The sequence below is a fragment of the Dunckerocampus dactyliophorus genome, chromosome 16 (assembly GCF_027744805.1).
Source record: "Dunckerocampus dactyliophorus isolate RoL2022-P2 chromosome 16, RoL_Ddac_1.1, whole genome shotgun sequence".
Classification (NCBI taxonomy): Eukaryota; Metazoa; Chordata; class Actinopteri; order Syngnathiformes; family Syngnathidae; genus Dunckerocampus; species Dunckerocampus dactyliophorus.
Window position 1 is genome coordinate 23,272,262 of NC_072834.1, and position 72,089 is coordinate 23,344,350.

A 72,089-nucleotide genomic window follows, 5' to 3' on the forward strand; every position below is an offset into this window, starting at 1 on the left:
AAAGAATATAATTACTGAATTATTTGACTAGTACTAACCGACAACAGGTATCACAGACAGGTATGTCGTTTTATGTGCAATTCTGTTGTAAGACCGCGAGTTGACACGACCGTGTGATTATTCAGACTCACTGGTTCATTGTAAATTCGTCTGAAACTGACAATTATTTCTTCTCCCCTGATGATCCTGCATTTTAATTAGCCATTGATTCAGCTCATCAACCTTTTATTGTCTGATATGAAAGCCATGTTGAGTCACATTCCCCTTTTGCTCTACTTCACTGTCCTCAATATCTCATACTGCCAAACTCTGTGGCCTCTTCTCTCTGAAATGCTTCGGCTTTTGTGAAGTGAAATAGTTACCTGACAAAGCTTGGTAGCAGGTTTTGTAACAGGCAAATGTAATGAACGTAAATAGAGCGTCTTGGTTATAACGAGTTCAGAGAACGCCAAACCTCTACACTACAACATCATCTGGAGCAAGTCGCAATCAATATTTATGAAATAACATGAGAAAAAACATCAAATGTTAAAATAAAATACATCTGCTCACCAGAGATGTCAGTTTCTCCTCCTCAGTCAGACGCTATTGTAGGCCAGCTAGCTGGCCCTGTGAGGCGAATCTGAAATCTGACTGGTTAAAGGAAAACTGCACTTCTTTGGGGGAAGAGGGGATACAATTACTGTAATTTCCGGTATATAAGCTGTAATACCAAATGTGACCAGTAGTTGTAGTTATATCCTCAGTACTGTTGGGCAAATGTGTGAAGAAGAGACACACGGTTAGCTGTTTGCTAGCGATGAATACAACAGGAGACTGCACGAAGGAGATTGATCGACAATGGTCTACAGGCAATCAGAATGCAGAACATAATGGGCGGGTTCGCCCTTAGTCAATAAGGATGCAGGACATAATGCAGCTTACTTCATACGCGATTAAAAATGCAAAATTGCACAAAAAAAATCTGCAAAACAGCCGCAAAAGGTGAACCGCGATGTAGCGAGGGAACACTGTATATCATATCTTCAAAAACAAAACACCTGCACAATAGGCGGAAATGTCATGCATTTTAAATGTCTGACAGACCAGGTGTCAAAGGGAAATGACAAAAAAAATACACTTAAAAAAAAGATACATTTGTAAAAAACTACCTTTAATTTTATGTAAATGCATACTGATTTTGGAAATATGTGTCATTATTTTATTTAAAAAATAATATTCAGTTACAAAATTCCATAGTTTTTGCATGTGTATGTTATTTGTTGCGAGCAGTGATCCGTCCCACTATGTGCGACTGTCCTTGAGTGCGCCACTGTGCCTGTGCTAACTTTCTCCAATGCTGCACAGATAAACTACTATACTGTATTTTAACCCTTTTTCTTTCACATCATATGTGGTCCCAAATGCTGATACTATGTAGGAATGCATAAAAATAAGGTTTAATGACGTTATCGAGCGCTAAAGTGCATATTTGTTCGGTGCACAACCTCAAGATAATTCATGCCAGCGCACTGCCTTTTACCACACACATCAAACAGCGACATAATAATCTTCTCTCTGAAAAACCAACTGCAGGCTTGTACTGGTGGATGGTGGCGCTCTATTCATTTGGTGCTTTTAATTGGAAGTTTTTACTGTCTTAGGATTACACAATACATAATAGATAAAATACCCGTTACGCTGGAGCTTTGTGGGAACATGAGCCGGTCCATTCTCGCAGAAGAAAAAGCCGGATTCCTTGCTGGAAGAAGCACCACTGAAGAAATCTCCAATATAAGAATCCAGAGCGAATAACACATCAGCCATCGGAAGGAGTTACATCACAACTTCATCGACTTTAAGAAGGCCTTCGACTGGGTTTGGCATGCAGCACTATGGGCTATACTGAAAAACCACAACGTAAGCTCACGACTCACAGCCACGGATCTCCGTACAACAATGCTGTAAGTGTGTTTTTTTACAAACAGCACTCTCAGTGAGCAATTCAGAAAAAAACAGCTGTTGTCCGACGGGGCTGTCTACTATCCCCATGTCTCTTTAATCCTTTTCTGGAGAAAATTATGATGGATGCTCTAAAAGGCTTTGAAGGAACAGTGTCAATTGGTGGAAGAAAAATATGTAATCTCCATTTTGCTGATGGCATTGATTTACTCGCTGGATCGAGAGAAGAACTAAGTGAGTTATCAACAAGACTAGATTATGTGGCAAAGGCCTACGGAATGGAAATAAGCACGGAAAAGAGCAAAACCATGACAATGGGGAATGCGCCTGACACGTCAAGCCAAGGAGTCTCAATGGGAAGAGAATTACTTGAGGAAGATGAAAACTTTAAGCAACTTGGTGCTTGGTGGAAAGTCTGACAACGAGATCAGGACAAGAGTGGCCAGAGCACTTCAGGCTCTGACGTAACTAACCAGGATCAACAAGAGCAACAACATTTCAACAAGTAAAAAAGTCCACCTCCTTCATTCTGTAGTCTTCTCCACCTTCCTCTATGGCTGTGAAAGCTGGACACTCTCTGCAAGTAGAAAGGAATATCGAGGCTTTTGAGATGAAATGCTATTGTTGTCTCTTGAGAGTCTCGTCCACAACACATTGAACCAACAAATCCATCAGAAATAAGACAACTGCAGCCGTTGGAGCCCACAAACATATTGTTCAAATTGTGAAAGAGATCAAACTTTCCTGTTTTGGCCATGTTACAAGATCAACACCAACCTGGCACAAACCATCCTTCAAGGATCTGTGGAAGGAAAGCGAAGACAAGGTCGCCTTAGAATGAATTGGAGAGATAACATCAAACATGGCATTCTACCAGCTTCTGGACACTGCCAAAGACCGACTGAGGTGAAAGGACTTGGTATGCCGTACCTCATCTGCTACGCCCGTACCATCCTTCAGGTCATGGGACAACTGGACTAGACTAGACAACTAGAACTAGTGCAGGTCCGTGGGTTCAAAAAGGTTGGGGACCACTGTGATGGACCACCCACTAACATTTTTGTCCAGTCTTGTCTTGTCAACAAAAACTCACACGCGACTCGTCACGTTTTAGTCATCAAAGACCCACGTCCAGATTGTCACTGTCTCGTTTGCAGGATGAAAACAACACTGGGTCGTGTTTAGGCCAGCAGAGAAGGCTTTGCTGGCCCTGACTGCACACCACTGCCTTAAACATGCGGCCCCTTGTGATGAACTTGTCGCTATGCTTAAGTTGGTAGGGATGGATATTTTCTGTGCACAAACTGCTTCAGTCTGAATATACATAATTTGTTTAGAAGGAAAGACACTGCAGTGTAAGAAAAGATAAGAACGGAAAAGAATTACCAGCTGGTGTTGTTTCAAAAGCCTCATGTAGGAAGCTGAATGTAGACTCCTGAGACATTGTAAAGCTATTATGGTGTTCATCGTGCATCATTTAATGTACAACATAAGGTATTTACTCACTGCGGGTACCTCCGTTCAAGATAAACACCTAACAATGTGACGTTCACTACATCTGTGTCACGCTTGTTTACGCCACCAAAACATGCAGTTTATTTAGCCATCTGTAGTTTGCGACACTGAAATCCTCTTTGTGACTCATTTATTCAGCATTTTGTTAACCCAGAGAGATAAAGTTGTGGGAGACTGATGGATGTTAAAGTAGTCTTTTGTCAGTGTATCTTCATCAAGGAAAAATCTGCTGCTAGCTGCAAAATAGACAGACAAGACAAGATCGCTGTGAATAATGAGAGGAACAATTTAAAGGTCATCCCAAATTCTTCAACATGGATAATGTGAAGAAATAGCACATGATTTTTTGCATGAAATGCATATACATTTCATAGGTGTAAGTCAATTGATTTTTAAGTAAATTAACTTTCAAGACAGCCCCTCAGACTTTGTGTCACGGGAGTGTGCAGTCGTGGCACAGCTCACGGTGTTTGTCTTTTTAACTGGCCAAAAGACAAAAAAGTTGCAGACCTGGACAAAAGAAAAGGGCATCGAAGCGGCCGTTCTTTTCCACTCCTGATCATAATCTTAAGACCAGTTGAAAAATTGCAAGAATTTACATTTTGCAGTGTTGGATGTTAAGGAGGTTCTAAGTACAGCTTCAAAATGCAAAAATGAAAACATGGAGTGAGACAAAAAGCAATTTATTGCAAACAAGTATTAAAGCGAAATAGGCTGTTCATTAGCTGATCAAAAGTCTAAAACCACAGCGGGAAAAAAAATCCTGAAACCCTCCTAAAACAGAAATACAATGTATAAAAAATGAGTGAGTAATGAATAGCTGCACCATTCTTGTTAATGTGGTGAAAAATGGGTTTGGGCACGCTTGATGCCAGTGTTTCCAGGAGGCTAGTGGGATTGTTGCTCAAAGTGGTGAAGATGGCTTCACGGAGGGCATCCACCATCTGGAACTGATGTCCATTTTTGTAAACTTCCCTTGCCATCCATCCTCAAATGTTCTCAATTGGATTTAGATCAGGAGAACATGCAGGATGGTCCAAAAGAGTGAGCTTATTCCTCTGGAAGAAGTCCTTTGTGAAGTGCAACGTTGTCCTGCTGAAAACGTCAGTGATTACCACACAGACGAGGGCCTTCAGTTATGAGGGATGTCCCCTGCAACATCTCCACATTGCCAGATGCCGTTTGACGCCCTTGCACAACCTAAAGCTCTATTGTTCCTTTGAAGGATCATGATGCTGGAAAACATCTCAGGTGGGATCTCCTTGTCCTCTCAGTAACATTGGAAGCCATCAGGATGGTAAAGGTAACATTTTTTTCTCATCACAGAATAAAACTTTCTTCCACCTTTCAATGTCCCATGTTTGGTGCTCTCCTGCAAAATTCCTCTAAATGAACATTTCTCATTGCTCCACTTAGAACATCCCTAAGATCCAACACTTTTGCAATTTTTCAGCTGGTCTTAACATTTTGATCGAGTGCATTTAACTCATGCAATGTTTCATTCATGACTCATATTGATTATTATTTCAGTCCCCCATTGGCATCATTAACATTTTCGAGATTCACATTAGGATTCTTCACTGGGTGCAGCCTCAGGAACATCACTAATTAATCCTGATGATTGTCTTCAATCTTCTCCGCATGCAAACAGTAACAGCCTTGGAAATTTGTGACCTCTTAATTTGAAATAACACGGCCCCATGCTGCTGTGGTGCACAAAAAGAGAGAAAGAGCAAATGAACACCTGTCAACCCTGCTGGAATCATGAAAAGGTCACACTTACGTCCATGCCTCGAGCTGCCTTTTTCTTCAGTGGGCTAAAACAAGCAGGCACAGACCAAAAGGTGGTTTGGTTTAAATGAGGGGAGGTATGGAAGTGTCTGGCAAGGTGTCAATGCCTTGCTTGTTGACATGTACCGGATGCTGGACACCAGACGGTGTCAAGTTTCTGGTTTATATCCCTGAGATGACTGAAACCTCCATTGCCTTGACTACAGGTGTCATGGGTGTAAGTCGGCTCTTACCCCTACATTAACTCTTAAGTCACCAAGGACCACCTGTACGTTTTTCACTCTCAATTTAACTCTGACCTGTGTCTTTTATTCAGTGTTCAGATGAATCTCAGATGAACTGACCCAACCCACATCTATTCATTTATGAGCAGAGGATGGAAGACCAACCTCTTCAGGCTGTCTTGTTTGCTTGTTTGGATATGAGCATTCACACTTGAGCAAATACATGGCAGGAAACAACAATTGAGAAATTGCACCAAACCAAACCTGTGAAAAAAGCCACTCGTTCCTGGACTAATAGGTTGATGTTACCTGTTGTGTTCTGTGTTTGCACAGCAGCGAGGTACCTGGAACATTTATGTCAATTAGGCTGATGACGCGACAGAAGCGACATCCTTGGTTGGGCTGTACTAACTGAAAGGGTCCCTGACATGGTTCATCAAATTTGCTTAAATATGTTATATATTATTTCTAATGATGTTCTACATTGTTCCATTTTTGAAAGCGAACGGTAAATTCGCCAAAATTACATTTATAATATGATGCCACCCATGCTCAGTCTCATTTCCGGACGTGACGTCTTCGGGGTACTATCACTCAGCCAAAGCAGAGTAAACAAAGGCTTCTCGAGGAAGATCATCAATTTGGTTCAGTATATTTTTAATCAAAATAGAAGTCATGCCGACATGATGCCTTGCTGCTGGATGTTGACAGTAACTGAATGATACTGTAAGTGTGTTGTCTTTTCCAAAAGAGGGAGGTTTTGGACGAAACAAGTGCAGAGAACAAGAGACAGATGGACACCCACCTCGAGTTCTGTTCTTTGCACTGATCATTTCACTGATGACTGCAATGAAGGGACACCTTTACAAGACACATTTGGCTTGAAAGTATGGTAGAAACACATTTGGAGAAAGGATGCTATTCCGCCGGTACACAGTAAAAAACAAGACAAGAATGACCACAATGTCAAAGTTGCCAAAGAACAGTGTAAGTCATGTCTTGTTTACATAATGTCTTCTAAACAGTATTCCATGATAGCGACAAGGCTGCAAAGCATTACACATGTTATATAATAGACCATAAATGCCTGTACAATCAGTTGAGACCTAGGCTTTAGACAACATCTTCTTACATTCAATGTACTCACATTTGGGAAATCATAGAATAAAGAATGTTTTTACTTTTTTAAAAACTATTATTATTTCGTTTCGTTTCATTCTTAACCTCGTGCATTGTCTCGCCTTTTGAGTTGGGTGTTTCGTGACATCCCTAATGTTCAGTGCTGCAAAGCCTGTCTAAAGGTTACTTACAAAGAACTACCCACTGGGTAGGGCTGTGTTTCGGCCCCCAAAAATGACTAGGAACTCAATTTTGGCCCCAATTCCTGAGGCCCTAACGGAGTAAACTCGGCAAAATGGCCACAAAATGTATTTAGTGACAGAGAAATGGTATGAAGTGTTTCAATCAATACTGAATGAATGGCATGTTAGTAACAAACAGCAAAGTTCAACGCAAACTGTTGTTCCAGTCAACACATCGTGCACCCCCATCCACCTCCACCATTTAAGAATGTATAACTCTGTTATGCACTGCCTCTTATGACTGCCAACTAATACTCATTCCTACATATAGTTAGTAATTTAGATTTTGACCGACAGCCTAAAAGTACAATAAATGTCAACTTGAAATCACATTCATGACATTGTAATGGCTAATGGAAAACTTCCACCATTTACTCTGTCATTCAATTTAGTACTTTACAATATATTTTCTTTCTTATGCTTTCACTGACAGACAGACCTTACTTTCACCAAGTGTGCTAATGCCCTGGCTATATGCACCTCGTTCTCATGGAATGAAGGCAGCCTTTAAATGCATTTAAATGCAATTACAACACATTAGTAAGTGCATTATGGCACGGCGGATTTTCTTTGTGTTTTTGAAGGCCCCATCACACTAAGCACAAATCAGCACGAGTCAAGGAGACCAACCGGAGTGAAAAAGTTTCAAAATTCACTCCACAGTCGGGAGAGGTATTGAAATTTGTACATTTGGCTCCTTTCATGACGTGATATGCTGGTGGCCGCTGGTGGCCGGTGGTGGAGCTTGGCTCCTTTTTTTCTCTGATGACATGACGTGATGTGAATTGGCGACGCATCACTAGTGAGTGACGTTCCAGTGGGATTCTTCATTTTGACATCACCAGTAAAATACTCATCTGAACTCACGCCAGTCCCGCCACCCCAGACAGCTTATCAGACAATTTTACTTGTGTATGTGATGCAATTATACACTCTCAACTCTCAAATACCTTAAAGCAGAGTACGACCAACGTTTTCATGAAATATGTACCTTTAAAATGTCAAAAGAAATTTCGAACATCGAAATGTTATGGTCTCTGACATCAGCGTACGGTCATCCCTCGTTTATAGCGATTAATTGGTTCCAGACCCGACCATGATATGCGAATGTCCGCAAAATAGGATTCAGTATTAATTAACGGAATAGATTTGCATAGAAAACCTGTTTATGACTTTCCAGATATGGGTTTTAACTTAATTAGAGACATGTAGACATGAAATAACACCCCTATATTCACCTTTACACTCCTATTGTTCTTTGTTTACGTCACATTGCGCAGGCTACGGGATCACTGGAGGGACATAGCAGACGACTGCTGAAGAACACAGATCGTGGCAGCGTCCAAATACTTTTGTCAAGTGTAACTGAGTATTTCGGTACATGCAAGTCGGTTATTGTTATTTTAGTACTACATCCTGTTTTTTTTTCCCATTCCCATTTACTTGGTAAGACCTCCAGCCGGTATTGAGCAGCTTTTTGCAAACAAAGAACTTTGCTTTGGATAGTAACTTCTGCTACTACTTGTATGACAGTTAAAAAAGTTACTCACATTGTATGTACAGTCAATAAAGACTTGACTATGAGGGTGGCAGTTTTGACTACACTTTTTTTTTCCAAATATAAATATGTTTTAAGACCTGAACAAACAGTGTACAGTATATTAAAGTCTACTGCAAATGTTAATGAGTGTTAATAATGGACTGCATCTTTTGATTATAATCCTTAATTGCTGTCGATCAATTTACTGCTCGTATGCTAGTGTTTTGACACCACTGTAAACAAACATAACGGCTGTCCTTACGATATTATGTGAGGTGTCTAATCGCAATTTGTTGCCCGTCACATATTTCATCGAAAGGACGCCCATGGGAATCTCTTATCTGATGGACTCCTTCCAACAGCTTTGTGCACACTAAAAGGCTTGGAAAAGTCAACCATTTAGCTCAGCCCAGAGGTTTGGGATGGTGCTTTGTTTGTGGGCGCTCAAAGGCTTAGAAAGGCCAAATGCTTATCATAGACCAAAAGACCTTTAAGGCTTTGAGGCCACCTGCTCACAAAATGAAATCTGCTTTGTGACCCTTCTGTTTCTGCCGATTAATGCTCCCTATAGCTATCTAGACGTTTAAGGGCTGTCTTCGACTATAGCTTTTCATAATCGAATCTGATTCGTAGTTGACGAGGCATCGCGAAAGCAAGATGAACAAAACCGAAACACTTTTGGCAAGTGCCAAAACTCTCAGTTATCAGCCCAATTCCTTGGATTAAAAGCCACAGTCGTGATATAAAATGAACATGGCGCAGCAGCCTTCCCCGTTTTAAATGATACACACCATGTTGGTTGCTGTCGCGTGATATGCAGGAAGCACTGACACAAGTTAAATTTGACGTTCTTGATGTCATCTTTAACTTTTTTTTCATACGATTCGACTGCGAGGTTGACAGTCGAATCAGACACTTATTTACTTTTCTATAAACTTCTATCAGAGCTGGGAGAAAGTCAGCGCTTTGCAAGACTCAAGCCTTTAACTCATTTTTCCATTTTTCAAAAGACAACCTCTTTAGTAGCGGCCATTGTAGACAATTTTGACTGATCTTTCATGGCGCACAGAATATTGTGTTCCATGGCTACATAAACATGGAACCTCACATCTTTCATCAGAAAAAAAAGTTTGTTTCTACCTTTTTCCCTTCTTCAGTAATCAGCAGTAGAACAAGTTTCAGGAAAATATCAGTTCCCGGCTAGAAAAGGGGGAAAACCAGCTTTTTGTGAAAAGATACATTTCAAGGATCACTTTCACTTTGACGCAAATATTTTTTGCTTGTGTGACAGCTCAAAAATGTAAACAAATATACCACAACATAAATAACACAAAAAAGGTCAAGTCAAGTCCGTAGTCATAGGCTTGAAATGTTCGAGTCAAGTCACAACCATAACCTTACCAGTTATGTCACCCGTCTAAAGAGTATGACACACAATTTTAGTGGGTGACTTTTTCATGTGCTACAGCTTGAAACCGGGAACCGCCCCATGCCTAGTTGCAGGTCTTTGCTGATATTGTCAAACCGGGTCCAAAGTCATCAAAATTGCAACTGGAGTCCACACCCCTGACTTGGATTCTACCTGGTTGTCATGGGAACGTGTCTCACATGACCTGAAGTGAGACAAACTTTGAATGAGTGAGGACTGGCTTCCTGGAGGTTGTCCGCTGCCCTCTCAATTCATCTGACACGGTTGCCAAGGAAACAAGGCTGCGAGACAGAAAGCTGAGAAGAAATGTAAGCGCTTGTTTGTAGAAGAGAGAAGAAGCTGCTTAGCTCCTCAGGGATGCGCTATTAGTTTGAAGCTTGAATTTAGTGTCTCGTTATCTGTTTATTTGCGTGTCCCTTTCTGTCAATCTTGCATCTCATCTGTCAGTCAGCGTGCATGGCTAGTTATAAGTTATCGTTATAAGTTAGATATATTTCATATAGGTGAAAGGGCCTATTATTAACATTGACTTCAGTCTTTGCTGTTGTTTTTCACCTATTTTTCCATTTTTTTTAATTTCCCAAATGTTCCAACTTCCTTCTCAAATATTTGTAAATTTTCCCTTACAATCTTATGATTTTATTCTCATAATATTTGGACTTTATTCCCATCTAATATTCTAAGTTTTTCCCCAATCAAATTGTTAAAAAATGTCAACTTTATTTTGTTTGCTTTAATGTTATGACTTAAAAATGTGTTTTTTTCTTTAATATTTCAGCTCGATGCCGCTCAAATTACATGATTTTTCCTGGTAACATTACGAATTTATTCTCATTATTCATTGTTTTTGCCATTAGAATACAGTTTTTTGCCTTTCTCATCATTTTGACTTTATTGTGACTTTATTCTAAAATTACAGCTGTTTTTTTCACACCTTTCTTTTTGCAAATTTTCTTTTCCTAATTATGACTTTATTCACATAATTTGATGACTTTCTTTTTTCTAACATAACTTTTTCCACAACCAAATTTTCTTTTTGTTTATTTGTTGCTTTGCTTTTTTCATATTTTTACGACTTCAAATACCCAAGTTTTTCTTAAATTTGTCAACTTTATGCCACTAAAGTGACATTATTTTTCCTCATAACATTACGAATTTATTCTCATTATTCTCAATTTGTCACTGTTATAATACAACTTTTTGCTTTTTTTAATAGTTTGACTTTATTCTGGTAAAATGACAGTTTTTTTCTGACACATTTTCTTCTCCTAATTATGACTTTATTCCCATAATTTTATGACTTTCCTCTTGCAACAATTTTCCCAAAATTACAAGTTTATTTGTTGTTTTGTTTTGCTTTTTTCATATTTTTACGACTTAAAAAAATTGTTTTTCTTAAATTTTTCAACTTTATGCAACTAAAATGACATGAATTTTCCTCATAATGTTGCAACACCATTCTCATCAAATTAAAACTTTTTTCTCTTAACATTCAGTCTTTATTCTTGTAAAATCACTGCTGATTTTAATTTTTTTTTTAGTTTTCTCATTGTGCCGCGGCTCATTAAAATAAACAGCTGCAAATGGCCCCTGATCCATCCAAACTGGAGAAATCAGAGGGATAACTGGGAAATGGTGAAAAAGCTAATTAATAGGATGAACACAATATGTAAACATGGGAGAGCATACCGTATATCGGAAGAACTTGGTGTTGCTTGTTGTGTTCCCCAGGGGTCGGTGTTGGGTCCTCAACTGTTTAACTTATATATTAATGATTTATTCAATGTATCAAAATTATGAAAACTAATATTGTTTGCGGACGACACAAATATATTCTACAGTCGTTACAATCATAATGAACCCATGAGCACTGTAAATTGAGAACTTCTTAAAATAAAAAAAATCCATCCATCCGTTTTCTATGCCTCTTATCCTCAGTAGGATCAAGGGAGTATGCTGGAGCCTATCCTAGCTGACTTTGGGCGAGGGTTGGGGTACACCCTGGACTGGTCGCCAGCCAGTCGCAGATGGATGGATTGACAAATACTACATTGATTCCAAATGTAAATAAAGCAAAAATATTGATATTTGGTCATCATAAAAATAACCTAGAATTCTGACTCAATTATAACAATATCTAAGCAATTTCTGGATCACGATGCTCTCAGAAGCTTATATTGCTGCTTAGTCCTCCCTTATCTCACCTATTGTATCAAAGTGTGGGGAGACAATTATCAATGTTCCATACATTCATTATTCATACTGCAACAACGAGCAGTGAGGAAGGCCGAATTTTTAGCCCATAGTAATAATCTGTTTATTCAATCACATTTATCCAAGATTCACGACCTCGTGAACTATCATACCTCGATCATCTTATTTCAAGCATTTAACAAATTACTACCAAATAACATACAGAGGTTTTATGCACTTAGAGTACTTACGGAATAAGAGGCTTTGGACATTTTACACTTCCTAAAGTTCAAACGACTTGGAAGAGCTTTTGTGTGTCTGTATGTGGGGTGACGTGGTGGAACAGTCTGGATTTTCACCACAAGCAATGTCAAAACATCATCCACAGTTTTAAAGCACTTTACAAGCAGATGGTCTGGGAGAGGGGGGGTTGTTATTAATTGCTGGGCCATTCAATCCATGACTCCTTCTTACCTTCGTCAGTCATGTGTTTGTCGTTGTTTCCCATGTTGGTATGCGTCACTTCCAGTACCACTGTTGGTATGTGATTATTGTTGGAATAAATTGTATTGTAAGTTATGTTGGCTATCAGTAAGATACTGTAGTTACTTCGGCCAAGCGCAGCGCAAAGGTTATGTTTTTGCCAGTGTTTGTCTTCAAAATAACTTCTAAAAGTTGTAAACGGATTTGGATGAAATTTTCAGTAATTGTCTGATATGAGTTATGGGAGAACTAATTAAATTTTGGGGGTAAATTTTACCAAAATGCACCCTTTTCCATCCAACTAATTATTATTGCTTGCTACTACTGCCACATTTCTCAACCGATTCAAGCCATTACAACATCAAACAGCTCAAGACGTTCAGGACACTCAGGTGACATATAAAAAAATAAAATCAAAATTTTCCCAAAATTCACACTTTTACGTAAAACTACTTTTACCTATTGCTTCCACATTTCCACACAACCGATTCCCACCATTCCAACATCAACTCATTCAACAAAGTCAGGACATTCATGCTATCAGCCACAGCACAAAAATTCTCACACTTTTTTTCTTCCGGAACGCAAAATGCCTTTGATCTAAACAGTTCTAGCAACTTTAACATTTCCCAAGCCATTCAGACTGTTCCAACATCAAAGCATTCAACTAATTAAGGGCATTTATGCAATTTTCCGCATACCAAGAATTCCCACTTTTAGTGACATTACTATTTTTCGAAAGGTGAAATGCCTTTGATCTAAAGAGTTGTAACTTCTTCCACATTTCTCAACCGATTCAGACCGTTCCAAAGTCAGAATTCTCAACTCATTCGGGACATTACATTGCGCTATCATGGTAGGTTAGGCATGCTAACGTTAGCATGTTAACATTAGCATAGTAATTTTTATCCATTTTCAAAGCTAGACACTTATATAAACACTTAGCACTATCTTGGTAACGTTAGCATGTTAGCATGTTAGCATTGCTAGCATGCTAACATTAACAAAGTAATTTTTAGCCATTTTCATAGCTAGACACTTATATAAACATTAGCATGCTAATGTTTAGCATTAGCAATCTAAATATGTAGATAAAATAAATGTAAGCCTAATATTTATGGGGTAAATCACAATATGGGGGGAACTATGGCGCTTGGCAGAGGTCTGCGCTCTCCGAGTGCTTTCCTAATTACTATGCGTAATATACATCAGTCTTTCTAATCTATTTCCCTTTGGTTATTTACAGTATTAGGATTCTAAACAGATGTTACTATATCATTTAGGAAGTAAAAGTAATGTGTTATGTTGTACGATTGTGAAACGGGGGTGGAATTAAAAATGTTTTCTTCTTCCCACTCCCTTTTTGAGCAATACTTATTGAATGTCTACATGGCAACTTCTACACTGTCTGGATCACCTTTATTTATGTATTTGCTCTGATATCACTTCCTTGTACACATCGAAATGTCTTGCTTGTGTTCTTTTGCTCAAAACAAATACGGTAAATAATAAATCCACACTTTGGACACCACTGGTCTAGATTGATTTGATTTGATCGATTTGGAATAAGCGCGCATGTAGACTGACAAGAACATAACACAACACTAATGCAGGGATAACGATACTGCACAGGAACTACTTCATGTTTCCCTCGGGATACAATGCCATCATCATTTAACATCAAAACAACATGGTAATAGGTTCGTAAAACGGCATATCTGATAACAGCTCATCCTGACTCAGGCGTAATGAATGAGTGGCTTGGATAAGCCTGGTGTTCAATCACAATGGCAGCCAAGATACTTTTTCTTTTCAACTTGATGCAATTATTCAACTTAGCACCCAGAAAGAAATTCCTTTTTTTGCTCTCACCGCCTGATTTTTCACATCATTTAGGGGGCCATAATGGCCCACTTATCTTTTAACGATACCATTTCTTTGGTGGGACAACCGTAGAAACAATCACGGAGGAGCACTCCCTCGCCTAACTTATTCAATTCTCGCCTCCTTTCATGAAACAAGGAGGCTTTTCCAACTGAACTGTAACACTGGATCACACCAACGAGCTACTGTCTGTAAGCAAAAAGTTCCATAATCAGTTGACCCACTTGTTTTAATTGCTTACTCTCAAACCCAACCACCAGGAAAAAGAATAAGTAGCACAATGAAGTTCACCAGTATCTTATGCCATAAATAACCATCAAGGCACTGAAGCATGAAAAGGAATATATTAACCTAATATCGTAATATCCCCAGCTATGTTTTTGTTCAAAGCAATGAATTACAATCCAAGAAATAATTCAAACACCTAAGAACAGAAGAAAGCACGCTACAGTATGACCTTGATTTCCAGGTTTACCATAACGAGCACAAACCTCATTTGCCATTGTTTGTGTTCATCACCCGAGAAGGGAGCAGCGTGTTGGTCTGCCCACACAGGTGAATGTCTGCACCCCTCAGTGAATTGAGTGGTTAGCAACTGCTGCTGAGCTTCAACTGGCATCTTTTCCATTCAGTCTGGAAGAATACAAAGAAATTCAATAATAAACTACAACAGACACACTACACTAGTCGGAAACTACACTACGACACTTTTCTCTCACATCTCTGTAATGGCTGCTATGTTGGGGAAAAAAAAAAAAACTGCTTCACATATTCCATAAAATCACAGCATGAAGTGACTAGATTAGATTTTATGCTAGAAGTGTAGCTCTAGGGCAGGGGGTCTCCAAACGTTTTCCAGCGAGGGCCACATAGTGAAAAATGAAAGGATGCAACTTTGCCACTTTAATATTTAGTAAGGCAACACATGTACATATGCTAAGAAGTTATACTGTATATTTTAAAAAATGCTTTGTGATTCATGGTGAAAAAGCGTATTATTAGTATGAACGTCACTCTTTTTTTCCCCATTTTTTCCCAAATATTTCTACTTTCTTCTTAAATAATTTTTGTAAATGTTCTTCTCATAATATTTTTAATTTATTTCCATAATATTGTAACTTCCCCCCCATGTAATTTTACAAAAATTAAAAGTTTATTTTGTTTTGTTTGTCATAATATTACGATTTTTAAAAACAACTTATTTCTTCTACATTATTTCAGCTCTATGCTACTAAAATGAGATTATTTTCCCTCACAATAAATATTATGACTTTATTCTTGTAGAACCTTTTGTCTCATTAGAATACAACTTTTTTATCTTAATATTTTGGCTTTATTTTCATAAAATTACAGCTTGTTTTTTGTTTCCCAACTATTTAAACTTTCTTCTTGCACATTTTCTTCTTGGAATATAATGACTTCATTCCCATAATATTTTGACTTACAGTATATTATAACTTTTTTCCCAACCCGAATTTTCCAAAAATTACAACTTTATTTAGTTTTCTTTGTTACTCGTATCATAACTATAAAATCTTTATGTTACTAAAAGGAGGTTATTTTACCTCATAATATTACAAGGTCCATCCATCCATCCATTTTCTTCCACTTATCCGGGTCCGGGTCACGGGGGCAGCAGTTTTAATTTGGAAGTCCAGACTTGCCGTTCCCCGGCCACCTCTTCCAGTTTTCCCAGGAGGACACAAGGCGTTCCCAGGCCAGCTGTGAGACATAATCCCTCCAGCGTGTCCTAAATCTGCCCTGGGGCCTTCTCCCCCACCAGGGAGGCTTCCGGAGGCACCACAACTGGCTCCTCTCGATATGAAGGAGCAGCGGCTCTACTCTGGGCTCCTCCCGGAAGACTGAGCTCCTCAACCTCTTATCTCTTAGGGTGAGTCCAGCCAGCCTACGGAGGAAACTCATTTCAGCCGCTTGTGTCCACAATCTCGTTCTTTTGGTCACAACCCAACTCTCATGACCACAGGTGAGGGTGGGAACATAGATGGACAGGTAAGTTGAGCGCTTTGCCTTCCAGCTCAACTCTCTCTTCACCACGGCGGTCCAGCGATCGCGTTACTGCAGACGCCGCTCAGAATCCGCCTGTCGACCTCACGCTCCAACCTTCGCTCACTCCTGAACAAGACCCCGAGATACTTGAACTCCTCCACCTGGGGGAGCAATCCACCCTTTTCCGACTGAGAACCATGGCCTCGTATTTGGAGGTGATGAGTCTCATCCCAGAAGCGTCACACTCAACTGCAACCCCCCCCAGTAAACGCGTTGTGGCTGCAGCTTTTCTTTTTCTTGTTAAATGATATGTTTAAAATGAGCTATGGGCCAAAAGGTTCTCTGGGTGCTCCACTTTCTTCCCGCAGTCCAAAAACATGCATGTTAGATGAAATGGAGACCCTAAATGGTCCCTACGTGTGAATGCTTGGTTGTCTACGTGCGCCCTGTGAATGACTGCCAACCAATCTCATAGGCTCCAACTCACCCATGACCCTGAACAGGATAAGCGCTAGACAATGAATGACTAACAAGTGAAAAATGCCAGTGAGGAGCTTTGCCAGTGAAAGGTTAATATCAGCTGCTTGTCTGTGAGGTCAGCAGCTGGGGTTAATGATAGAGAATCCTCATCTCCTGGCGATGACACTTTTCATGACAGTATATACATTTTTGACTTGAAAGGGCAACGTAGGTACGGAACCAACTGTGCGTTGCAGTAATTGTATCAGAATGTCAGCGGGTGAGCATGCATAACACAAAGTCCTGGTCTCATTACACCCGCAATTATCATTGACATTCATTGTGACAGGAATACTGTCTGAATAATCCACAACTACAGTGGTGTGAAAAAGTCTTTGCCCCCTTCCTGATTTTTATTTTTTTTTCATTTGTCCTGCTGCAGAACCCATCACCAACAGATGGCCAGATAATCTGCTTCAGCAGAATTCATGCTTCCATTTATCACAACGAGCCTTCCAGGTCCTGAAGCAACAACACAACCCCAGACCATCGCACTACCACCACCATATTTTACTGTTGGTATGTTTTTGTTTCTCATTATATGACTTAAAAATCTTTTTCTTGAATATTTTAACTCTCTGCTGCTAAAATGTCATAATTTTTTTCATAATATTACAAATTTACCAAGAATATAAAAAATGTATTAGTAAAATTGCAACATTTTTTCTTGTTAGAGTACGACTTTTTGCTCTTAATATTTTGACTCTATTGTGATATTTACAGCTATTTTTTTTCATTTCTGTTGTTTTTTTGTTTTTTACCACCTGTTTCAACTTTCTTTTTGTACATTTTCTTCTCACAATTATGATTTTATTCCCATAATATTAGGATTTTAGTCTCGTAAAATTATAACTTTTTCTGCAACCGATTTTTCCAAAAATTACAACTTTGTTTTTTTTTCATACTGTTACGATTTAAAAAAAAAAAAAAAGCTGTTCTTAATTTTTTCTGTATGCGACTAAAGTGAGGTTTTTTTTCCTCATAATGTTATGAATTTGTTCTCCTAAAATTGCAACATCTTTTCTCGCTAGAATGCAACTTTTTGCTTTTAATATTTTGAATTTATTCTGGTAAAGTTACTGTTGTTTTTTTTTCATTTCTTTTTATGTTTTATGTCCCACCTATTTCAACTTTATTCATTTTCTTGTTTTTTTTCCATATTATTATGGCTTTTTTAAAATTCTTTAATATTTGAACAAATGTGACTAAAAAAAACATTTTTCTCATAATATTACGACATTATCTATAGTTTCATAAAACTACAACTTTTTCTTGTAAAATTACAACTTTTTTCTCTTAATATTTATACTTTATTGTTGCAAAATTACTGCAGATTTTTCAATGTTTCCTGTTATTGTTGGTTTTTTTTTTTAATTTTCTTGTTAAATTATATTTTTAGAACGTGCAGGGAACCACTAAAAAAAACAAATGTCCACTGGGCTGCACTTTGGACACCCCTGAGCTATGCCTTTTGCTGTTATTTTATTGCTGGTCCGTGCATCATTCTCAATAAAAAAAAAAATAAAAAAAACACCACTGGTCTACGGCCTAACTGATTACGTGATTAATCGCGCTCCAGATTCATCGACTGAGACAACAATGGTTAGTTGCAGGCCTACATTAATGTGCTTTCAAGTGTATATGGAATGGCAGCTGGAGCTCGACACACGTCCAAGCCATGTAGTACTGCCGACTATTAATGACATGTGAGATGTCTTTCCCCATCAAAGCTCCTAATTCATCATTTAACGAGGAAAGACTGTTCAAGGAGACGCTACCAACTCTCATACTGAGCTTACATGCCCCGTGCCCTGCTTGAAGAGCAACAAATCCTAACCCATCTGCCCACATAGCGAGTTGGAGGTAGGAGTGTATTATTTGCAAACAAATATGCTAATATGTTCCATTTCACTTGTGCATACTATACTCAGAGTTAGTTTTAGAACAGATGCTGCGATGCCCCAAGTTAGCATAAGTTCAACAACTTCACGTGAAGCATGGATGTTGAATTGAGTGCCCATATGTACTTACTATCTAATAAAATTGCTTACGCTGGATCCATCCAAACATCGTCCATCAGTTTCAGGCTTTTTCCAAATCAACCGGTTAGCCCAGATTAATTAACTTGCATGATTAATTGGATTAAACATGTTAATGCAAAAGACCCACAGATTCACTCCCTGGCGACACGACCATCTCCATCAAGAAGAACGACTCTCGACGACGTATCGACTCTCTCCAGGGGACGGTTGAACACTCTGTAGGGAGGAAGCACTTCCTGCGTAACACAATTAATAACAAAGGGCATTTATCGAAATGAATCCATCCATTGACAGCACTTATTCTTGATGCTTTTTTTGTTAATGACGATTATATTTCAATCTGTGGGACTTTTTTTTTTACATTTTGCAATTGAATAAATGGATGCATATGACCAAACTCCTGAGGTTTCAAGGTATTCAGTTTGATGTAAGTCTACTGCAGTACAGTACAGTGTATGGTCTTATGTGAACATCAGTGGCTATGGTCTGTGATCGTCTCACAATTCAACATTTCTTTCTTTTGTGTTTACAACCTTAAAAGGTGTTTAGCATACAGTGGAACTTTGGTTAGTGTCATTAATCCGTAATCTAATCGAATCAATTTAAGAAATGGAAACAATGTATATCCAATTATCCGTTGAAAAAAGCAAAAAAATGTTCACAGAGTTTCCACTGTATGTTATTATACAGTAAATCCTGCTAACAACATCGCTAACCTGAACCAAGGCAACATTGTGGAGTATTTTTTTTTTTTACGCTAACTGAAAAACACCTTAACCACTGTATCTTACCAAAAATCCTGCTAGCATGGAAATTTTGTGATAAAAATATGCTTAGGACCCAGGGAGCGTATTGTTAATAACATGAGAAGACGTGCTCCATGTTGTACGATAACCGGAAAATGCACATTTTGGCGAAGATTTTCAGTGCTAACCGAAAAACACACTAACGGGGGCGTACACTTACCTTACAATGAATCCTGCAAACAAAAACATTTACGACTCATGCAACAAGACGCGTGCCATATTGTATGCTAACCGGAAAATGCACAGGAACTGAGGCACCGTTTTGGCCTGAATTTTGGCCGACCGGAGCGTACGCCAACCGAGGTTCCACTGTGTCTTACTATAAATCCTGCTCACGTTTAGGACTCCAGCCATGTGTTATGTGACGGAAATTTGGTCTGTTTTTATAGAGCCGGTTCCTTTGATTTTTTTTGTTAATTTATGACCAAATGATGTGTATTGTGTAAAATGAATTACTAATGTAAAAAAAATGATGATGATGATATCAAATGTTTATTATTTAAATGGGTTTATTAAAACTTCAATGAAAAGCTACAAAAATATGTGATTATATAAATTGCTATTATTAAAGTAAATAATTATTATTATATTATGTGGACACAGGGATGCTGCTGCACATCTTGAACAATGACGTTCGCCTTTGACAGGAAAAAAGATGAAGAAACAACTCATCGGCTCCCAATTGGCTCCCAACAATGCAAAATGGTTTCTGTTGTTAATTTCAAATGGCCGATTTGTTTGTTTGTTTGGTTGGCTGGTTGGGTGGTTGGTTGGTTGGTAGATACTTTATTCATCTCCAAGAGAAATTCACTTTGCCAGCAGCTCTGCAAAAATATCACAATCTACTTAATCACAAAATCAAACAACCAAATAAAACAACCAAGGCAAGACATGAGAGATAACAGAAATAAGAACATAGAATGAGATACATTGTATTCTATATTCACACATATAGACTGCCATTGGGGAGGAATGATCTGGTCAGGACAGTGATAGTAATCTGCCACAGAAACTGCTCTTTCTGTCAGGAGATGATTGTACATTGGATGATGCTGGTTGTCCATGATGGAAAGGAGCCTCCTCAGTGTCCTTTGCGCTGCCACACATGTCCGCATGTCCAGCTCAATGCCAATGACAGAGCTGAGTTTGCGCGGGCATGTGGTGTCCTTCTTGAGGCTGCTCCCCCAGCACACTACTGCCTACAGGAGGGCACTGGCTACCACAGTCTGGTAGAAGATCTGTAGCAGCTTCTTGCACATGCCTTCTGAGGAAGTACAGACGGCTCTGCCCTTTCCTGTATTTCCTATTCCGAGACACAGTCAGTGATATAGTAAGCAATTAAGGATTTATATTGCTTAATGTCTCTACGAAATCTTCAAAAATGTAATGAATTGGGACACACTGAAATGGAATATGTAGTGTATATTTGGGCATCTAATCTAAACTCGTGGATCTTTGCAAAAAAACCGAGCATTCATTCAAATTTTGTGTGATTTTTGTGGCTGACTGATGATGCTCAGTGACGTTTGGAGACATCACATGTGGGCTTTGTCATACTTCACTGCACAGACTGCAGTTTAATCTTAGACTTTCTCATTTGCATAGCGGGACATGTTTATTTTTAATTGGGTGCGCTTGATGTATATCCCCCCAGCTTTGTCTTACGCCGTGTTCCCTTGGCTGGTCATGGGACAAATCATGCTTTGGCTAACATTTTTCAGTACGTCAGTAGCAGACAGCTAGTTTTCTAAACATATGCAGCAATTACAAAAGCCATTAATATCCATAATGTTCTGTCATAAATCATATACTGTAGCTGGGCACCCGGCCTAACTGAAATTATTGCTGAGCAAGAAACAGAACTCTCTGATTAGGTTTAGTCATTACTTCCCTGTGTGTGATTGACCTCAGCTTTGGAATAAGACACGTGAAAAACACTTTAAAGCTTTCGTAATAACACGTTTGAATGTGACATGCAGATATCTGCTGTCGTCTGGCACAAGTTTTAATTATGGGAGCTGCCATGTTGGAAACATTTTGATTAGAAAAATGTCAAATAAAAAATGAGTGACTTGATGAGTTGAATGCTTTCCTCATTTTGTGTTTTGTATATTTCTACCAGCTGACATGCTAAGCTAAGGTTCTAAAATGCATTTTAATCACAGAGTGAAAAATGAAAGGATGCAACTTTGCCACTTTGATATGCTAAGAAGTTACATACTACAAGTATACCTGTGTATATATATATATATATTTAAATGTATCTCAGGGTTGTCTCATAGCTGAAAAAGCCTTCAATGAACATCAACTTCGCTGTTTGCGTTTTTCCTCCCCATTTTTGGCAGTTTTCCAACTATTTCACCATCCAATGCACAGCATCGTCTCCCAACAGAAGAGCAGTTCAGTGGCAGATTACTATCACTGCCTTGCTCCAACTAAAGACTGAGCAGTTAATTCCTCCCCCACGCCATGCGGCTTTTCAACACAACAGAGGGGGAGCAATAAAAACACACACAGGATTGGACTTATTACCTTATTATGTATCATTATCATTATGTATTATATATCTATGTATTATTGCACTACAAATTTGATGTGATCTGTTCCATATTTATTTATTGTTATTCTTATTTTTTTTTATCTCTCTTGTCTTGCCTTGTTTTTTAAATTTTTGATTAAGTTCATTATGATATTTTTGCAGAGCTGCTGGAAAAGACAGTTTCTCTTGGAGATCAATAAAGTATCTGTCTGTCTGTCTATCTATCTAATATTCATACATTTTCTTATCATAATATCATGACTTTATTCCCGTAATATTATAACTTTTCCCACAACCTAATGACAACTTTATTTTATTTTGTTTGTTTCTCATACTATTACCACTTAAAAAAAATAAAAAATATTTCAGATTTAAACTCTTTACTACAAAAATTACATACTTTTCCCTCATAATATTAGGAGTTTATTCTCGTAAAATTGCAGCTTTTTTCCTTGTTCAGTGTGACCTTTTTCTCTTCACATTTTGAATTTATTGTCGTACAGTTACAAATGTTTTTTTCATTATTGCAGTTATTTTTTGTCAGCTTTGTTCTTATAAATTTAGTCTTTCTTCTCGGAACATTATAACTTTTTCTGCCACCTAACTTCTTAAAAATTACGTTATCTGATATTTGTTTTGTTACTTAAAAAAAAAAAAGTCTTTCTTTAATATTTCAATGTTATTAAAATGATGTTATTTTCCCTCATAATGTTACAGGGTTATTTTCACTTTTTTCACATTAGATTACCACTTTTTTGTCTTAATATTTTAACTTTATTTTTGTAAAATGACTTATGATTTTTCCATTTTTTTTGTTTTTTCATTTTACAACTTTCTTCTTGTCAATTTTCTTCTCATAATTATGACATTATTCCCATAATATTTGACTTTATTCTTGTAACATTATAACTTTTTCTGCCACCTAATAAAAAAAAAAACGTTATTAATTATTTTGTTTTCCGTTCATAATATTACGACTTTAAAAAAACATCTTTCTTTGATATTTCAACGTTATTTTTCCTGTTAATATTACATTATTCTCATAAAATTATGACTTTTTCCCATTAGATTACAACTTTTTGCTCTTAATATTTTGACCTCAAAAGGCACCCGGCCCGTACTTTGGACACCCTGATATTATTTTATCGCTGGTCCGTGCACCATTCACATTTGAGCTCCCCAGAATTCACTGGACATAGATCCACAATGCACACCAGGGCTTCGGATGATGATGTCCATACAGTTGCAGCACTTTCAAAACGCAGTCAGGGTGACGTGAGGCAGGAAACTGACTCCAAGTGATTTTGCAACTGAAAGTAGACAACGCTGATGCAATGGATCTCAAGGACTGTCATTACTGGTCCCCGCTGCACGATCCACTCTATCATGTTTTTTCAAAAATACAGTATATGAATAATGCTGTTTTGTGCTTGAATACGGCCTATTACTATTAGAAAAATATACATATTTCAGCAAATGTTACATTTTTTTGCCTAAATGAAATAAAAATGGCTAAATGAATTAAAATACATATTAAAGGCATTCAGAAATCACATTCAAAGATGTTGCTGCTCACTCTGTGTCAGTAACGTTCGGTGAGAAACATGAGCACCAAACTTGATCGTTTGAATGATCGCAACACAGGCACAATATTACCTAATAAAAAACCCTAAAAAACTTCCTGTCCGCCGCCCATTCAGCTCCCCTTGGGAACACATTTACTGCAACACACAGGAGTACGAGTCTTATTTATGTCCTAAATACAATACTCTCATACTCAATACTCTATTATACTCGTACTACTACTACTACTACTACTATAGGGTAATAGGAGTGTAAAGGTGACTAAACAGGCAGGAAGTGGCTTCACTCTGTGAATTGGTTTCATCACCTTGGCGCGTTTGTTGTTCCACAGAACAACGGCACTACCACCCATTTTAGATGATTTTGACTGATTTTTCAAGGCACATTCTTTCATCAGAAGAAGAAAAATTGGGTTTTTACCTTTTTTGTTCTTTAGTAATCAGGGAGCCATCCAGCCATCCTCTACTCCCCTCTCCATAACTGATGATCAGGTGAGGAGTCAGCTGAGGAAGATCAAGGCAAGGAAGGCCCCGGGACCGGACGGCATCAGCCCTAGAATCCTCAAGGACTGTGCTGACCAGCTCTGTGGAGTTCTCAGGCACTTGTTCAACCTCAGCCTGAGCCTGGAGAAAGTCCCGGCCCTGTGGAAGACCTCCTGTGTGGTCCCGATCCCAAAGACACCGCGTCCCAAGGAGCCTAACCACTTCAGGCCTGTTGCCTTGACCTCTGACCTGATGAAGACCATGGAGAGGATTATCCTGCAGCACCTGCGACCCCTGGTGGGCACTCAGCTGGACCCCCTGCAGTTTGCTTACCGACCTGGGATCGGAGTGGACGACGCAGTGATCTACCTGCTGCACAGATCACTGCTACACCTGGAGGACAGCGGGAGCGCTGTGAGGGTCATGTTTTTTGACTTCTCCAGTGCCTTCAACACCATCCAGCCGGCACTACTCAGAGTGAAGATGGAGAGTGTGGGAGTAGACCAACACCTGACTGCATGGGTTATAGACTACCTCACCAACAGACCACAGTATGTGAGGCTCCGTCACTGTGTGTCTGACATGGTACTCTGCAGCACAGGTGCCCCTCAGGGTACGGTGCTCTCCCCTTTCCTCTTCACCCTCTACACCTCGGACTTCACACACAACTCCACACAGTGTCACATCCAGAAGTTCTCCGACGACACAGCCATCGTTGGTTGTGTTTCAGAGGGGAATGATCTGGAATACAGGACGGTCATCAGGGACTTTGTCAGCTGGAGTGAGCTTAACCAGCTGCAGCTCAACACCAGCAAGACAAAGGAGATGATCATTAACTTCCAGAGGAAAACATCTCACTTTACACCGGTGAACATCCAGGGAGCGGACATAGAGTTGGTAGACAGCTACAAATTCCTGGGTGTTCACCTTAACAACAAGCTGGACTGGTCCGTCAACACCCACGCCCTCTACAAGAAGGGCCAGAGTTGCCTCCACCTGCTGAGGAGACTGAGGTCCTTTGGTGTGTGCTGGACTCTTTTACGGACCTTTTATGACTCTGTGGTGGCCTCAGCCATCTTCTATGCTGTCTGCTGCTGGAGAGGGGGCAGCACAGACAGGGACAGGAGCAGGATCAATAGACTGATCAGGAGAGCGAGCTCTGTCCTGGACGGTCCTCTGGACTCCGTGGAGGAAGTGTGGGAGAGAAGGATGTTGGCTAAGCTGACATCCATCATGGACAACACCTCTCACCCGCTACATGACACTGTTGTTTCCCTGAGCAGCTCCTTCAGCAGCAGACTGTTACACCCACGGTGTAAGAAGGAGAGGTTCCGCTGGTCCTTCATACCGACCGCTGTCAGGCTCTACAACACCTGCACCACCTGAACCATGTTGTAGACACTATGCTTTCTTTACACTGTTCTCTTTACTTGTCTTGCTTGCTTGCTGCTGTAACAAGTAAATTTCCCCGCTGTGGGATAAATAAAGTACATACATACATACATACATACATACATACATACATACATCAGCTGTCGAACACAGTAAGTTTCAGGAAAATATCAGTTCCCGATTAGAAAAGGGAGAAAGCCAACTTTTTGTGAAGAGATACATTTCAAGCATAAGTTTGACTTTGACACATTTTAAAAAATGTTGTGACAGCTCAAATATTTAAGCAACTATACCTAGGCCGGTCACAATAAATTTTGCTGGTTGATAATTGTGCTACATTGTTGATATTTGATATTATCGACAACATTTTTTTTAGACAATTTCTTCATGAATTATTGTCATGAGATGTGTAATTCACATTTGAACTACTAGATGGTACTCAAGTATACTGTACGATGTACCTGTGTCGGTTTTCATGCGCTCACCTTGTTTTAAAACCGAGAAATATTTTCACACTGTGGCTGTGGCATTCACCTTAAAAATCGCTTTTGTGCCGTCATTCATTTTAGCGTATGCTGGCTCACGAAGCTAACTGCTGCTAAGGTAGTCGGTAGTACCTAGTAGCCCCCCCTCCACAAAGAGGCTGAATGAGACGAGAGTCCACTCTCTCCGTTCATTCCTCTATCGAACCAATGCACACAGACAGATGTCAATTTATCACTGGCGACATAATTATCAACCTGTTTTCTTTTTATCCTTGGATAAACTGATTCATAGATTGTTGTGACAGGCCAAACGATACCACAACATAAACAACACAAAAAAGGGCTGTTTTACAACAAAATAACTATTTATTTACAAAGCAAGGCAAGGTTGTTTTTAGTGCACAATTCATACACAAGGTCACTCAAAGTGCTTTTCAGAAAAGGAGAGTCACTTCGTAAAATCATTCCATAAAAACCTTGTAAAATCATTCCATAAAGCAAAAAAAAAGATTACGAAATGAAGAGTGCAGATAAAATAGATTCAGTTGTGTAATCTTTGCACATCTTCTGGGAGATCGTTCCAGATTTTGGCAGCATAAAACTGAAACGAGCCGCACCGTGTTTAGTCCTGACTCTGGACGCTCGCAGGAGACCACTCCCTAACCTTCTCAGAGCTGGAGATGGTTTATGTGGCTCTGACATGTCAGAGATGTACTTTGGCACAATACCAAGAAAATACCTCGTACACAAGTAGAGCTGTCTGAAATTCTATTCTCTGAGCAACAGGAAGCCAGTGCAGAGATCTGAGTACTGGACTAATATGCTCATATTTCCTGGTTCTAGCATCAGCATTCTGGATGTGCTGCAGCTGTTTTACAGCTCATATAGAGAGTCTGGTGAGAAGGCTGTTACAGTAGTCTAGCCTGCTGGAGACAAAGGCATGGATCAGTCTCTCTAAATCTGGTTTAAACACTATTCCCTTGATTTTGAAGCTGATGATGTTATTGTTAAAGTTCAGATCTGAGTCATTATTGCCCCTAGATTTCCTACCTGATGATGAGGTTTTAGAGAGAGAGTCTCAAGTTGGCTGATAACACTTTCTCTTTGTTTCTGTGGGCCAAAGACAAGGATTTCAGTTTTGTCTGAGTTTAGCTGGAGAAAGTTGTCTCGCATCCACACACTAATCTGTGTGATGAAGTGACAAAGTAAATCTGCAGGACCATGTTCACAAATATAATAAAATATATAAAATATATAATTTTCACATTTAGAAATAAACTGTGTGTGCATGTGCATGCGTTACAATTTCCCTACAATGCGTAACCTTGTGCACGTTACGCTCCTCCATGCTCTTCCACTTCGTCCTTGCTGTCGAGTGTGTTGTTACACGCAAATGATCCATGCCATCCTCTTATCAAATGCACTTCTGCCACCTTGTGGCCGTTTTTATGTCTTAAAACTGCTTAAAACTGCTCTGTTGTGTGCAGTTGCGTCGTCACCTCTTTTTGCCTCTCACACAAGAAAACGTAAAAGACGTATAAATACGTTGTTGGGATCGGGCGTTCAGGTTTATAAAAACTTATAAATACGTCTTTGGTGTTGAATGAGTTAAAAGTAATGTTAAAATCTCATCTCGTCTCGTTGTTGTCGAACCAATCCCATTTAACGTTTTGTGAACTGAGTGTCTTGTTACACACCCTAAATGCCACCATAATTAAGTGTTTCATTCAGGGATATGTAATTCTCCTATATTTTAATGGAAGGATGACAAACACGATTGAGAGAATTCTCGGGACCTCACACTATCTTCAAGCTTGAGTGAACAATGACTATCGACCAAGGTTGAGGGTCTTGCCACCCAGTACCAGGGAAGCACATTAGCAGGTAATAAGCCAAATTCAATAGGGACTCTAATTCAAATTTCTCCATGTAGATTTGTCATCACCACAGAAAGTTGTTTACTTTCATCTTATTGATCTCTTTTGCCAGCAATTTCTCTTCATTATGGAAGTAATAAGGTTTATCGTAGCGTATGTGTGCAATTAAAAGCCTCACCTTCCAACCGCCACATGTTATGTGATTCCGAGATGAATGGCTCGTGGCACACCGGGATCTTGGGAAATCTGTGTATGCTCCATCACAAGCCCAGGCAAAAACCTGCCCAGTGGAATGACGGACAGCATATTACCTTTAATGCAAACCCTATTATCAGTGACACGCCAATATATTATTTAGTGGATGCCAGTTTCGTTGAGGGCTGGTTGAAAAACAAACATGAATAATTGATCCTAGAAAGAATGAGTGGGATGAATCAGGCTTTTCTAAATATAATAAACACAAGAAAATTGAACGCCAGCACGCATACTCTACATTTAGAGTAAGTTGTGTTTTTTTTCATTCAGATAATAGAACACAAAGAAGCTAAATGTGCACATCTCCAGGAGGTTTATTGATCCAAGTCCAGGTTAAAGGTCCAGCTATTATTTTTCCACACAGAGGGGATCACCTTTTTTGTCCCGGGATCAATGGAGAGCCAGCAGCTATAATTACGATACACTTGATGGCGTTATTACTACGACTCAGCCTCAAACTATAGACCCAAAGGCACATCAGCACACCCTGAAATATAACCACCGTGTCAATATCTATTTTGGTTCCACTCGTGGCAGTCAAATAAGCTGTTAACACGCCCTGCAATTAATACAACTGCTGGCTGAGTCTCACAGACAACCTGCAACTGGCTGCCAACACTTTGCCGATGAGTCAGACGCTGAATTGTGATCAATGACCAGCATTTTAAATAGAAAGGAGATTTACAATGGGAGTAAAGACACTGGCTTTTGAACATGAATTATTCACAATTATTGGAGGCGTTTATTCAAGGTGAATTATGCTGCCTGTAAATATAGTTATGTTTCTGCAGCATGAAACGTTCATGTGTTTTAAATGTATTTGTTAAGAAGAATTTACAAGTACATTTTGCAATCACAAAACAGTTTCGAATAAGATACACTGGAACCTTGGTTAGCGTAAGCCCCGGTTAGAATGTTTTTCAGTTACCGTACAATATGGAGTCAACTTGTCCTGTTTTTGATACACTACGTGAGCACCTCGGTTAGCGTACGCCCCGGTTAGCATGTTTTTTGGTTAACATCTAAAATTCACTCCAAAATTTTGTCTCGGTTTGAGTACATTTTTCTGTTAGCGTACAACACAGCACGCGTCTTGTTGTGGTCTTCATACACTGCGTGAGTCCTAAATGTATGTATACCACAAAATGCCCTTGCCAGCAACCTTTTAGCTTGCCTATGCATGGAAACAGGAACTGGAAGTCAGTTCCGTTGCCTATCTATTCTTCTAACAAAGAAGTTTAAGTTGCTAACAAACTTTTTACATGCACGAAACAGTTCAAAATGCATATAAATAACAATTGAAAGGGATAAACAAACATTTAAGGTTAGTTTCACCTTCACTGAACATATGATTGTTCCCAAAGACACGACGCGTCAGCCAGACACCACATGGCGCCTTTGGCTCCATTTTGGTTATTGAGGCGAGAAACGCCATTGAATTAAAAAAAAAATAAGTAAAATAATAAACAGGAAGGTGGTGTGCGTGTGGTGTCTCGCCTCTTCAATGAAGGTAAAAGCAACCTTAAATGTTCATTTATCCCTTTTCATTTAGAATTTATATGCATTTATATACATTTTGAAGTGTTTTCTGCCTGTAAAACTGTGTTCTGTTTTTTTCTGTTTTTGGCTTTCTGGAACGAATCCATTGGATTGACATTATTTCTTATGGGGAAAATTGGTCATATAGCTGAGTGTATTACACTGCCAAAGCAAAATGCTCATGCCAGTCGACATCAAAAACACCTGACATAAAGCACAGGGCAGAAATATTGCACATCAGTGTCGTCTAATTAAAAATGTTTCACATTTAATGGCCAAGTTTTCTCTTGTAGGTCGCGACGGGTACATCAGAAAGAGCAGTGATCTGGTTTCCAGGCAACCATCCACCTCTTATTACTTATTAATCGTACTTCCCTCTGTCACGTGTGTGTTGTGCACACACGGGAGCACTCAGTGGATAGTCAGCCAGAATATCTTTTGTTGTCACTGATTCATCGGTTGATTGAACGGTAGAAAACATAAACCCACAGACTTCTGAAACAAGCACAGCCAGACACACGACTGGCACAGCACCAGATGAAGAAGCTGGTAGATTATCCAGCATCCAGTTATTTATGAAATGGTATATGTCCCATGAATTATTGAACAAAACAATGTGATATAGTAAGCTGAAATGTAGCTAGTAGGGAGCGATGAGCAAGTACACCACTATCTGTATCTGTATCTTTTCACTTTTCTAAATTATCTGTATCCGTATCTGTACTCGGAGTGGTCGGGGCATACACCGGAAGTGGGCGTGCCAAGGAGGCGAGGCGGGATTTCAGCCCGAGGCGCCTGGATCCTCGAAGTGGATGTGAAGTGCGTGGAGAGTGTGGTTTAACCGTAAATTAATCGGTACATTATTTTGAATCTGAAATTGACATGGATTGATCAGATGTGTACTGTGTATGTGCGTACGTGATCTGTAAGACTTTATTACTTCATTATGCTTTAGTGATCTGTGTGAAGTTGGCAATTCATGCAAACATCCAGTGATGGCAAACAAATAATCTGTCAGCCTTGTTCACTGTAGTTTTCTTAAAAGCGCCGCGTTCAGTACTACAAGCACAGTTTTCTAACTGACTTTATGTAAGCAGACCAATTAGAAGCAAGCAGACAAAAAAAAGAAAAACACCGGCAGTGGCCGACGCAACACTAGCCATTTACAGCTCTGTCTCGTCAAATGCACCTCGTACTCCTCTCTCTGGCTGTAGGGAGTCTGTCTAGGTAGGGGCGGTCGTTGTATCTGTCTGGCCAGTCAACGAGCGTGAAGAGTGAAATCATAAGTCGTTGCCCAATAACAGTTTTCCTTCATCACGATTACGAATAATGACGAGCTGTACTCGTTTCATGCTCGTACTCGACAAAAATGCATTATCCATAACGGATGCTCGTCAAAAACGACTATCTGGCTCTTCCCTAGTGACCAGTAAGACTTTTAAAAAAGTTTTTTACTCATATTCACATAATGCTAACCACATTTCCACTGTGCTAGCAAGCTAATAGGCTGCTAACGAGGACATTTTAACACACAGGGGGACTCGCGCAGTTTATTAATGGTAAATGGACTTTCACTTTTCTACCTTTAAGGTACTCAAAGCACTTTGACACTGTTAGCACATTTACCTACTGATGGCGCAGCATCAGGAACAACAGGGGATTCAGTATCTTGCCCAAGGATACTTTGACATGATCACGGGAGGACGGAGGATCGAAAATGCAACCTTCTGGTTGGGAGATGACTACTCTACCACCTGAGACATGCCGCCCCATAATAGCACAGCAAGATGTGCGCCACATGGTAAGCTACACTGGAAAATGTACGCAAACCGAGGCAAACATTTTGCTTCATCGAAAAACCCGCTAATTGGGAAATATGCTAACAGAGTTTCCACTGTATGTAATTAAACGGGTTTAAAGTGGGGTGGAGGTTGGTTTTTTTTGGCGACACATTAGCACAGTGGTGCGTTTCCATGATCGGTAAAAGGACTGTGATTTTTATTGAAATCTAAAAGCATTTGGCCACATCAGTGTAGCATATGGACCAGCATATGGGGAGAAACCTTTTAATAAACGAATCACTGGAGCCCATTAGACAATTAACCTTACAGTCACACAGTTACGCTTCAACCTACCCCTTGTTTTGGGGAATTGTACCACAGTGCAAAAGGCGAGGGCTGCAAAGACCGTGAAGAATTTGGGAGGCCTAATCTACAACAGGAGCCGACTCCAAAATGTAAAATGGTCTCATAAAAGCGGAAGGTTTCAGCTAGTAGCACATTTTTTTCTCCCCATTTTCTGTCATGAGCAGAGCCTTGATACTTTTGCCGCATCATGACGGTGTAGTAAAGGCCGTGGTCTTCACAATTACAGTTGCTTCGGCAGACTCCTGAGAATTCTTTGGATTGTATCTATGAAATAATTGTCTTCTCACATCTCAAGTGTGTGGTTCTCTTTTTCCACTGCCAAGAATCAAGCATGAGCATCATCCAACAAGTTCTTTGTGTGTTGCACTGTGTTGTGTCTCTATTCAGCCAATTCATTTTCAATGACAAACACAATACCCCCCAATTACTTTCAGGTGAAAAGATATGTACTTCTTCATCCAGCCACGTGAAACGCACTCATGACTTTGCCGTAATACTCTACCGAACAAGCTCCGAAACAAACTTGTTTCTGAGTGGTCCTGGAAAAACTGCTCTAAGAAATTGGATGAAACAGACATTCTGTTCCGGCGAAGAGGAGTCTGCCTGTAAACCCGATTAAGCAGATTCACTGCATCTGTACTTCTGATACGGGCTTCAAAGCCCAGGCTGGTAACCAACAAACCCCCGGGGAAGTGCAATCTGTTATGGGAAAAACCCTGGCATATCATACAATCGGACTCAGCTCTACCCAAATGTTTAACCACACACACTGCACTTTGTATAAGGAGACCATGCAATCTGAGAAATACACCGCTGAGAGTCGACCTTCACTGACACAATCATCTCTTCCAGCCGATTCCTCACTGCCATGACAGATGAGGCAACTGCTCACGGTGAAATTCCACTCCAAATGCCACTACTTTTACTCTGGAAAAATGTTTTCACTTGTAACAAACCCTCTAGCGCTAACAATGACTTTTGGCTCCAAATTACACTTTCTTCACCCCAAAGATATAAGAACAGCTCGACGAGCTAGCATATGTTACCAACAGTGGTTTCAGAGAACACAATGTATTCTTCACAATTGCGAGTTAAACTAAGAGGATAACAACAAAAACAAGAGAATAATTCATTTTTGTTAAAAAAAATAATAATAATTTTACAATACTCCTTAATTACATTTACTTTTTTTAAGAACTGAAAAAAACTTTTATTTGTACAGTATATGAAGTACATGCACCTTATCCTTCTCCAGAAAAAGCTCCTGATACTTTGTTGATACTTTGTCTGATCACTTCCTGTTGCGCTTAGATGTACAGTCGTCTATATACCGTTTTTTCAGAAATTAATGAATTACCGGAAATCTATTATTGGTCAAACCACATTGAAATACACATGATATGTAGTTTTATGGGCACTAGGCGGCAGTAATGACACAAAACACTGAGACATGACCTTACATTTCATTACCGTAACATTGCATGAGTGAAAAAAAAAGAAGTTTTCCCTCCATTCTGTGTGTAAGTGGTACATTTTTGTCTTCTGAAGTTTAGAAGACATATATATGAGACTAGCTAGATAGCTGGCGGCCTTCTCAATTCCCTGCAGCATAAGAGTTGCAATGTGGTGTGAAAAATGAATAACAGGAGTGTGACGATGACTATAGCGGTGTTATTTCATGTCTACAGGGCTCTAATAAAAAAAAAAGGATTTAGAAAGTCATAAACAGCTCTAACTAGGAAAATATTAACCTTATTAACATTGAATCTTATATCGCAAAAATTCGTTTAACACGGTCGGGCCTGGAACCAATTAACCAGTATAAATGAGGGACGCCGGTATAATAGATAAGATAATCAGGATTCAGCGGAGCAAAATAATATCTTGAATGCATTTGACATGCTGCTAATACAGCTGCTGCTGAAGTGATGTTTTTCCTCTCTATGGAAGGACGGCAGCGACAAGCAGTTCATGAATGCCCCTTCTGGATGAGGCGAGTACAGCCATTTCTCCGTATCCTATCGTCTGATTAATAAGGTCCGAAGAATAATGATGTCACGCTTACATTAAAGACATCACACAGGCTGTAAAAAGCTCTGGTGTCAAATAAATATTTCTGCAAACATTACATTCATGGTGACATGCTGACAACCAAAGGGTCACGTGCAATCTGCCATTCAGTGCACTCAGGAAACGTGCAAGTTCAGCGGTTTTTATGGAACAAAATGTTAAAAATGATTGGAATTATGGAAAAATGCACACATAACACAGTTAAATGGACAAATAGTAACATGTGTTTTACACTTACACATACACGCGGCGTCAGGGAATAATTAACAGGCATGGCTGAGCAGGAAGAGGGCGGCATCTAATATGTGGTCATGCTTGCATCAGACTCACGTACTAAACATGATCACACTGCATTCAGATGTTATGCCAAATGCTTCAGTTAAAATTCCATTGACGATACGTAGACCACAATATCACCTTCAACTTTGCATAAGCACAGTTTTTGTCTTTTGCTCTTTTGCTGTGGTGCCGCACGGCGCTGGAATCACACTAAGAGCTCTTTCTTAATATTTGGGTTACCTTGAAGCCACCAGTCACAATTTGAGACAATATGTTTGACTGGAAGAGTGTGTTTTGGTTTAAAAAAGAAAAATAACAGCTCTTAACTGATGGGCATTTTCTACTGCATTGTATACTCCACATACTTTTTTAGTCATAGTTGCCATGGTTACTAATGTTTGCAATGTATCATCATCAAATTGTTCAGGGTGATGGGAATGGTGTATTTTATTTAGAAAGATGGGCCCAGTCAGGAATTTGTGCCTGACAGATTTTTTTAAAGGTTTTATTATTGCTTCAATAAGTCAATTTTAACCCAGCAAACTAATCTGTCTCGTATAAAAATGTAAATGGGAAAAAAATTGTGGTATTTTATGAATAATAGTTTAATTTAACAAAGTCTGGTTGTAATCCAAAATTAAATGTTTGTTCCCTCTATTTTCTGAACAGTACCCCCTTGAGCAGCTGCCTGACAACATGAGACTTTTTAGCCCGCAAGACCTGGAATTCAGACATCACCTCGTGGTATTTACCTTATAAATATGGATGGGAGTTTTGCTATGTGAAAGGTCAAAGAGGAAAATCACACTGCTGACAAAGCTGGCGTGCGGCTGCACTCTTTCTCGCTCGGACATTGTGGAAGGTGGAAAAACGGATGACATTCATCATTGAACTTCATATTTAACACCCGTGTTTAACGGAAAAAGTCACGATCTGATGTAGGTTTACTGATTCGTTATTGCACAAAGAATAGACTTAATGTAATATGCACATCGTCTTCAGGGTATACATACCTGTATATAAAAGTGATACTGGGTAAATTCAGACAAAAAGGCGAAAATAAACAGATCAGACATATTTTATCAGATGGATTTAGCAACAAAGTGAAAGTCATCATTTTCTGACTGATTTTTCCCATAAGAAATCCAATCAATCACTCCCAGAAAGCCAAACATGTTCGCACAAAGCTATATATTACTAAATATTAGTAAATAGACCAGTAAATAATAACAAAATAATAACTAAATATTTTTAAAGTTCACCAATTACAGTTGTTCATGCAGAAAACCATTTAAAGTAGGCATGAGTGACAAATGAAAGGGATGAATGAACACGGTGGAGGACGTGATTGCTGACAAAGACGATGCAATGTGGCAGGAAGATCAACCACCTTCACCTATTTGCTATGAGTTATTTGTTGAATTCAATATGGTTTCTCACCTCAGGCCTCTGCTTTTCTTTTAATCACTGCTGCAAAATAATCCACAGTGGAGCCAAAGAAATTTGCAAGTGCCAGAATTTGCTAAAGAAGGTGAGAAACACGATTGAATTCACCAAATATCTCAAAGGTGATGTCCGTGTTGATCTCACCACCACAACGCTGTCTGTGTTAACAACCGCATCTTCAATTGTAAAACTATGAAAACGTGTTTTGTGTTAACATTTTTAGACTCGTGTTAGTTTGCAACGTGCAACTTAGTCAACTTTTGATGACATCATAGACGGACGAGGGAGCTGACTTCCAGTTCCTGTTTCCACGTATTAGCAAACTAATAGGCCCCTAACAAGGACGTTTTGTGATAAAACTACATTAAGAACACAATTGGATGACACAATGACACGACAAGACGTGTGCCAATTTGTACAAAATGAACACAAACTGGGTCAAAATTTCGACGTGAATTTTTTACGTTAACCGAAAAACATGTTAACTGAGGTTCTACGAGGGAAATCTTTGTGGTAGACAATTTGACACGCATCTAGATACAACGGTTAAGATATGATTCAAAAATAACACAATTCGATACAGTGTACAAACAATATGATACGATTCATCGGTTACATTTGATGATGCAGACATTAATCTTACATTAGAAAATAAAGAAGCCAGTTGTATAAAAGTGGCATTCTTACAGTATTTCCAAATGTGTAAAAGAGCACATCATATCCCCAAGCATGCTGCAAGGCTGGGGGCCCCCAACCGCCAGGAAACGTTCAGGCACAATGATAAAATAAAAAATAATAAAAAAATATATATTTAAGAAAATAAAATGATTTGTAATTAACTACATCAAATTTTATGTAATGGGATATACATTTTGGAAATATGGGCCATTATTTTATTCAAAAATATATAATATAATATAATAAATATAAATATAATATCCAGTTAGAAATCCCACAGTTTTTGCATGTTTGAGGCGAGTAGCAACTTTAATTGACGGTCCCTGATTGTACCATCTAACTTTCTCCCACGCTGCACAGATAGACGACTAAACTGTATTTTCCTTCCTTTTCTTTCACCTCATATTTGCCCCCAAATGCTGATACTATATGGTACTGATACTTATTGAGTGCTAATGTGCATATTGTTCGGCACACAACCTCTCTGAAAAACAAATTCCAGGCTGGTACTGGTGGATGGTGGCTCTGTATTCATTTAGTGCTTTTAATTTGATGTGGTTCCTGTCTTAGATTTACACAATACATAATGAATAAGATCAATTTGATTGTTTTAATATACGTATATTTTACTGATTTGCTTGAAAATCTGTCCCGGTGACTAGCTAGCGCGTTGCTAATGCTATTTACAACCATTCTTTTTTTCAGTCAAGCTAAGGTACGGCACATGTGCGACAATCCTTTCGTCGGCAGCCGAAGCTCTCGCGTTAAGAGACGGACTGTCAATCAATTGCTAGTCTTGCTATACCCGGTGCATGTCTCTAAACTCCAGTCATCTAAGGATTTATGGCTGATTCTTATCCATCCAGGAGGCTGCTACCGATATCGCTTGTCAAACCGGATATCCGGTCCCATCGGATTCCCAACCCTATGTCCTATTGTAATTCACAGTGTATTTGCTGTTGCAACAACACAAATTTGGACCTGTACGCATCAATCTGAAAATGAGGTTTTATTTATCATCAGTTTGAATCGCACATGAAAAATCCCAACTTGGCATTTGTTAAAACTGAAAACTCTCCTTGTTAAAATCAAGTGTACATGCCTTCTGCATTATTCTAGTGTTAGTGTTAGAGTTATTCTAACCTCAGATTACCACACAGTATTGCTTTAAATATAACAAGCGTATCTACGGTAACCTGTTTGGTCGATGTCAACACCCTTTGAACAATCACTGATCATTGCATTTATTCTAATACCAAATGATTATATCTGGAGAAGGAAGTCAAATCAAATGAGTCATCTTTGTAGGATGAGTATGTGGTTTAATAACACGTGTTTATGCATTTTTGAATTGCTGCATGTGTGTGGGATGTCCCCTAAAGCGAGTAAACCAAGTTAAGTCAGAAAGGGTCAATTCTGTATGTGCAAGCTAGAGGTGATATTTAGCCTCTCTGTGTGCCTGTGTAACTTTTTCGTCTCTCAGTGTGAGCATCCTGTGCCAGACTACCCTTCAGTGTTTTGTGTGATGTTTTCTCATCTGACCTACCGGGCTTATGAGAGATGTGGAGTTTGCAAAATATTCTATCAAATGTTGTGACAAACCCTTGAGGTTAATCGATACGCACAGGGTTTCATTTAAAGAAACAAAACAAAAAAAATGTTGTAGCTTTTTCATGAATATACTTCTTAGTTCGTCCTAGTTTAGAGTAACTCCCAACAGCTGGTACTTATGTAGCGATACATACACAGTAGAACCTCCATTTTTCTAGGATTCGGTGCTCAACAACAATTTACCAAAAAATTACCAAAATGTGTGTCGGTTATTGCATGGCCAAGCATTGCTCCTATTAAACTAGTCCTAGTCCTCACTAAGAATCGAGTGCTATTAAGACTGTGTTTGTAAGTGTGGTTTTGTTTGGGCTGATTTGTTTTGCATCTGTGCAGGTGCGCTCTCACCCCTCTCACCTTGTTTTTTGGATCCTGAAAAAAAACTGCTGTCTTTCTTTTGTCTCTTTCTCTGTTATCAATAAATTCATGTCCAGCACAAAGAGAAGTTGTTGAGAGAGTTGGGACCTGTTCTTTATGTTAGGCCTTGGCCGTAGTAAGTGCCCAAACAGAGCATCCATGCGTTGGTGACTCAATCCCTTATCCCAACCCGCTTATCCTCACTAAGGTCGCAGATATGCTGCAGCCTATTCCAGCTGACTTCGGGCGAGAGGGAGGGTACACCCTGGACTGGTCACCAGCCAATGGCAGGGCACATATAGACAAACAACCATTCACACTCACATTCATACCTATGGACAATTTACAGTCACCAATGAACCTAATTAACCTAACCTAATTAACCTAATTAACCTAACTAACCTAATCTAACCTAAGGCGCGATTGCGCCAATCCTTTTGTCCAATGTCCGCAAATTCCTCGCACATTTTGGCTACTTGTGTGGACTAAGCAGGAACAGTAACATGTAACAATAGCTCAACAAGTCCCGTATACATCTTAGCTCGGACGCCTTTCCAGTTCCCATTTACAGTGCTAATCCTTTTGGGTAAAGTAAACAAACGTCAACCAATACAACCATGTCCGAACTCTCATCGTCTCTCATTTACCAGTAAAAATCTTGTTCACGAGACAGGGAAGGATAGATAGGTGGATTGTTGCAGCGTATGCAGTGATGCGGACTCTGCATCGGTCTGTTGTGGTGAAGAGTTTAGAATTTACTGGTCAGTCTATATTCCTACCCTCACCTATGGTCACAAGCTTTGGGTAGTGATCGAAAGGACAAGCTTGCGGGTACTCGAGGCCAAAATGACTTTTCGCCATAGGGTGGCTGGGCTCTCCCTTTAGAGATAAGGTGAGAAGCACTGTCATCCGGGAGAAACTCGGAGTAGAACCTCTGCTTCTCCGCATTGAGTGGAGCCAGATGAGGTGGCTCCGGTATCTGGTCAGGATGCCTCCCAGGTGCCTCCCTGGAGAAGTGTTCAGGGCACGTCCGACTGGTAGAAGGCCCGGAGGAATACCCAGGACACGTTAGGGAGACTCTGTCTCTTAGTTGGCCTGGGAATGCTTCTGTTAATGAAGAGACATTAATACAGATAAATAAATAAATAAATAAATAAATAAATAAAGTGCTATGAGTGTGTGCGTGTGTTGCGTGCGGCGTGTGTGAGTGCTTCGTTGAGAAGCCTGATGGCCTGTGGGTAAAAGCTGTTTGCCAGCCTTGTGGTCCTGGACTTCAAACTCCTGTAGCGTCTGCCTGACGGTAGGAGTGTGAATAATGAGTGTTGTGGATGTGTGCTGTCCTTGATGAGGTTGTGTGTTCTTCGTAGGACTCTAGTTTTATAAATGTCTTGCAGTGAGGGGAGGGCTGCCCCAACAATGTTCTGTGAGGTCTTGATCACCCGCTAGAGTGCCTTCCTATCACGTGTTGTACAGTTACCGTACCAAACAGTGATGGAGGCGGTAAGGACACTTTCCATAGTGCATCTGTAGAAGCAACTGAGGATTGTGGTGGACATGCCAAATTTCCTCAGTCTTCTCAGGAAGTACAGTCTCCTTTGGGACTTCTTCAGAATTTGTTGGGTGTTGTGAGACCAGGTGAGGTCCTCGCTGATGTGTGTGCCAAGGAACTTGAAGGTTTTCACCCTCTCCACCTCAGTCTCATCAATAAACAGGGGTCTATGCGGCTCCTTTTCCCTTGTTCTTGGGTCGATGATCATCTCTTTAGTCTTATCTGTATTGAGAAGGAGATTGTTATCACGACACCAAGCTATGAGGTCCACCACCTCTCTTCTGTATGATGTTTCAACACCACCAGTGATCAGGCCGATGACTGTAGTGTCATCCGCAAATTTAATGATGCTGGTGTTGTTCTGGGAGGCCAAGCAATCCTAGGTGAAGAGCGTGTAGAGCAGCGGACTCAGCACACACCCCTGTGGGGTCCCAGTGCTCACAATTCTTGAACTGAATGTGCGATTGTGGACTCTGACTGACTGGGGCCTGCCTGTTAGAAAGTTGAACACCAGGGTGGAGAGGGGCCAGGGACACCTCAACTGTTTGCCTTTGAGCCCAGGTGGGGCGGCAGGGGTAGAGCGGCAGTCCGAGTCTTTCAACTGGCCTGGGAACACCTCAGGATCCGCCAGGAGGAGCTGGACGAAGTAGCCGGGGAGAGGGAAGTCTGCGCTTCCCTGCTGAGGCTGCTGCCCCAGCGACCCGACCTCGGATAAGCGAAAGAAGATAGATGGATTGATGTGTTCAAGGCTGTTTCTACATGCACATTGTTTCATTTTTTGTACGATTCGGTATTAGATGGACCCTTTGGAACGGATTAATCACAAAAGCTGTGGCTCCACTGTAGAATACACTACATATAGGACAGGAGAAGTTCTAAAAATGTTCCACTGTTCCACTTGTGCATTTTAGCATTTTGCAGATGTTTAGACTCACACTCTGTTGAAGATGCCTCAGTTTGGAGGTGCTTGTGATCTCACTGAGCTTGGAATGAATCCAGCACATCCTTTCCCACCTCACCCTGTCACCTCGCTACTTTGGCTGTGTGAACAAAGGTCTTGAAAAAAACGAGTGCACCAAACCATGACAGAAGCCAGAATGTGAAGCAATTGGTGCCAAATGAGTTTATTTGTTTGCTGTGCCAAGACAACTGGTCTTCTTTTTATACTGTACATTTGAGCTGGAATGGCACACCGGTCCTTATAAATAATACAGTCCCTTCACTCTCTGCGGTTAATTATCTTTTAATTAAGGACCCATTTGGGGTATCTAATATTGCGCTCTCATTTCTCCTGAACACCCTCTTTTTATTGTCAGTTTCCTCCAGTGAGCAGGGCTGGCCATTGATGCCGGGCCAGGGTTGTTTCCACGGTAATGAGCTGTCAGGGATATAACAAAGGTTGGTGCTTTTTTTTTTTTTGCATTTCCCCCTCTTTCAAATTGGGACTGTAGACGACAGAGCTTGTCTGGCAGCAGCATCTGTTGCGAACATGCCCTGGGGATTTTAGTGTCACATATGCGGTGTCAGGACCATGTGGATGAGGTGGCGTACCTTAACTGCAGGCTGCGCTGCTAGCATGATGAGACCTTTACATGTCGTGGTCAAAAAAAATCCCCCAGTATCTAAAGGATGGATTTTAATCTGAAGAAAAAAAAAATATCTGTATTCATTAACTGCTCCTTTGGGTTTGCTGTTTCTCTATGATTGTAAAAGTTCTAATTGTCTCTTTAATCATACATTAGAAATTGGCATGAGCATATCCTCCAGTCGGATTCATAGCTATCAGCCTGTACCTTAGTTCTTTGGAGAGAAGTGTTCTGCTCTCAAGGCAGTTTAAATATATCCATCCATCCATCCATCCATCCATCCATCCATTTTCTATACCGCTTCTTCCTCATTAGGGTCGCGGGGGCATGCTGGAGCCTATCCCAGCTGACTTCGGGCGACAGGCGGGGTACACCCTGGACTGGTCGCCAGCCAATTGCAGGGCACATATAGACAAACAACCATTCACACTCACAGTCATACCTATTGGCAATTTAGAGTCACCAATTAACCTCAACTGCATGTTTTTGGGAATGTGGGAGGAAACCGGAGTGCCCGGAGAAAACCCACACACACACGGGGAGAACATGCAAACTCCACACAGAAATGCCCAAGGGAGAATCAAACCCAGGTCTTCCCGATAGTTTAAATATATATTGAATAAAATAAAAATAAAATAAAAGAAAGTTTTTTGTTTTATTGCCTTATGTTGTGGCAGCACGGTGGCCTGGTGGCGTGTTGGCCACACAGTCAGGAGATCGGCAAGATCTGGGTTTGATTGAGCATGTTCTCCCCGTGCATGGGTTTTCTCCGGGTACTCCGGCTTCCTAGCACAAATTTGCATGGTAGGTTAATTGGAGACTTGTCCATACGTAGGTACAGTTTGAATGAGAGTGTAAATGGTTGCTTCTCAATATGATTATAACTAATGGTTGTTAGTCCATGGTGTAACCCGCCTCTCGCCCACAGCCAGCTGGCATAGGGTCGAGCATAGTCCCGTGACCCTAGAGAGGACAAGCGGCATAGAAAATGGATTGATGCCTTACACTGTGCGAATATGTGGAAAAGTAAAATCAAAGTATACAGTGAAATTACTATGTTTAAGCAGACCTTGAACGTCTCGCATTTGTTTAGCCAGGTTTCAGTTTTCATTAACAGCCGTTTAGAGCCAAGTAAGCTGATCATTGTTAATCACTCAAAAGACGGCGGAAATGACAGTTGCAGAGATATAGATGGTAGAGTTGCAAACATTTATTCCTGCAGTAAATAAGTAATACTGTTCAGCTGTAGTTGGCTGCCGGTGGTTTTAAGAGTTGTGCACTTACCTGAGTGAGTTGTGTGTGCCCGCAAGCATGACTTCCTCTAACTGAAGACTGGACTGCACAGTTTTCCTTTGCTTTCAGGCAGGTTTCCAGTCAGTGGAGGTGCCCTGTATATATGATTCTCCACATCACTGTCTAAGGTATGGCCTTTTTGTCCACTTCTAATAGGGATGAGCCGGATTATCTGTTATGGATAATGCATTTTTGCCGAGAACGAGCATGAAACGAGTACAGCTCGTCATTGTCCGTAATCATGATGAAGGAAAATCCTCATTGGGTAACTACTTATGTATTCACTCTTGAATACTATAGTATAGTATAGTACAGTGGTTCTTAACCTTGTTGGGGGTACTGAACCCCATCAATTTCATATGCCCATTCATCGAACCCTTATTTAGTGAAAAATAAAATAAATTCGTTTTTCAAATTCAAGACATAGGTATGTTTGTTTATAGGTATATGTTTGTTTATAGGCATATTTTTTTTTATAGGTATATGTTTGTTTATGGGTATATGTTTGTTTATCGGCATATTTTTTTATAGGTATATGTTTGTTTATCGGCATATTTTTTTATAGGTATATGTTTGTTTATAGGCATATTTTTTTATAGGTATATGTTTGTTCATAGGCATATTTTTTTATAGGTATATGTTTGTTTATAGGCATATTTTTTTATAGGTATATGTTTGTTTATAGGTATATTTTTTATAGGTATATGTTTGTTTATAGGTATATGTTTGTTTATAGGCATATTTTTTTATAGGTATATGTTTGTTTATAGGTATATGTTTGTTTATAGGCATATTTTTTTATAGGTATATGTTTGTTTATGGGTATATGTTTGTTTATCGGCATATTTTTTTATAGGTATATGTTTGTTTATCGGCATATTTTTTTATAGGTATATGTTTGTTTATAGGCATATTTTTTTATAGGTATATGTTTGTTCATAGGCATATTTTTTTATAGGTATATGTTTGTTTATAGTCATATTTTTTTATAGGTATATGTTTGTTTATAGGCATATTTTTTATAGGTATATGTTTGTTTATAGGTATATTTTTTATAGGTATATGTTTGTTTATAGGTATATGTTTGTTTATAGGCATATTTTTTTATAGGTATATGTTTGTTTATAGGTATATGTTTGTTTATAGGCATATTTTTTTTTATAGGTATATGTTTGTTTATAGGTATATGTTTGTTTATCGGCATATTTTTTTATAGGTATATGTTTGTTTATAGGTATATGTTTGTTTATAGGCAAGTTGAACATTCCCACTTCGGGGGGGCGTTTCAGTCGGGTGTTCCCGCTAGGAACTCGGAAATTCTGACTTCCAAGTACAAATGGAACGCACCATGAGCGCGCTAAATTCTTCGCAGCACTGATTGGCCAAGGCAAGCAATGTAGAGTGATTATCTGCAGCCAGTGATGGCTAAGCGGCGGCGAATCATCATGAATTCACATGATGGGTCCGGTGTATCTTAACATCTGTGGCAGAGGCTCCGCCGAACCCCTGGGACCGACTCACCGAGCTCCTAGGGTTCCATCAAACCCAGGTTAAGAACCACTGGTATAGTAGATACAAAAGCCTTATTGGCAAGAAGGCGCCCTCCGTGGCAGACGTCTCTGTTTCACTTTCCCATTTTTTTCTATTTATTGTTATTTTATTGTTCATATTGGACATTCAATGCACTCACGCTGTACATTAGAACAGAGAGACACTTTTGAACATCTGCAGAGTTCACCATGAACTTTCATTCAGCCTCTCAGGCTTTGGGTTTCTTCTAAGTCGGGAGGACGCAGCAGCCTGTGGGTGTGGTGCACTGAATATCCGCCGAGGCGGGAACGAGGCAAGAAAAAAAGCTAGAAAAAAAGCTAGAGCGACTAGGCAACCACTACCAAGCCTGCTGCTAGCCAACGTCCGCTCCCTCAAAAACAAGATGGACAAACTGAGAGCAAGGATTACAGCTCAGTGTGAGATCAGAGAGTGCTGTTTGCTCGCCTTCAAAGAAACCTGGCTGACGGAGGATATACCGGACTCGGCGATCCACTTGGAAAGATTTGCTGCTTACCGGGGATTTCGGACTTCTGCGAAACACAGAGGTGGCGGCGTCTGTGTTTACGTAAACAAATGATGGTGCACAGATGTACAGACGATGGAAAAGCACTGCTCGCAGGACATTGAGCTGCTGATGGCGACCTTTTGCAGACCTTTTTATTTGCCTCGTGAGTTCAGTGCTGTGTTTCTAACAGCTGTCTACATTCCACCACGAGCTAACACCGCTAACGCACTAGGCCTCCTGCATGAGATCATTGATAAACACGAGACCAAACACCCAGACGCTGTATTCATTATATCTGGCGATTTCAACCACTGTAACCTCAGGACTGTCCTCCCCAAATATTACCAGCATGTGAGCTTTCCCACAAGGGAAAATAACATCCTGGACCAAGTCTACAGCAACATGAAAGGTGCTTTGAAGGCTGTTCCAAGACCCCACTTTGGTAAGGCCGACCACATCTCTATATTCCTTTATCCAACATACAGACAACTTCTTAAACAAGCTCCCCCTGTAAGTACAGCAGTTAAAGTGTGGAATGAAGAAACTGATCAAGTACTTCAGGACTGCTTTGGCTGCACAAACTGGGATGTGTTTAAAACTGCAGCGGGGAGGGAAGATTGTACTGTTGATTTGGATGAATATGCTTCTGCTGTTACTGGCTACATTAGCACATGTATAGAGACTGTTACCACCACCAAGTATTACAGAAAATACCCTAACCAAAAACAGTGGATGAACTGTGATGTAAGGGCTAAGCTACGTGCTCGTTCGACTGCATTTGTCATGGGCACCGTTGAGGACTACAAAAAGGCCAGATATGACATGAGGAGGTCCGTACGAGAGGCCAAAAGACAGTACAAACAGAAGCTGGAGGGCTACTATTCCACCTCAGACCCTCGGCGCATGTGGGCGGGGCTCCAGCACATCACAGACTATCGACAGCGGAGTAGCGTAGCCACGTCCAGCCAAACCACACTTCCAGATGAGCTGAACGAGTTCTATGCCCGCTTTGACACCCAAACTCCTGATGAGCAGAGAGGGTGGCTGGACTTGGGGAGCACACAGGACTCACCTCTCATGGTGACATCAGCTGATGTGCGCACGGTTCTGAACAAAACAAACCCACGAAAAGCAGCAGGCCCAGACAACATCTCAGGACGTGCACTTCGGGTTTGCTCATCAGAGCTAGCTCATGTGCTTGCTGACATATTTAACCTGTCGCTTGCACAAGCATCTGTACCGACCTGCTTTAAGTCCACCACCATAGTGCCCGTACCCAAGAAGAGCAACGTGACCTGCTTGAATGACTATCGCCCTATAGCACTCACTCCTATTGTTATGAAGTGCTTTGAAAGAATAGTCATGACCCACATCAAAAAGAGCATCCTGGCCACTGTGGACCCTCTACAGTTTGCATATCGCCAGAACCAGTCCACGGATGATGCAGTCAACACTGCCATCCACACAGCCCTTTCTCACCTACAGGGCCAGGACACATATGTCAGAATGCTATTTATAGACTATAGCTCTGCTTTTAATACAGTCAGCCCCCACAAACTCTCAAATAAGCTCCTCACACTTGGCCTGTCACCCTCCCTCTGTAACTGGGTGTTTAACTTTCTAACAGGCAGGCCCCAGTCAGTCAGAGTCCACAATCGCACATCCAGCTCAAGAATTGTGAGCACTGGGACCCCACAGGGGTGTGTGCTGAGTCCACTCCTCTACACGCTCTTCACCTACGATTGCGTGGCCTCCCAGAACAACACCAGCATCATTAAACTTGCGGATGACACTCCAGTCATCGGCCTGATCACTGGTGGTGTTGAAACATCATACAGAAGAGAGGTGGCGGACCTCATAGCTTGGTGTCATGATAACAATCTCCTTCTCAATACAGATAAGACTAAAGAGATGATCATTGACCCAAGAACAAGGGAAAAGGAGCCGCATAGACCCCTGTTTATTGATGAGACTGAGGTGGAGAGGGTGAAAACTTTCAAGTTCCTTGGCACACACATCAGTGAGGACCTCACCTGGTCTCACAACACCCAACAAATTCTGAAGAAGTCCCAAAGGAGACTGTACTTCCTGAGAAGACTGAGGAAATTTGGCATGTCCACCACAATCCTCATTTGCTTCTACAGATGCACTATGGAAAGTGTCCTTACCGCCTTCATCACTGTTTGGTACGGTAACTGTACAACACGTGATAGGAAGGCATTCCAGCGGGTGATCAAGACCTCACAGAACATTGTTGGGGCAGCCCTCCCCTCACTGCAAGACATTTATAAAACTAGAGTCCTACGAAGAACACACAACCTCATCAAGGACAGCACACATCCACAACACTCATTATTCACACTCCTACCGTCAGGCAGACGCTACAGGAGTTTGAAGTCCAGGACCACAAGGCTGGCAAACAGCTTTTACCCACAGGCCATCAGGCTTCTCAACGAAGCACTCACACACGCCGCACGCAACACACACTCATAGCACTTTATTTATTTATTTATTGATTGATATTAATGTCTCTCTTCTGTTGTTGTTGCTTAATTTATTGGTATTAATGTTTCTTTGTTCTTATTCATTTTCTTGTGTTTTCTTTCTTTTTTGGGAGAATGAACAGAGCAAGAATTTCATAGTATAACGACCTGTTTTACTGTGCATATGACAATAAAAGTCTTGAATCTTGAATTCACGATTGGCCAGTCATAAAAAATAATAAAATAAAGTCTTACAGATCACTTACACAAATACACAGTACTCATATATCTGAATAATAAACAATAAATATAGCAATTTCTCATCAATCCATGTCAATTTCAGACTTCAAATAATGTACAGATTTAAGCCCCACCCAATTACGGTATAACCACGCCCACTTCTGTTTATGCCCCACCCACTCCGAGTACAGATACAGATAAAAGGTTAACGTATTTTTCAGCTTAGGTCGAAAATGAGTGAAAAAATGTCATACATTTCCCAGTTAGCGCACAATATGGTCCAGCACTTTTACCAGGATGGGAACCACTCAGTCTCTTCAGTTCTATCAACTGTGAAATAATTATCTGAGTCAAATAGTAAGTTTAACAACTTGTTCTACTTAGAGTGAATATAAGCCATTGTAATGCCAGCGCCGGAGAGAGCGGTCTGCCATCAACCAAAGTCTAGCGAAGCCTGAGCGGTCTCTATATTGAAACTGAGTTCCACTTCCTTCGGGAAACTTCCCGTTAACTGTTTTGGTGGTGTACTGGTCTTATCTGTCTTCAAACAGTCGGAGCCACCTGGCTAAGTATCTCAAACAAGAAACAAGAAAATGACTCATAATGAAACTACGTGTGTGTATGCGAGATAACTAAGAGAACAGGGTGTGCTTGTTCTAAGTGAAAGACCTTGTAATCATGTCTCGTGTCTTCGCGGCGAACAAACGCAAATATGTTGCAGTACTTATCCAAAACAGAGTGGAAAATATTCCATTCCTCACACGTCCAAATGTTTTTGTAACATAAATCATGCTATTTTATGTTTGAATATGACAAATTATTGTTAAATACATATTTAAGCTTTTTTTTTTTTTGCTTAAATTAAGCATGTTTAAGCATAGAAATTGTCAAATTAAGTAAAATACAAATATAAGCATTCAGGAGGTGCATTCAAAGACATGATGCTTTGTAGTATTCTACACTGATCACAAGGTGTCAGTACTGTTTTGTTAGGTGAGACCCACAAGCACCAGACTTGATTGTTGGAACAACAGGCTTTTATGGCAGACTTGAAGCAGCTCACAACAGGCACAATACTAATAATACTAATAATAACATAACAACCAATTGTTTCCGTAACCCACGACAAGCTAAAACTTAACTATGAAGCCCAGTCGTCACTTCCTGTCCTCCACACGTCCGGAACACATTCACCGTAACACACATGAGCACGAGTCTTATTTATGTCTTATTTTCTCTTATTATGGCTACTATATTGGGTAATAAGAGTGTAAAGGTGACTATAAGGGTGTTATTTTATGTCCAGAGGGCTCTATTAGTGTTCAAATGGATTTAGAAGGTCGTAAACAGGTTTTCTATGCTGTAATTATGAAAATATTCCTTTTAAAAATAAGGAATCCTACTTCCATGGAATGGAATTAAGGTATACCAATTAAGGTATTTCTGATTATTATTATTTTTCTGTATTTTGTTGTTGCAACAAACCTGGCATAAACATGATGGCCTGCTCAAGTCTTGGTAAGGGGTTAAAATTACAAAATCAGCAGGGGATTAAATAACAATTTCCTACACTATACACTGGGGAAAATCAAAATCAGCAAACAATAATGACTATTTACTGGAAAGGTGTGACGTTATTTGTGACGTTTAATGCTACCAATCCATTTTGTGAGTTGAATGGAATTGGATTGGCTGGATTTCGATATCTCAATTGATATAACCTTCAGCTGTAGGAACAACATTAAAAGGTAGTCAGTCTCTCTCTATGTTAAATGGGCAGTTATCCAGAGTTATTTTAGTGTATGAATGTAAACCTCGAAAAGTACAGAGAACTGGGATACTTCCAGGACAAAAAAATAGCAGATGGCCTCTTCCAGTAACAGACAGCACATTGCCTTTCTGTGCAAATAGACACATTTCATGCTCTGGTATGTCGCTTCCATTGAGACGACATAAATCCATACTTAAGGCAGTATAAGACTTGACAAATGTGCATCTCGAACACAGGTTTATGGCAGATTAAGAAAAAGGAGTTGACTCACTCATGTAATGTGCCCAGTTTGTGTAATAACTACAATAATAATTCAAATGTTGTCGCATTTAAGCATGAGCTGTGTTGCCAAAGTTAGCAACTTAACCATAGCTAGCTGTGACATTAGCTGACTCATTAGCATCAGGCGGTGCTGGTGTGGCAAGACGTGTGCCCTCGTAGAATTTTGCATCCCATAGTGTGCAGATTTATTGTGTATTTCACACGGCCTTGCAACTATACAACCAATGTGTAAGCACATAACACTATTGATGTACATTTTCCACATGTTGACGTGAATCATCATAATCATCATAATAAGTCACGTCGTGGAATATTGACAAGCAAAACAAGACACAGGTTGAGGGAGAAGGAGCCCCTCTTGTTTATTCAACGAGTGTTAAATAGGGTTCTAAATGATAACAGTGACATGAATTGTAGAACCTTCTCCTGGTCTGGACATCCTTCCTTTACTGGAAACAGAAATTCCTGGCTTGACATTGGAGAGCATTGGAGAATTTGGAAAACATCTTATGTAAGCGATTCTTACACAATCAACAGGTTCCGTTGACCACTTTCTAAGCAACAAAGACTAATTCTACAATATATTCACCCCTTTTGGGGGTTCTAAAACCCCCAAGTCAAATGAAAATGGCCCTTGGACCTGTCTTGGCCCCTTGTTTTGACCCCACTGCAAAACCATGGATGGTAAGAACTCTTACCTGTTTTATGGTATATTTATACTAATGTCTCTTCTGTTGTTGTTGCTTAATTTATTGGTATTTATGTTTCTTATGTTCTTATTCTTTTTCTTGTGTTTTCTTTCTTTTCTTGGGAGAATGAACAGAATAAGAATTTCATTGCATAGTATAACTGCCTGTTTTACTATGCATATGACAATAAAACTCTTGAATCTTGAATCTTGACTCTTGAAGACACGTTTGCAGTTTGAGGGAGAAGGGGCCCCTCTTATTCAACTACAGTTATATAGGGTTCTGAACAATAACAATGACGTGGATTGCCAGAACTTTCTTCTTGTCTGGACAGCCTTCCTTTCCTGGAAACAGAGCGTATTGGCAGGACATTGGAGAACATTGGAGAATTTGGACAACATCTTTTGTCAGCATTTCTTACACAACCATCAGGTCACATTGACGTCTTATTAAGTGCAATTGAGTTCACAGAAAGATTGATTCTACAATAGTCGCGAATGTTGTTTCATCGCTTGTAGTGTAAACAAACACGTATTGACGCTGAGCATTGCAGCTTAAAATGTATCGTAAATGACAAAAGACACTAACATAGCATTATTGAATGAAAACATTGCACTCACTTGAAAGATTTGCACATTTACAGTACAAGATTTACTCCGTTAACAACAGGTTTCCTTATTATGCGCACGCGCAGTAGCGCTAGGTGGCAGAACTCGATGAAGGCACGTATGGCCGCTGTCGGTCGACATATTACTCACGTGGAGGGTCACCAAATGCGGAGATGTGATTCAGAACGAGACAGGAGCTGAGGACGAGTGGTATACAGTCATTACTCATCTTTACTCATCATCCAACTATATTACTGGCAACTACTAATTTCTTCATCAATTATTATTATATACTCTATTCACGATTATTTATTGGAAAGTCATATACATTATTTATAGTGATTTACAAACCTTAACTCCTATTGAATACAGGAAGTGAACAAACGTATATAACAGATGGGGTAGGATTCCATAAGCTTTGCTTCTTCTTACTCCTTTTTGCATAACTACAATTGTGAATTGTAATATGTGATGGAGTCCAATGTAACATGTGTGCATGTTCAAAATACATGAAACCATACCATACCATAAATGTGGTGACACAAGCAAATGAATAAAAACTCAGCAAATACACAATCCAACAACTCCAAAATACTTGTGGACAAGTTGGGACCTGCACATTCCCCCCACTGTGAAATGGTAACCTAACATTACCAGTTTTTTTAAGTGTTGTTGTGTGTTGTAACGTTTTTTGAGCCACTGATTGAGCCAGCGATTACATTTATTTGCATTTTGCTTAGTTTTTTTTCAGTAAGAAAATATGTATGGTCTTGTGAAATGAGTCGCCACCGGAGACTGCATTAAGAAATGCATTTTGCATGACCCGACCTCGGATAAGCAGAAGATGGATGAATGGATGGATGTTCCACTTCCATCATATTATATTATTTTGTTGAAAAATGTTATACAGTACAAAGATATTTCAAAATAACACATTTTAGAGGTGTAATTATAAGACAGTGAAACTGTGATATTTTTGCCCAAGGTTATCATAGCATCAGAATCTTATACCGGCCCATGCCCATTAAAGATGGTTGACACATTTGTGGCAGCCTTTTTCCCCTTCCACCATTATCCCTGAATAGATTTAGACACTCCCCTAATGAATAATTTACACGTGGCAACATTGTTCACACCACAAGTTCACAAACATTTCACTGAATTGATCACCGCTGAGAAAGTACAGTTTCACAGAAAATGCCGAGAATGAAAATAAGCAAAAAAAGTTCACAGAAAGAAAACTCAAGGCCAACACTATTTGCAACACCAATAAATAACAACAGAACAACAAATGCTTATGAAATATTAGGCATGGTCGTCCATGAATGGTATATTTCATATTTTATTCCATTGAAGTTGATGCAACCCGGACTTCCTTATATGCCCAGCAACCCCGCTCTGCTTCGCTCTGTTCACGGTGTTAACACGTCAAGCAAAGGCTCTCAGGAAATGTTTGTCTGGGTGTGCCTAAAAACAAGTGGATGGAGTTGCTGATTCCCGGCCAGAAAGAGAAAAATATGCTCTTCTGTCAACGGCACTTCACACGGGACTGTTTTGTGAACACGGGCCAATACGAAGCTGGACTATCCGCCAAACTGTTGCTGAAGTCCGACGCCTTTCCAACGTTACTTGGTCGTGTTGAAGAGTCAGAAAAGCAAGCTGCAAGTAACAATTTATCAGTTTCCTAACCGTGTTTATTTTCTGTAAGTAATCGGACAAAAGGGGTTTCGGCAGCTGTCCGGACGTCCTCGGGAGCAGGAGTGTGACCAATCACAGCGGAGTGGGCTTGACAGGAGGCGTACCTGGTGGAGGGCCGGGGGTGGAGTAAATCACCCAGACCGTTTGGGCGGGAGGCAGGAAACAGTGCAGGAGGAGGTGCAGAGTCTGGAAGATCTAGAAAGCTTTCTGTGTGGTTATTGTGTGTAGCTGCTCCGCTCCATAGGAGTCCACAACTCAATACAAAGGCCTGGAAATTAGTATAATAGGTCCCCTTGCTGCATGGACCCCAGGATGCGGAGATGAAGCGGAACTGAGTGAAAAAAAGAGTCTTTTAATTATACCGCACAAGGCCAGACAGTCCAAATCTAACATGCTCTTAACAAAAGCGGAAATGAAAAACTACGGTACTTGGAGCCACCATGCCAAAGGTAACAAGTGTAAGGACAGGTCACAATAAGCACAGGTAGGTAATGGGCCACATGTGGCAGGGAGACAAAGTCAAGTCAATATTAGTAATCAAAAAAGAGTGCAGAGTAAATAGTTGTTAATTGGTTCCAAACACGACCATTGGAAGTGAATCTTACGCAAAGTAGGATTTTTTTATTTATAAATGGAATATTTTTGTATTTAGAGCATAGAAAACCTTTTTCCAACCCTCTAAATACAGTTTTTAACATCATTAGAGCCCTCTAGACATTAAATAACACTCCTATAGTCACCTGTACATTTGTATAATCCAGTATAGTAGACTAGTCTCTATAGTAGACTATAGTCTTTGCTGCTTTGTGTTGAGCAGCGGGTAGGCTATACTTGAGCCGCTTCGGTGGGAAGCAGTTTTTCTTACACAGAATGCATATGACTCAACCTTTATCAATGATGTTTTTGAAATGTTAATTTCCCATTCATTGGACCGACAACTCTCGCATGCTCCTCCATTTTCATCTCACTGCTACTCACCTTGCCCTCCCAACTACGATGGGAGCCTATCATGTCCACTTCAGGGTGTGGCTGACCATTGTTTTCCACCCACAACAATTCAAGCACAAGATGCCCAATGCATAACTTTAAGTTGAGGATTTAAAAATCTGATTCATGTGATTTAAAAAAAAAAAAAAAAAAACTAATAGCAATTAATGCACTCATTTGACACTCATTATGTTTTTTGTACAATCCACGGCCAGTGGTGGTGTTTTTATACTTTTGGTTGAAAAAAAGTTAATTTTGGTGCAAAGGAGGGATAACATTTAAGGAAAAGGAAGAAACAAAAATGAAGATAAAAATACAAATATAATAAGAGGAATAAAATACGAGTACATTTTGACTGAATGATGCAATATATTGGTAATTAATTAAGCAATAACGTATTGCTGATGATTAGGGAATGAATCTAAGATGGAAAAATCAAACAGGAAGCAATAAGAGGGGAAAAGGCAAAATAAGCACCCAAGCAAGGGAGCAGAATGTGACCATTTTTTATTATTATTATTTTATTATTTGTGGCACTACCGTTTTTTTTTCCTCACTTAAATTTCCCTTGATGTGAAATTTATGTTTTATGACTGTTTCACATCTTACTGCCTTTTATGTTTTGTACCAAACATGATCAATTGCTCTCTTGGTCAGAGGTATTACATAAATGAATTGCCTTGCCTCTAACACATTGCGCTATAACCAGTGAAGCAAATAGAGTCAATAGTTTGTCAAATGGCATGAAGCATTTTCCTCCCTTTTTAAAATTCAGAATCCGTCCTGCTGCTGTATTTTGGAACTGTCAGGCGAGCATGTGGGGAGGCTCGTCTCGCTAGTCTTTTTGTAAGAAATTTTGGTACGGTTTGTTTGTTTCAGACGTTTGCGGCCCATAGCCCATTCTAAAAGTATAAGTTAACAAGAAAAAAACAGGAAAAAATTGTTTATTTGGAAAATTAACAACAAACAGCAGCAGTTAAAATTTTTAGAAAATTAGGTTGTGGAAAAAGTTTAAAAATATTGTGGAGATAAGAAAAGAAGTATGGAATAAAAAAAATATTCCAAATATGAGTCATAATTCTGAGATAAAAAGCCAAAATGATATAAAAAGTCATAATTATTACATTAAATTCTAATTATGAGATAAAAAGGCATAACTATGAGCCGCCTTCTTCACTGGAACCGTCGTCACATGACACTTGGCACATGCGCAGTTTGTATCTCTAAATGTCCACTTTGAGTTGATGTTTTTGATAACAAGTACTTTGGCTTCCTCCATTTAACTTCTATCTTGATCCAGATTGAGCAGTAGGCGCCTTGTCTCGTATTTCTTTAAGTCTCGTGCTTTGTGGGTGATGTCAGCATTGCTTTGTCCGATGCTCTTTTATGTACACGTTTGTTGCTTTCAGCGTTTTTCTCCGCCTCAGTAATGCACCTTGTTTTTTTGCTAGTGACCTTTGATGATGACAGGTGTGTTATTTCTGTCGGACATTGGAATGCATGTATCTATGTCGCTGACGTCCACAACCACCCCCTTTGATTGCATAAAGTTGGCCACCTGTTGCTCTGCTCAAGCAACATCATTATGTTCTCTTCCTGTGTTATCAGCTGCCCTGACATGCTCCTCAGGCTTGCTTGTAAAGTGAAGCCCAGTCACAACCCTGCAGTTCATGTGTGTGTGCTGCTCCAAATCTTCAGCCTTGCACATCATTTGAAATATAATGTTGTCCTTGTTCTTAGTCCAAATGAATTTAGTCCAAATATACAGGTCACAACCAGTTTGTAAATTGTCCCTTGCCACTACACATTTCACCATTTTGCTCATTTTTTTTCCAAAATATATTAATTAATAACTCATGCTGTTTTGTGATTGAATATGGCCTATTATTAGTAAAAAAATATGCATTTTAAGCGCATTTTATGTAATTTTGCCTAAATTAAGCATTTTCAAACATACAAACAGCTAAATGAAATAAAAAACAAATATAAAAGACGCTTTCAGACATTGATGAAATGTAGTATGCTACATTGGTCACTAGGTGTCAGTAATGTTACTGTACTGTTGGGTGAGTCGCACACCAGACTTGATCGCCGGAACAACAGGCTTTTACTGTAGCTTTGAATGATCTCACACCAGGCACCAGCTGAAATTCAACTCTGAACACATTTATAGCAACAAACACGAGAACAAGTCTTATTTATGTATTAAATGGCTTCTTTTCTCTTGGGTAATAGGAGTGTAAAGGTGACTACAGGGGTGTTATTTCATGTCTAGAGGGCTCTAATCATGTTAAATGTGTTGAGAAGATCGTAAACATGTTTTCTATGCTTGAAGTACAAAAATGTGCAAATAAGAACTCTACTTCATATATATAACCTTGTTTTGTGAATCTCTCCTTTTCCCCCTTTTTTGGGGGGGGGTACAGCTGGTTGGTAGAAAGTACACAGATGGAAACAAGTGATTGATTTACATTTAAATCATGTGAAATGTTTGTAATTTATGGGCCATTTTGGCGACAGACAATATTGGAAGGGGAGACAGAGGTTGTTAATCAAAAGTTTAGACTTTCTCAGCTGCAATGCAATTTGGGATGGCCTGTATATGTGCATATAGCCTGTAAATATGCCCTCAGCAAAAAACTATTTACTGATATAATACCAACATCAGCATGCAGGGATGCAGTTTGAATGTGACATAACTTCACCTGTGGGCTGACCAGTATCTTGCCCTGTCGCTTGATATGATGTGCCTGTGTTCATATGTGCTCTGCACGTGTCATGCATAACATCACAAAATGATGAATGCAAGAGAAAAGGCCCGTTTGTGTTTGAATCTTTATTTCAAGTTGTTCTAATCTATCAAACTTTTTGTATTCAACTAACGACTACGTCTGGGAAAGTCTAAAAACATAAATAAGCTGCTCTTCCGGGCAGAATTAGCACTAGCACCAAGCAGATGTTGTCAAGTGAACAACTTTTACTCCCTGACACTTTACGAGATGTGTTGGCAACATATGGCAGCACCCACGGGTCTTAGCCTCTTGCCTTGTACACCCACAATCCTGGCTGTGGTCAGGAGTCCGACGCTGCGCATTCTAGGTTTGTACTCACTAGCATGTGCAATGTAAAAGCCCAGGAACATTTTCAGATCATTCATGATTTAATGCGTCTGTGTAGGCTCTCAGTCGTACAGGAGTTGTCCATCGAGGGAAAGGCTTCTTGTGACGTCATCTGTACTTCTGTGAAGAAGGTGTCGGACGTTTCGCTCCTCATCCGAAGAGCTTCGTCAGCGAACTAATAAGTGCTGGTAGCCTAGGCCTTAAATACAGTAAGAGTGGGCGGAATTGGTGTGCCAACACCCTCCTCCTATTGGTTCCTTACACTAAGCCTGGGCGGAGTAGTGGTCTAATCCTCTCCTGCTATTAACACCTCAGCAGGCAGTGTGACACCACGGAGGTCTCTGGCAAACCTTTTGCATTTTTCAAACGCCTCGGTGCTGGCGTTTCAGTGGGCTGATAAGGTTTTTTTCTGTGCGCAAGGTGTTTCTTTTCCCCTCATGGTGGATTGGTACAACTAGCACGTGAAACGTCTTCTTCACAAAGTGAATGTTCGTTTACGTGTGAGCTCAGGGGAAGATACGACGGGCCATTAACGTCACAGGCAGGAGAACAAAAGAGCGCTTGAATTGCTCACCCTTACTGAACGGGTAATCTCGCCTCATTGGAGCATTTTTTTTTAAATTATCGATTATCTGCGCTATTTTTTATATTCTCAGAATTATCTTTATGACGCCATAATTCCCACATATCGACCCAGTAATTCGGTCCAATAATTATCGTGCACCCCTCGTATTATGTGGCCAAACTTCTCTTATATGCAGATGCAGATGTATAAAATCCCTTCAATACAGGAGCAGATACTGGTAGACATGATCATGATCTCTTCGGTTAGGCCTTTCAGTACAAGGACAAGCCCAGATGACTATTTACAATGAAAAGCACACTAGAGAAAAATGTCTTGTAGTTGTATACTTGCTATTTGTACAATGTCTGGGCGCATGAAGCTGTTTTTGTTATTTGGAAGCAACATATAGCCATCAGCACAGCCACAGGGGTCCAGAGATCTGAAGGGACTGGCTGCGATGGCTGTTGCTTTCCCCCTCTTCAAATGAGATTTTCTATTATTAGTTGGCTGACTGTTTACCGTTAGATGCCTCAAATGTTAGGTTCAATGTACTCATCGCGTATCTGTATATTTCAAGTGGTGGAAAATAGCAGTATTGTTTTTACCTCTGTCAGGCAAGAAAGAGTGGAGGTGTTGTTTTGTTTGTTAATTGGCTTCTTAGCAACAAAACTTTGTGGCGGGATGGCACATTGCTCGAGAAAGAGCAACTTGACCTCTGGTGTGTTAGGAAAGGAATGTTTTCCACTCTGTACTGCAACATATTTGCTCTTGTCTTGGAACAGGAACACTCTGTTTTTTTAGCTATCCCACACAAACACACATAGTTTTATTATGAGTCACTTTCCTGTCTCCTGCCTGAGATGCTCAGCCATCGAGCCAAGACTTGTTGAAATCCATCCATCCATTTACTTCATCTGCGGCGGCAGCAGCCTAAGCAGGGAAGCCCAGGGAGATAACTCATTTCGGCCACTTGTACCTGCGATCTTGTCCTTTTGGTCACTACCCAAAGCTCATGACCATAGATGAGGGTAGGAACGTAGATCAACCAATACGCAAACCAATTACGCTAATGCTAAGTTAGTGGTAAGTTAGTGCCGCTGCATAGCTGCGTATTATATACCACCTTCAGAGGTGTAAGAAATGGCAGCATCCATCTATCTATCCAGCCAGCCATCCATCTTTGGCTGCTTATCCAAGGTCGAGTCGCAGGAGAAGCAGCCTAAGAAGAAAAGACGAGGCTTCCATCTCCCCGGTTGCTTCGTGGCTCAAAATGACATGGACGTTGTCCTAAACAAAAAAATGTGATTTTAATGACAAATATTCATTTTAATGATCTATTCATTTGTAATAGCTTCATTGAAACTACTGGCATTTGCACATAGGGTCAAGAGCACGGGACACAGGCCTACAAGATGCTAAATAATTGAATATGAATGAGTACAGCCATTGAAAGATGACAAAAATAACAGCCACTGACCTGAATCAGCAGCTGAAGTGACGTGTCCGCTGTATCCCACTTTACCTCCATTCAAAACCTGAGCAGCACAACTTGGTCAATATGAGTAAACTTTCTAATTCTTGCACAAACATCACAAAATGTAAGAGCAAACCTAATGAGAGCAGGCAGATGAAGAGTATGATTCGTGATTAATTTAGCAGATTTGTTCATCTAATTTGCTGTGTCTGCGAGATAGGTGACATAACTCTTCTATTTGCAACTGAGAGGAAGCATTAGACAGTTTGAAATTGAAAATGGTAAATAACGTGATACCATCCATCCCACCATCCAGTTTCTGTACCTGTTGAAGTTTAATTCTGATTGTTATTATTTTCCCTCTATGGCCCACTTTGAATATGCGTCACAGTCGTGTTAGCAGGAGAAAACATTCTTTAGAATCGAATATTCTCAGAGCCTCGGGCTCAGGCCTCAATCAAATGTGGATAAAACGTATATCCGTACGTCTATGGCTCGAAGAGTGCACAAACTGCATACCGGCATTAAATTGGAATTAGACATTAAGACCTGCAGTCTATTTCCAGACCTTATATCCATATCTTTTTCACTCGCCACTGACCAGCCTACATGTTACTGACCAGATCCATCAAACCTCATTCACCGTTGGGTAGTCAGTATTTGGGCAACTAGAGATTATAGTTTGTGTATTCATTATTGTTGCTCATCTTCAAATCTGAGGGATAAACATACCTCAACCCCTGGTCCAGGTCCTACTGAGGGACATGACATCCTTGACATAGTGTTGTAGGACATGATTGTGCTGACTTTACTGGACTTTCCATCTCATCTTGACCCGGGCAGCATTGGAAATGTTAGCTGGTGCCTTTTAGAGAAGCTCTTGGACTTGGATTGCCAAAGGGCACTGCGATTTGAAGCGCACCTGCGGTGGTGTCTCGTTGACCCTGTAATGAAGAAGGTAGCATTCGCTGATTTGCAGCGCTAGAGAGAGGGCCAACATGGCAGCCTACCAGTTGATGTTGGCTCAGGCGATACCAGCATAGACAGACAGTTGGTTTGGTGGAGTGTCTCCATCCATGTACAGTCTTCTACGACACTGTAGCTAGATCGTGGTACAGTACTCAGCTGTTTATTTGCCTATAATCCCTGCTAAGTATGTTAAAAACAGCTTGGTATTAAAGATAGTGTGTAAAAGTCTGTTTCCCTCAGTTTTGTACAAGCCAATGAGGTCTTATTGTGGGCTCTGATACAGGATGTTCATGTCTGTGTCTGTGACTCCCAGTGAGCGAGACACTCTTGTCAGTGTGTCCCGGTCGGGGAAGGTGGCATTAACCTCCTCTTCTGCCTTTGCTAAAGCTGTAGGCCATGTATGCTGGTAGAATTAATGATCAGACTCAGGCATGAAAAAAAAATCAGGCTCAGCCAAAGGGTACACTGAGCTGTCAGCTGGAATAATGACTGCAGCGCTGCAGATCACTAATGAGAATTGTTCCATGGTATTGCCAGAAAACGAAAGAAGATATACTATAGCCTGCTTTCATGGTAATACGATTTTAACCTGATGTGTTAACACTGTTTTATAAAAGGAGATTGCAATCTGGGGGTGTTTTGTTGAAAAATGAAACGCCACAGAACAAATAGTGATGGGTTTTGGTCAACGAATTCTTGATGATGTGATGGCCACACTTGGATTAGACAGAACAAGCACACATGCACACTCATTGAAATGAACGATATTCAAATGTGATGATGGAATTAGCAGTTGCTAATAAAACTATGTACTGTGAGGCCGACAGGTGAATATTACAAAGGAAGATAAATCAACTAGGGATGCTCTGATCAGGGATTTATGCTGCCGATTCCGATACCGATTGTTCATGAGTGAGATCAGCCGATACAGATCACATGGATTAACTGTACATTTTTCAACAACCACACACAAATAGTGTTGTGATGACAAGACATAATTAGTATATTAACAACAAGATAGTAAAGTTGTTCAGTGACACTTGAAAAAGTTAGTACGTACCTCATGGACGTGATATCCACTTCCCCGTGGGATGAACACAAGCTCTGAACTAACCACACTGCTTGTTTGTTTTAAAAACAAAATCTTACTGTGTTAAAAATTCACATTTGGAGTCCGAAGACCAGAAGCTAGGTGGATAACTCTAGTAGCTAGCTAGCTGCAGCCAATGTAAAGTACAGCCAGTGAGAGCTAACGTGTAAACAAAGATGCAAGAAAAGTCAAACGGTAGGTTTGCTAAGGGAGTGATCAAACATGCTGGCATGGATTGGCGTAGCCTGTGTCAAGCTGTGAAGATGAAGCCACTGAGGTTTTACAGACTATAATTTTAATTCTTGCGCCAATACGAGTCCAAGTGCATTCCTTGTCGGCTCAATACAAGACGCATCATTTTGTTGGCAACACTACATGACACAGAAGACATGTAGGATTTGCCGGCGCACACCGATCGTTTTTTGTGATCGGCTTTCAAAGGCGTTTATCGGCATACGGTGTCCCCTCGTTTATTGTTTAGGTTCCCAAAATAAACCGCAATAAATGAAATCCGCGAAGTTGCCAATTCTATTTTTTTTACAATTACTATATATGTTTTAAGGTTGTAAAACCCCTCATCATACACTTTACACACTTTTCTCAGACAGGCATTACCATTTCTCACACTTCTCAGTTGTTTAAGCACTCTCAATGTTCAAATTTCGTTTTTAATGATCAACCTACTAGGTTGGACACAAGAAATTATTAAGTGACTCATGCATATTTCACTCCTCTGACCGTGCCTCGTCTTGGCGCCGTTCAGCTGTAGCGTTTTTGTATCCTTGTTAAAGCATATTGCTCCGGTCATCGTATCCTACTCCTTGGACCAAAGGTTCATTTATTCCGTAATGGCGCCCTAACACCGGTTAGCTCCTTCTTCTTTTTTATTGTTTTTTGTCGGTAAGCAAGCAACTCACACGGTTAGCTAGTTTGCTAGCGACCATTGACCGTAACAAGCGGAGGTGGAGGGACAACATCATCCCTCGTTTATAGCGGTTTATCCCGGTTAACCCGACTGTGACTGTGACTGTGATCTTTTTTAAACACTTCTGAGAGAGTGAGTGGACTGACACGTGTAGGAATGCTGTGTTGAGTAACAATTTCTGATTCCCAGGTGGAGTGGTGGTGGAAAAGAAAGCCCGTTCAGCAGAATCGGGCTTCTTGAGAGTTCAATCTGAGCTAATTGGTATCACAAATGTGCTTAAACGCTTGAGTCCAGGCTTTCAGCTTCCGGCTCTGTGCACACTCCCATAAAAGGGGACATTTCACTCATCATTTTACGCTATACTACCACCCTCTAAAGACATTCTATTAAATTTAAAGCTTCAGAGTCCACTGGATTTCTCTAAAAATGGCCATTTCCAAGGTGGTGAATAGGCCTTAACCAATATTGTGCTTTTTATTGGCAATGCCGGAAGAGAAACTCGGGACATTAACTACTTTAGACTGGAGTGAGTTTGGAACATAAGTTACCGTTATAGTCTCTCCAGGTTAATAGAGAGCCGCCCTGGTAGTTTTAAGCACCAGGTGCTTCACTAACACACTAATCTCACTTCTTTACCCATTCAGGGTAAGGTATGAATCAAACTGATAAATTTACATGGCTCGTGGAAGCTGGACTAAAAATGTGAATTGTTATATTTAATTCATTTTCCGTCCTCCGGTAAGTGCTTTAAGCAATAGGTAGGTCTACTTCAAGCAGGAATGGGCAAACTGTGGCCTGCGGGCCACATCAGGCCTGCCAAGTGTCTTAATCGGGCCCACCGGGCATTTCCAAATTCCTTTTTTAAACCTTTAACATGGAAAGTGTAGCCGGCAACATGACTTGCAGTGCTATTGTGGCACACTTGAGTCGCCACAATAGTCAGATGCAATCTGTAGCTTGTACAAACAATCCATCCAAACAACACAACACGTCAACACACATGACGCACAAAGTAACCTAGCTACTGCACCATGTGGGAATACAAACAAATATCCTCACACGATACCCATGCCAAAAAAACATCCATATATTCCCACCGCAAGGCATGCATGGTAGTTTGGTACTCTTTCTCCCAGCATTTTGCCGTGTTTGTTGCATTTTGTTTCGCTTGATGGCAAAATATGTTGAGGAATCAGAAGTAAACAAGGAGGAGTTAACATAATTTTGACATCCATTGTTTCATTGTTCATAGTTCATATTGTTGTTGCAAGACTACCCAGCATGCCTTGCAGGCATTGGGAGATAACATTTATAACATGATCATTTCCGACCTGCAAAACTCACTGAGCACAATGTAGATGAGATGAGAAATATTGTTAAGTTGGTGGTACACGTAGGGATAATGGCATACTTTACTATCATGTTGGCAGGCGTATCAGCTTTGAGATTCTCAGGGAAGTTCAGTAATATTTCTTTTTTAAATTCCGTCTTCAAGAGTCTGGTCCTTTTAGACAAACCTTACTGCTCTTTCATGCCTGGTGCATATCACCATGGCAACACACCAGGCCCTGCAGGCGTCTGACAAATTGACAGTGTAAAACAGAGCCCACTCATCCAACCATTCATCCAGCCTCCCCCCGAACCCCCTCCTCTTTGGAGCGATGATACCGGCTGTTTACTTAATTAGCTTATGTGAACGTATCTTTATGATCATTTGTCAGCCAGCGTGCATTGAAGTCATCACCTGACTTGTCCCCCATCAATGGTTCATTCGTTGGGTAGCGAGAGAAGCTGAGGTAAATAGCAAAAGGTGTTTCTGGCCAAAAGCCTTACAGGTTGAGATGGAATCAGGCGTAGGAGCGGGATCACAGTGTAGGAGGATTTAATAGACTCTTACCTGCAGGGTACACAGGCATTTTCAACAATTGAGTCATGATGCTGGTATGCTGCGCTCTTAGAAAGCTGGAGATGACACTCACGGCGACAGTTCACTGCTCTCCACGTACAGACCATCATCTTATTTTCAGGACAAAGCATGCGTCAAAAGAGCTTGCTTTCAAGAAACAAATGAATTACATACTGTATGCAGGCGTCCCTCGTTTATAGCGGTTAATCCCGGTTAACCCTACAGCGATAAATGAATTTCCTTGATACAGGATTCAGGGTTAATAAATGGAATATTTTTGCAGCTAGAAAATAGAAAACCTGTCTTTGAATTTCGAAATACGTTTTTTTTTTACATTATTAGAGCCCCGTAGACATGAAATAACACCCCTATAGTCACCTTTACACTCCTATTTATACTCTTATCAGGCGCCTGGTCATCCAGAAACCGGAGGGTTGGCAGTTTGATTCCCCTCCCTCCACTCATGTCGTTGTGTCCTTGGGCAAGACACTTCACCCACCTTGCCTCCAGTGCCCACACTGGTGTATGAATGCAAATGTACTGTTTGGTGGTGGTCGGAGAGGCCATAGGCGCAAAGTGGCAGCCACCAGGGCAGCTGTTGGACAGGTTGGACACAAGCATTTATTAAGTGACTCACACATATTTCACTCCTCTGACCGTGCCTCGCCCTGGCGCCGTTCAGCTGTAGCATTTTTGTATCTTTATTAAAACCTATTGCTCCTGTCGTCGAATCCTACTCCTTGAACCAAAGATTCATTTATTCTGTAACGGCGCCATAAAGCCGGTGAGCTTCTTCTTCTTCCATTATTTATTGGCAGTTAGCAAGCAGCTCACACGGTTTGCTAGTTTGCTAGCGACCATTGACCACAACAGGAAACGGCACAAATGAGATTGATTGACAATGGTCGACAGCCAATAAGGACGCAGAACACAATGTGCGGGTTCTCCCTGAGCCAATCAGGACTGTTGTGGTTCTAGATTTGGCTGGATATTGTCCACTGTGGGTTCCTAATATGCTGGTACAGACACATAAACACATACTGAGACGAGGTGGAGGGACGACATCATCCCTCGTTTATAGCGATTAATCTTGGTCAACCCGACTGTGATAAATGAATTTATCACTATATTGCGGTTCTAAAAAAATAAGTAATTCATGAACAATTGCTGTTTCATGGTTGTCTATGACCAAAAATATTGAAAGACAAGTTCTATGTAGCATTGTGGTCACCAGACATCAGTAACGTTATGAGACATGACGTTAGATTGCATTACCTCTCACACTGCATGGAGACTTGCTACTGAGCCGACAGAGCCCAGCCGACATGCCATGGCTGAGATCGAGTGGAAAAAAGGCTCTCCTCTCATTCCGTATGTGTGGTAAATTTTGGGCTTTTTTGTCCTTCTTCCCCACTCTGTTTCAAACGCTGTATTAAGTTTAGAATAAGCAAATTTGAGAGGCTAACCAGTTAGTTCACTAGCTTGTTATGCTAGTGGCGGCCATCTGTTATGTCCTTACAGTGATCCCGTAGCTGCGCAATGTGATGTAAACAAATAATAATAGGGGTGTAAAAGTCACTATAGGGGTGTTATTTCATGTCTACAAGGCTCTAATGATGTTAATACCCAATTTAGAAAATCCTAAACAGGTAATCCATGCTCTAACTACGAAAATATTTTGTTTATTAATATTGACTCATACTACTGTGGAAATTCGGGTTTGGAACCAGTTAAACACAATAAACAAGGGCATCTATTAAGGGTGCAACAATACACAAAATTCACTGTTCGATTCAATGCTTTAATGTCATGGTTTGATATTTTTCATACAAAAAATAATAAAACATTTTATGCATTTTTTAACTTTTAACTAAAAAAAGCATATTGTTCCATTCATAGTGTGTACCAATCTAAGACCACCACATCGAACGGTTCGCTACAGATACATATGGTTTTGCACTTCATCATTCCCTTGCAAAATCAAACATTGCATACCTAAAAATGATCTGCTGGAAGCAGCTGAGTGAACACCAAATGAACAGTGCATGCTTGTTTGAAGACATTTTTTTTCCCCAGAACTGTAAACTGTGAAGTGAGCCTGCTGTGTGCAAGGTGTTTTTAATAGGCACTCCCAAAGGACTTCCAGTGCCCTCATGCTCTGAGGCTGTGTATGAAGCACTTGTCAGTCTTGCCTTGTTTTTTCAGCTCTAGCAAATGTAAGTTATCGATTAAAATATGGACGATTATGCATGATTACGTCAGTGTCAAGTAGTAAGCAAAACACAAGCATCATATTATCAAGGTCATTTGCATATTATTTGCAAACAAACCCTGTTTAGCATTCTGTGTTGTGTGTTTTTCATAGTAAACCAAAACAGCTTGCAATGCAACGCTATTCACACAGATTTCTACGTATATGGTCCTCAGCAGTTGTGGGGGGGTGGGTCACACTGTGCTAAAATTGAAATGATCTACGCTCATTAACAGTCCCCAGTGCAGTCTAATTAGCATGTAATAGGACACCCAATCTAGCACAGGAGGCTTGTTATTTAAGGATAAAGCTCATCTCTCATTTGAATGCATTTTTCATAAGCTGCTCTAATTAAGTTTCATTAGCATTATTAATTAAACATGAAACGCTTCTCATTTCCTCTGTTTCATGGCATCTACTTCAAAACAGATCAGACTGACAGTCGTCATAATTATAGGAGAAGGCTCGCTCACGATATCGACTGAATCAAAAGTTTAAATACTGCATTGGGTTGAGATTAGAGATGCACGATATCTTGTTTTTTCAAACCGATAACTTTCTGCTTCTTAAGGCCAATATGATACAGAACTGTACCTGTTCATTTGTCCTAATCAAATATGATGACATTACTACTATCAGTAGAACCAGAGTATAAAGCAGAGGGAGCCACCTGCTGTGGCCCAGCAACGTGCACCATATTCGGACACACGTTCGGTTTGCCGCTACGGAGGTCAGAAGAACCGGAGTATAGAGTGGGAGGAGCCACCTGCTGTGGCCCAGCAACGTGCACCATATTCGGACACACGTTCGAAACAGTCGGTTTGCCGCTACGGAGGTCAGAAGAACCGGAGTATAGAGTGGGAGGAGCCACCTGCTGTGGCCCAGCAAGGTGCATTGTATTCGGGCACAACGAGCATGTGAAATGTCTCTGAAAGTGAATTTTGTTTACAAGTGAGCTGAGCGGAAGTTACGACAGGCCGTTAACATCACAGGCAAGAGAAAAAATGAACTATTTTAATGTTAGCGGATTTATAGCTATGGCATCATAAATCCCTCATTTCGGCCCGATAATTATCGCCCCCAACATTTATCGTGCACCCCTAGTTTAGATGGCACCTTGCACACAACTATCTCAGAATGATCCTGGACCTCTTTAAATGTAACATTTTCGTCAAATAAGTCACTTTTCAACATTGTTTTGTAAAATCCCAAATATGCTGCTACCTTTGGAATGTGATTCCTTGGAAGACAAACGGCAGCTTAATACACTGCCATCCACTGATTTCTGACAGGTAATTGGCTTCTTCCTCTCTGTGTGATGGTTGTTTGGCCAACATGTTTGTTTCTGCCCAGACAATCAACCACCCGGTCTGTCCCACCTTACCTTAAAAGGGAGGGGAGCAGTTTTGCTATCTGCGGAACATAAATTCAATGAAGCTCCACTCTCGAGAAGCACAAAAACAAGCGCAATCACTGGTACCCCAGCAGGACACTTTTCAAAACAAGTGTTGGTGCCACAGTTACGTGCACCACACAGTCCGGATATATGTCCTTGACTCCTTGATGATTTCAGGTAGAGCTTTGTTAATTATGCATTGTAATTGTATTGTTCTTCCTGCAACGATGGTGATGGTATGAGCATGCCACATTTATATTCAATATATTATGATGGATAACAATCCCTGCTTTTCACACAGAAGTGGTGCTTGTGCTGTTCATGTTCCCCTCTGATTGCATGCCAATCAACGAGCCATTGTTTTCTGACTGCACTGGAGGTTTGGACTCGTCCAATAATCATACACTCCTGATCAAAATTTTAACATCAGTTGAAATATTGAAAGAATGTACATTTTCCACTGTTGGATCTTAAGAAGGTTCAAAGTAGAGCGTCAAAATGCAAAGAAAAATGTTTTTAGTAAGCAATTTATTGCAAACAAGCACTGAAGGGAAATAGGCTGTTCATCAGCAGATCAAATGTTCAAGACCATAGCTCAAGAAACCTTGAAACCCCGCTAAAATAGAAATAAAATGTTGAAAAATGGAGTCAGTAATGCGTAGCTGCAGCATTCTAGTTAATCAGCTGAAAAATGGGTTTGTGCACGCTTGATGCCAGTGTTTCCAGGAGGCTCGTGGGAATGTTGGTGTCTCCAGGTGGTGAAGATGGCTTTCTGGAGGGCATCCACTGTTTGGAACTGATGTCCATTTTTGTAAACTTCCCTTGCCATGCATCCCTAATTGTTCTCAGTTGGATTTATATCAGGGGAACACGCAGGATGCTCCAAAAGAGTGAGCTTATTCCTCTGGAAGTAGTCCTTTGTGAAGTGCAGCGTTGTGCTGTCATTACCACACAGACGAAGACCTTCAGTCATGAGGGATGCCCCCAGAAAATTGCCTCATAGTCATCTGCCGTTTGACGCCCCTGCACAACCAAAGTTCCATTGTTCCTTTGAAGCTTCATGATGATGGAAATCACCTCAGGTGGGATCTCCTTGTCATTCCAGTAACATTGGAAGCCATCAGGACCATCAAGGTGACATTTTTTCCCTTCAGAGAATAAAACTGATGCTCTCCTGCAAATTCCAAAAGCCCGATTTTGTGGCACTGAAGGAGACAAGGGGTTAGAATTCCTTAAAAGCCTTGTCTCGCAGATGCCGTGTGATTATTGGACTGCACTGGGCACCAGTAACAACCTTCATTTGGACTGAAGAGGGTCCCGTGTCTTGATGGGCAGCCAATGGGATCCTCCGGCTCAGGGCTGGTGACATTCTTTTGGTTCTATCACTTGACTTTTGTGTTTTGCAACCCTCAGAAGTTTGACTGCGTACAACCTCAGCAGCAATGGTGCACTGCGAGAGTCTTGTGGGTTTTTGTTTTTTTATTACTATCTGGGGGATAGTATCAAAATAATTGTCTCTCTGAGATTGCCGAACTGCCAAAGCATCTGATGCGGCGGACGGCGCCTTTGTCCCAGAAAAAGCCTTCAGCACAACGAGCTGGCAAAATATTAAAATATATATAACATAGAACAAATATATATACATAACAAAGAACAAAAATTCATCCAGAACTGGACCATAACAATGGCGAAAGCATTGGAGTGAACGATAGCTTCTCTGGTAAACGTCACTTCCTCCTGCTCCTCCAGTCACCGAAAAGAGTGACTACAAGTGTATCATCACAAGAATGTCTTTATTATGTTTATTATGCCTCCAAATAAACAGAAAGACAAAGAAAAACAATACGTGGATATTCGTATCACTCACTTTGTAACGCTAAATGCAAAAGTACAATTTGCTGCATTTAAGTATGGTGGGAAATCCCAGAAAATACACTCACAATGTGAATTCATCTTAAATGACGTGATGTCTGTGAATGCAACCCCTCATTGCTCTTAATAATAACGCAGTTAAAGTGTGATTCAAATGTTCTGCTACTATTAAAGAAAGTAGTGTTCGGTAAATAGATTTTTTAAGACGTGTGGTATCTTTTAGCTTGACTGAAAATTTTAGTTCATTTGGAGCTGGTAGGACTGTACATGCAAATATATACAATCTATTTATCGTTCTTTCAATAAAATACAGTAAAATGGGCATATTTCAGACATCATTTCAAATGTTGATTAATCATGATTAATTCATTTGAAACCCATGTTAATCTGATAACAAATTTTAATCATTTGCCAGGACAAGTAAAAAACGTTAAATATTTCAACATTTCGGCACACATTTAACACAGGAAATATGCCTTTTAATGTTATTTTTCACATGAAAATAACAAGATTAACATGGCCTTTTGGTGTCATGAGCACTTTAACGGCTAATTTGTGGACCCAACCAGATGTAAAGAAGTTATGTGTCGCCATGCTTTTGTAGTTCCTGAATTCCTTGTAATGTAATAATGTCCACAAACATAATAAACCACACATATTACAAAAATCTGTAGCTTTTGATGTAATCGTCTTGCAGACGTAATCCAACGCAACAGCCACTGCCTACTTCAAACGTAACACACGATTTCCCACCAATGTTGTAACTACGACCTTTGCAGAGATTTATTTTGTTTGTTGTTGTTTATTCCTACCAATAGAACGTGGGTGTGAAATCCAGCTGCTGCCTCTCCTCTCACAGGCAGTGGTGAGAGAGAGGACACAGATTGTGGAGAGCTTGATAAAAAAAAAAAAAAATCCTGTGACATTTTATTTCAAACTCCCGTCAGCTGTAAAATAAATAAATAAATCAATCAAATCTGGATTGATTGCTCATTTGTAGACACAACGCTTATCAGTCTGAATAAGCAAGAATCTAAAGGTTTATTCATTTTAGTCAATTTGCCGCAGACAGAGAGAGAGAGAGAACTGAAAATGACAAAGCTGCTCGCAGGGTGGGGGTGTGGGTGGTCGTGTTTGTGATCGTGTAACGGAGCGTCAGCAGCTGGATTTCACACCTACGGTCAGTAAACGGCTATCAGTCGGTATAAACAACAACAAAAGAACCATTATTCATGGCATTATTATATTTGTGGGAAGTTACTACAAACGTAATACATCTCTGCAAACGTCATAATTCTTACATTTGCGGGACATTGCGTGTTACGTTTGTTGTAGTGCGTTTGTGCAAAATGGAGTACATTTGCAGGATTATTACATTAAAATCTGCAGATCCTTATAACGTTTGTGCTTTATTATGTTTCTGCTAGGGATGCTTCGATCAGGGTTTTATGCTGCCGATTTCGACACTGATCTTCCATGAGTGAGATCGGCGATACCAATACTGATACCAATCACATGGATTAAAAGTACATTTTTGTACAGTTTGTTTACGATGATTGCTATTGGCCAGGGCCGCCGTAGACAATTCCAAGGGCCCCTGGCAAATAGGTAATTATTAAAAAAAGAATTGTTAATGCCTTTATGTTTTGATGCCTTTGTTTTTGTTCAAGGATTTTTGCCCTATTTGACACAAACCCAAATTTAGTTTGATGCATGCTTTGGAGTAACGCCAATACGTGGGAAATAAATTGTTCAATAATTCATTTTTTAGTTCAAGATAACAAAATGAACAGAGTAAAATAATACAAATAAATATATTCATTAAATGGAAATGTTTCCTGCTTACGTAAAGTCGGGGTTTGCAGGGGTGTCCAACTTCCATCACTATTAGAGCTGTCAACTATTTGTCTTTTATGTATGACTGGCAACATTTCATTTGTACACTACTTTATTTACCAAGCACAGTTCCACTCAAACAGTGTGGCCATCGTCTTTATGCTATTTTGTGCTCATTTGCTGTGATGCTGTTTGTTCTTATGCTATTTTTGTGTTCATTTTATATAAAGACATAAAGTCTGAATTCAACACTTCCAGTATACCGTAAACCACCGTGTATAAACCGCACCCGTGTATTAACCGCACCCCCATTTTCAGGCTCACGGTGGGAAAAAAAAAAAAATTACTTCATAAATGCTTGCCAACTCTTTCATCTCAAATCAACATGTGTAGAGGTACTAAGCAACTTCAAAAAGAAGAAGAAAGGAGAAATCTGCAAATGGAATTCATGTAAGAAAAGTTTGCCATCAACTTGCCGATCATGTCCGCTCTCCAACGCCGGATGACTGACTCGTCCACACCGTGCTGCCGTCCTGCTGCCCGGTTCCCAAACTATTCTGCGTACCGGCAGACGGAGAGTTTGAACACTGCGGTGAAAGATCGTTATGGCATTTTGTGAGGGTACAGGCCCGGTCACACCACCCGAACTTTGCTGTAGCGTCCCTTGAACGGTAGGAAGAGGGGGCCGAATTTCGACAATGCTCGTCAACGCACACAAAATGGGAAAAAAAAATACAAAACACGGGCGTTGTCCTAGCGGTGCACTGCTGCAGCCGGCGTTGTTTTAGCCTTGATTTAATGGTAGCGAATGTTGGTTTAGCGGTGACGCGAGCGGTGATAGAGCGGCGTTCTGCGCATGCGCATGCGGCTCAGTTATCCATGTATTGTACATAACACAGCATTGCTTCAGTGTGAATTTGAATAAACTCCAACGTTGTATTGTATTTTACATCATCTGCAATGTTTTAATG